This window comes from Mytilus californianus, unplaced genomic scaffold (assembly GCF_021869535.1).
Source record: "Mytilus californianus isolate M0D057914Y unplaced genomic scaffold, xbMytCali1.0.p SCAF_10, whole genome shotgun sequence".
Taxonomy (NCBI): domain Eukaryota; kingdom Metazoa; phylum Mollusca; class Bivalvia; order Mytilida; family Mytilidae; genus Mytilus; species Mytilus californianus.
In genome coordinates, this window is record NW_026262582.1 from 75,179,995 (window position 1) to 75,238,319 (window position 58,325).

At 31.9% G+C, this 58,325-nt stretch overlaps 1 protein-coding gene across 1 annotated transcript; it reads left to right on the forward strand.

Moving 5' to 3' along the window:
- The first annotated feature begins 23,218 nt into the window (after window positions 1–23,218).
- On the forward strand, window positions 23,219–47,014 carry LOC127718545 (uncharacterized). The gene is made up of 9 exons (XM_052224614.1): window positions 23,219–23,286; window positions 25,440–25,546; window positions 26,061–26,232; window positions 26,630–26,842; window positions 28,201–28,319; window positions 32,344–34,220; window positions 34,870–34,998; window positions 43,426–43,459; window positions 45,735–47,014. Exons 8-9 carry the CDS (start codon window positions 43,438–43,440, stop codon window positions 46,841–46,843), a joined length of 1,131 nt encoding a protein of 376 aa, XP_052080574.1. The 5' UTR covers window positions 23,219–23,286; window positions 25,440–25,546; window positions 26,061–26,232; window positions 26,630–26,842; window positions 28,201–28,319; window positions 32,344–34,220; window positions 34,870–34,998; window positions 43,426–43,437; the 3' UTR covers window positions 46,844–47,014.
- The last annotated feature ends 11,311 nt before the right edge of the window (window positions 47,015–58,325 follow it).

The following is a 58,325-nucleotide window of genomic DNA, read 5'->3' on the forward strand; positions in this document are numbered from 1 at the left end:
CTCCGAGATTTTACGGTTAGCAATTAATTGACAAGCAGCTGATATAGTATTTCCGATAGTTATGTTGCTACTGAACATAATGTTAGATTTACATTAACCTTGTTGTGGTCGTATGGCTGAGTCTCTATGTAGTTTCCATGTAGAATATCTTAACTTATAATCAGTAGGAAGGAAATATCTATATTTATCCAGTAAGGTTGTCATGAGAAATGCTTTTGATACAATTAAATCGCTGTCGGTAGCCAATAAATAAAATAGGCACTAGCCGTATCGTGGTTTGTGATTACTGTTTCCAGGGATTCTTCTTTTTCTTATTTATTTTTTTTCGTTTTTAACAAATATTTTGTATTGTAACAAGAAAGTTATACTGTGGATTCAATTATTTTCGTGGGTATCAACTTTCGTTGATTAAGGAAAACTTTCATTTTCGTGGATATCTAATGTCGTTGTTTTGACGAAGTCTGCATAGATCCTATAGGAAATTTGTCATTCGTTGAACATTTAATTTCGTGATTCACCTTTTTCAACGAAATCCACGAACATGGTATTCCAAGAATAATAATGAATCCATAGTAGTGCTTGAAGTTTAAAAGGTGGATGATAAACTATTTCAACTTTCAAATTATCGTAACTACTTTCCGCCACGGCTAAAATATTTTTAATACGCCTATCTGATTCAAATTTGGGGAGATTCCGATCTTCCTTAAATGTTTTGTTGCAACAAATTATACAAGAACTCCAGTCGAATCTCTTACTTCAGAACGCGTACAAACAACCGAATCTGGGGACTACTAGTTCAATGATTGACTATCATTAGGTTAGAAGCTTCCTCAATCTGAAAGGGATAACCATTCTGATTACTGTTGTAACTTTTGTAGTATGAACGATGGTATACTGCCTGCATTTCGTCAAATTCGAAACTATCAAGATTAAACCAATTCATCTATAACCTTGATGTACACCACATCCAATCGTGTTTGCATTGCAGATACAAAAGTCTACTTCCCTTTTCTACTAAATTAACTCAAACTTTCAGTTGATTTTTTTTTGCATATTATGCAATGCATGAAATTAACAACTCTAGTCTTTTCTTTGGACTTGGAGGGGCAAATTTCAACGGACTTGACGAAACGTACATTATGTACATGCCGCGTAATTTTAACTAAAACTAGCCGCCAATTATTTTGATCTTATATACTAGTAATAAGACTGTCCTGACGTATTTGACGGATTATAGCAAAAAACAATATACAATGTACATATACTAGTGCACTTAAAAGGAAATATTTATATATAATAGCGAAAAAGGTAGTCATTTCATTTATCCGTTGAGTGACAGAATGGAGAAATAACTAACGGATAATTTTGAAATGGGTTAGACTATACTGAAATACTTTTAGCAAAAAATCATCACTTCATTGTTTTTCATCGACACATGAAAACAATACGGAAGAAACTACGTTTATTTTGTCTGAAAATTGGTTTACAAAAAGATGCCTTTTAAAGCTGCCACTTTGTATCGGTGTTTATTGGAACGGTTTGAAACTGCATAGACACACTAAAGAAAACAAGAGTGGACACACTGAAACGTTTCGGATGTGCTTGTGTTAATTATTGAATTATTGTCTATAGTAAAAAAAGGAAGTTTATACTCCATGCATTACATTGAATTTACATTATGTAACATGAAGTTTTAATGTTTAATGTACATGATGTAAAGGTGAGATAAACCCTTTTAGGCAACTATGTAGGCCATTCAATCATTGCAAACAACAAATTAAGTAAACCTATACCTAAAAGTATCTCAGAAACAAACCTTATACGACAAACGCACCTAACAATTATTTATACATAAAATACAGTTCTACTCAAACCAAAATCTGAGATATTTAACATTGACCAATTAACCATGAAAATAAGGTCAAGGTCAGATGATTAATGCCAGAGGGACAAGTACACCATACAAACATTCCATACGCCAAATGAATTTAAATAGATGCTTATATTATCAGCGAAATAGACCAAAACACAAACAAATATTTTTTCATGACCACTGAACCATGCAAATGAGGTCAAGGTCAGACGACACCTACCAGTTGACATGAACACCTAAAAATCGTTCCATAAAACCAAATAAAGAAGAACTATTGCATATATTATCTGAGGTGTCGACTAAACCACGAAAACTTAACCTTGTTCAATGATCCAAGAAGTAAGGTCAAGGTCAAGGCCAAGTGAAAACTGTTTTACTTATTTTGTGCGCACAGTATATTTTTTTGGTGTGCGCAGTATATTATGTTGTATGTAATATATACAATGTTGTGTGCACAATATATATTTTACACTGTGCGCACAATATATCATTATTGTGCGCACAACATATTATTTCGTGCGCACAATATGTTTTTTGTGCGTACACTATGTATTTTTTCTTTGCATATTCCTAGTGTGGCTCCGTATCAAACAGAATATATATAAACATAGAAACATGTACTGGGATTGGCTTTTATCTTTAACAAAATATTGATCTAATATGCAAGCACGGTTAGTTCCAGTTTAATTAAAGTTTAAAAATTTATGTAAAAAATGTATCAATTGCATTTTTTTAGATAACGATGAAAATCTTCTGTATTTTGTGGATTTTACCACTGGTGATATAAAGTCTCTAAATACAAATGGATTTAATATCACAAATATACTCAGCACTGGCTCAAGAGAAAAAAATTATGACTTGGTGGTAAATGGTGATCACATGTATTGTACCAATGATACAAAAATAATAAAACTACAAAATCATCCTGGAACAACGTCAGAAATTATACACACGGAATCCAGGCAGATCACTGGTGTACTTGTTTATATGGAGAATGGTAATTATAGTATTTAATAATCTGATTGATATAAGTCCCTAAAAATACGTACACTCAGGTTTAATGCATATTGAGTCTGATTACAAAAGATTGAAAGTAACAATGTATTTTTTTAAAGTGTCAATATTTCTGCAAAATTTAAATATTAAGACATTATCATTCAGACTACTATTATTCTGTACATAATTACTTTAAAAAACCATTCATATCTTTAACCATAATCGCATTAACTGTATTTGTTTTATTTATGATATTTATTCTTTCTTGTTATAATAAATACAACTGATATGATTGATTATAACATGTTTTGAATCTGAATATTTATGTCATTGTCATTATTTCTATCATCATTGTAATTTCATCGCTTGGTTAGTGTTACTTTATTTCATCTGTGACAATTCTGCTCGAAAACAATGTTCATAAACCAGCAATAATGCAACACAATGGTATGCAATAATTGCTTATACTAAGCTTTTGCTGTTTGCACTAGTGGTATTTGCATAGCATGTATGTTTGAATATATAAATAGTACGAAATGTGTAGAATATATCAATAAGACAGCAACTAATCAATAAATATATAAAAATAAGAGTTATGTTAATACATATTATCTCGTAAATTAAGGTCTTACTGGCAGACATTAAATGGCTGTGGCAATATTAATAAATAGTTTGTACAGATGCAAAACGTTTAAAGTCTTATTATCTCCTTATTTATTTATTGACATATTGCATACACATCATTATGTGTATGGTTGATGATTGTAAAGTACATTTGGATTATTTAGTCGTTTGTTCCTTTTATTCACATTCCTTTCATATGTGGTGTGTGCTGTAGATTAGTTGTACTGTTTAAAAGCATAAACGTATTAATATCTCGAAAATGTGCAAATTCAAATATTACTACAAAATTAATTGTAATTGATAATAGTTAAACTTATTTGAGAAAGAGAATAACTTGGATTTGGCGCCAAACATTTATTTAAATTATGCAACAATAAATTGAAAAACCAACATACTCAATTTTTCATGAAGTAATGGTATTTGATTTAGTTGAAACCTTTCTTTCAAAATACTCAACATTCAAGTGACCAATCACAGTTTTGTTTTTAAATCAAAGTTTATGAGTAATAAATATTAAATCTTAGAAATACGATTTATTCCAATCTTAAAAAGAAATGTTTGAACTTATAAATTGAACAGTTATATAATATTTATAATTTATCATTTGTAAAATTTGCATTATGTGTAGAATTGTATTTGTTTTGTAGTGAAAGGTATATGTATGTATAAGCTACTTTAAAATTAACTTTCCCCCGTCCATGACGTACTATTTTAATTCGAACACAACTTTGATGTTATATCAAAATTAAAACTGCATCAATACAACAGGTACCGGTACTGCTTTTTTTTGGAAATCAAGATAAGAAACAAAAAACAAAGCATATTCTGTGGGACAGCTACCAAATGACAGTAATAACCAATCAAATATAAAATTGAGAATGGAAAAGGGGAATGTGTCAAAGAGACAACAACCCAACCAAAGAGTAGATAACAGCCGAAGGTCACCAATGGGTATTCAGTGCAGCGAGAAAATCCAGCACCCGGAGGCGTGATTAAGCTGACCCCTAATCAAAAATGTATACTGGTTCAGTGAAAATTGACGTCATACTAAACTCCGAAATATACTAGTATAAAAGAAACTAAAATTAAAATTCATACAAGACTAACAAAGGCCGGAGGCTCCTGACTTGGGACAGGCGAACAAATGCGGCGGGGTAGACATGTTGTTTGAGATCTCAACCCTCCCTCTTTACCTCTAGCTAATGTAGAAAAATCAAACACACAACAATATGCACAGTTAAACTCAGTTTGAAAGAAGTCCGAGTCCGATGTCAGAATAGGTAACAAAAGAAACTTAACAAAAACTGACAATGATACACCTGTAAACAAAGGACTACAAGCAGTTACTGACATGCCAGCTCCAGACCTCAATTATTAATTGAAAGATTGTGTCTCCATCATATGAATATCAAACACAATCCCTCCCTGTATGGGTTTAGAATTATACCATCATAAAATATGTAGTGCACATACCAAAAAATTTAATTGTTGATTTCAATAAATCTGTATTTCTTCTTGTAATTTTAAAAAACAAAAGATTTTTAACATATTTGTTTTACTTACTTATTTTAATATGTTTAGTAACAAGCTTAACATATTAAAAGATATTTTTTTTAGCTTTTGATTTTGCAATTTGATTAGGGGGTCATTTTAAAAAAATGTCGAATTTTGAAATTGCAAAATTGATTTAAAGTGACTTATTCAAACAACCCTCGTCATAAGCAAATCAAAACAAACAGTACTTATAGAACAACACATAAAAAGTTCCGATCTTTATAATGTCATACAAGAATATATAGAAACATTTTTTGATAGGTGGTGCAATATTTTGTCTCACCTGTTACCATGTTCAAAGGAAATTTCGGGTTATTTAGAAAAGGTTTCGATAAAATTTTAAGCTTGTTTTTTCGTAGCCAATAAGATGGTTTTCAAGAGTAAAAACTTCTATATACATGTATATTCATTCTGTGAAATGATAAATTATTTGCCAATTTTCCATGTTGTACCGAAAAATGCCTCTAAAAATTGGTTTTCAAATGTTATAAGAATAACCACCAGTAATGCAAGTCTAAGATAGCAATTCATAATGTTCAGCATTTTTACTCTCTTTCAAATAAACCCAACATAAAGTAAATCCCTCGCATTTTGGTTTACTTTTGTCTTTATTTTATTGGTAACAGGAACGTACGTTAATGATATATCACTATATTAAGTTCTATCCTGTTACCTTTTTGTCTATCCTGTTACCGATAGCAGTATTGCACCTACAAATGCTAAATTGCGAAGATTAAGAGGTTATAACCTTGAGATGAGTTCAAACAACGAAACATTTCATTATGTGTGCAACTATATGTTATTATAAACTTTTTAAAAAACGTTTCTGTCTACTATTGTTTATCCTGTTACTGTAACCATTGCAACCATAGTAACAGGATAGACATAACAGGATAGACAAATTTCTTGGTTTTTGAATGCTGTTGTGAAATAGTTACTCCCGTTGATGAAGTGATAATGTTATTTTGTTGTGATTTTGGTTTCCAACACGTTATTGCACTTTTTACAAGTATAATATTGGTGTAATCAATCAATATGTAGGTTACAGCATAGACATGACAAAAAAGTACCCACTATTTTGTTTTCAATAAATGTCTTGAAATTTCTTTTCTCTACACTGTTATACAAGAAACGTGCTGTGTTAAATGTTAAGGTTACTTTGCGCTTTTAAAAACAACACTGACTAGTTCAATATTCATAGGGAGAACAATTTAACGGCTGATTTAAGTAGCGGTGACAGGATGGACATGAATTTCATGTACGCTGATTGAATTTAGTTTGTAGGAAAAATGTTACATATAATAATAAAGAAGCTACGATTTTTCTTTAGTGTTATTATTAACGTTCTAAATAAGTCCCTTTTGCATATATCAAGGCGATCAGAAAATAGGAAAAAAAATCAGTTGAAATGTGTTACTCTGACACTGTACGCACAGAAATTACGCAAAAATCGGACTTAAATATATTTCAATCTTATCAAACAGATCAAAATCGTGTTTATCATTAATGTTCTGACTCATAAATCCTACAAACTTTCATTTAAACATTTACAACTGCATTTCCCATTAGAAATATAAATTTTAGCATGGGTGTACTGAAAGTTCGACATTTTATGAAAATGACCCAGGGACTTTCCGTTTTGAATTTTCCTCAGAGTTCAGTATTTTTGTGATTTTACTTTTTTGAAATGATCAATAAATTATTTTTCATATATTTATTTGATGTTCTTGAATTAAAAAGTGTTTTATCATCTTTATGATCATCGTCTAAATGTTTATATATAATCCAAGTCCATAGTTAATCAACATTTTAAAATCAACATTTTAAAATCATCATAATTCACGATCATTTTAATGTTGTAGGAACAAAAATGAAATATGGGTATAAGTAGCATGGCAATTATAATGAAATGGGAAAAACCACCGATACATGGTATGTATGATACATCATCAAATTTGAACTCCTTTTTTGTATCCGTTAAGTTACAATGAAGTCCAACGAATGGCTTATATTATACATTTTGACGTTAATAGTTCCATAGTAATTTCAATTAGAACGCTCTTTATGTTTGTCCTCCCTATTTTATGTTACGATGGTTTATGTTTAAACAATTCGATTCATGTGTCGAAAAACATCAAGTCCAACCCCAAAGGGAAATAGCTCCATAACAATTTTTGTATATGGGGGTTGACTGTACGCGTGGTATTATACATCATCAGAGCTCACTAGCATATCAACTGTAAGGACGTGCTTTCTAGCCCTGTTCGTGGTTTTGTATGTTCAACTACGACCTCTATTGACAAGAAACCTTAAGTTTTCACTAAAGGTCGTTTTGGCTCTCCAGGTACTCCAGTTTAAACAAATAAATTAAGACCTTCCGCAATGATATAGTTGAAAATGACGTTAACCACCAACAGATCAATACTTGATATATTTCAATGGCAAATCCAGGGTGGGGGAGTTCGGAGGTTGGAACCCAGCTTTTTAACGATCAATGATTTCAAATGGGGACATATTGATGACCCTCCTCCTTCTATCCTGGGTTGAAATCCCCTTTAAAAACGGCTGGATCCGCTCCAAATATTTAGCGTTAACAACATAATCAATAATTTTACTCTATTTTTGAATGTTTCAGGAAGTACAGATGATGAAGATTGTGAAGACAGTGAAAGTATTAATGATCGAACTGGCTATTTTTTTAATTTCAAATGTCTCTATTTGGATATTCCAGTAAGTCGGGGTATGTCTATTGTCACTATTATTAAATGGATCAGATATTGATTTTATGCAATGTCCGCTATCTTTTAAAAGTTAAGATACTGTGAACCTGTAAAATCTATAAAGAACTGTTGCATCACAGACCATGAGAGAATCATAATTAACTATTTGTTCATTTGCTATTTCGCTGCATCCGCACAACAAGGCTTTACCGCGGCGATAGAATTCTAACTATGGATACCAAAGAAAAGAAATTCTTAGAGCCTCAAAAAGCTTATTATACTAGGGATTTGTTCATTGATGAAGGCTTTCTGGTGACCTTTGGCTGTTTTCATCCTGATCATTTGGTACTGGGTTGATAGTTCACTTGTCTATAAGGTAATCATTTGACAACTTCATTTATTCATATTGATAAGTGCTCAATAGAACTGAATTGATAGTTTGTCGTTAAAACCGACAGATGTCAGTTTGCGAAAGAATTATCAGATAGTGCTTCACATAAAATATCTGACATATGATCCTTATTGTAATCGGGATGTTTAATCTGATAGTTTGTCGTTCAGTATTTACGTCAAAGAACTTCTGCCGACACTTGATGGAGTATACATTTACTCGGTTGCTATTTTCAGCCCTAGCATGCATTTATTGTAGTAACAGTCCAATTTTCTCGCCATTAAATACACACCAAACACATATATCTTCCCCTCAATAGAGTTCGTCAGGTATTTGCCGTTTTTCGACAGTTATATTAAAGGTACAAATTGAATATTTTAATTTATCTGTAAATAGATTAACACAATGTGTTAGCGCAGATAAATTAAGGTTTCAAATTTGGAAACCTTACAACAGTAGCACACGGTGTTGTTTTATTTACCTTGTATACTGATCTTGCATGACTTGTCACGTTTTGCACTTTGCGAATGTGTACATGGTGTCGATGAGCATCCTTTTTCTCTATATCAATGAATTGTAGATATACAAAACTAAAAACCATGGCTCATTGTCATTTATCTCGAATTTTTACAAATCGTAGTATATGATATATATTTTTTTTTCATAATTTGTGATTAAAATCAAAATTAAGTCTTGGTATGTCAAAGTTAATTAATATTATAATATGTGTATTCTTATTTGTTTAACAAAGGGATAAATGGAGCCACACAAATATATACATGTAAGTTGGATATTTTTATTGATCTTGTCATCGGCTTCGAAGGGTTACATGGGTACGTTAATCTTTTTTACAATTATCATCATTCTTTCACTCTAAATAAGGTTTCTATCGAACTGTTCATCTCTACAAAGAAATCTAGCTTAAATACTGACTTTTCTTCACTTTTGGTAAATCTAGGAAAAGTTATGAACACACGAACAAATTCTATGAAGCGTACACTTCAATTAATAGCAGCGGGGTGAATGCTGCAGCTAAAGGACATCGATGGTATCATAATCTCGGTAGTTAGTGCTTCGATACTGACTTAACAGAGATGATTTAAGTTTTTCAATTGACTGTAAAATTTCCATGTGTGTGTAGCAAGATAAACAAACTCGTAAATCAACCAATAGACAAACAAAATAAAAAACATAAAATATGAGTACAGGATACCAATCTAAAATCCAAGGTAAAATAAACTTTTCACAAGCCCCGGAAGGGAAATCAGACCATACTCTACATGTGTTTCCGTCGTGTTGTTAGTGTTGGTACATAGACGATATGCTGGATAATTTTATTGATTCTTAAAAAATAGTCTTAAATCTATTATAAACTAACCTAATAGTCTATACTTTATAATTGTAAACTTCCCATTTCTTAAAAGCAAACCCTCTGTTCCTCTGTATTGTACTTACACTTACGGTCGTGCATTATCATATAATAAGTTATTTATTAAAAGGGTTTGTTCATGAAAAAAAATATTGAAGGTATTCTTGGAAGAAACGTGAACATTGACAAAGCTTGCATACAATTTTAATGGTCATCCTAAAGAAGTGGTTGACGGACATGAAATGCACTCGTTGCGACATTTTCTGTGTTCTTACTCCTGCGGTTATACCATAATAGACGTTTGCCCTGAACATTTACCGATAAGAACCTATTCACTTTTTTGAAGCTTTAACTATTGGTTGATGAGAATGGCGGTTGCAGCATGCATAACAATAAACCCTTTTTCGTGTCAATATCCCTGATCTCGCTCATTACAAAAATTTATCAATGATACACAATAAATACTTTTGTGATGTAAAACAGTTAAATAAGACTTTTAGATTTAAAATTTATAAAAAAAGGCGTGTTCTTGACACACGCGAAACCTCGTGAACAAATAATAAAGACAAACATGTCCGTCAACCACTTCTTTATGATGACCATTTAAAACCCTAGGTAAATCTAACTCGGAAGAAGTGGAAGGATTTTTGGTTACAACAATTGAAAATAAATTGATGGTGGAAACAGTGAATGTGTCAAAGAGACAAAAACCCGACCAAGGAACATAAAATAGGCCGAGGCCACCAATTGGTATTCAACCCAGCGACAAAATATCGCACCATGAGGCGGGCTACAGACCTTAAAAACGAAAAAGAAAAAAAGAAGCGAAATATAGCAAAGATAAGAGGGGTAAAAGATACCAGAAGGACATTTAAAGGGATATTCAGACAAAAAAACGACGAAAAGAAAAGCAACAGCACTAAAAAAACAGTATAAAAAACTTAAGATTTGGAACACACCAATGTGAAGCAGATATTACATTGCTGACAACCAACTCCTAATGTGTGTTCATAGACCCGTTCAGTTCATGCAATTTTTTTAATTCTTATTTATATCAACGACTTCTCAGCTTTAAACAATTCGGAAACAATATTTATGTCTTCTTTTCGCGAATAGCCCATTGCCTGGCATACTCTTCGACCCAATCAGTATTTTAAAGTTTGGTTTACAATTGACGTCTTTGCGCTCATGATATTTTCGGCCTTTTAATAGCACATATCGCGTAGCAGTATTATTGACAATGTTTTGATCGCCAGTAATAACGTGACAAGCCGGGTTATATATGAATGGGAGCTAGCACGGGTGCAATCAGACGGTTTAAGATTGGAATCGACAATGTTGAGATCCTGCAGCACGTGTTAAAATTTCAAATTATTAGTAGCAATTGGTTACGTATAGGCATTAGACTGATCTTTATAGTAAGGAGGTTTTTTCAAGTGAACTTAATCAAGATAAAGGATATTGACCAAACTGATGGCATCGAGACCTGTGTTTGCAAAAGATAGTTACGGGTTAAAAAATATTGTAGAATTTATCAAATATTTATAAAAAAAATCCTGGGCTCATTTGTTTTCCTTTCGTTCTGTTAGTTGATATAGTCGATGGTTTGGTTTCGTCGGTTTGTATTGTCTTCTCCGATTTCGATTAACTTGGAGCTCGGTAATTTTGCTGACACTTTTTTTAAAACATCTTTTTCAGGTCATACCATGAAACTATTGTTTTCAGTGAACTCTGGTATTAAAGAGCTTGATCTTAACAATGGTAACGTAACAGCCTAAATTCACGTTTTGAGTGTAGTTTATTCTGTGACATATGGCTATCTCTACTTTCCTAAATACCAAAGGAATGACATAATAAGGATACATGTATAAGAACCGACACATTCAGCAGTCGTTTTACTCAGCACTAACCAATTAATGAAGACGTACCATACAAAACATATTTTTTTTCAGTTTGCATATATTGAATTGTAATCAAAGGTACCAGGCTTATAATTTGATATACCAGACGCGCGTTTCGTCTACATAAGACTCAGCTCTCCAGTTAAACATATAGATTAAATTTTACATTACCGACAATTTACTTACAACCAGCATGAACTTTTTTTTTTCTTTTATTGAATATGTACTGAATAGGAATATAACAAAATACACTTACCTACTTTCATGGATAACACGTAAAAGAATAAGTTTGTTTTGACAGTTTAGAAAGTCTCTTAGAACGCATAAATTGATATGTAAACTCATGACAGATAACAGGATTAAAACTTTGTACTCCAGACACACGTTTTAAGGTTTTTTTTTTCATTTGAATACTATAATAACTCGTCAATGATATACAGAAAGTATAGAAAAGAAATAACACGTACCAAACATACAATGTATTTGATAATCCAGCAGCCCAAGCAAATGTTGTATTATTTTCCCAGGAATTGTAGTGTTCCAGAATTTGCTTTTCGTCTCAGAATTTGAGGTGCTGTTCTCTCACTAAATAATTCAAAATTTGGTGACTATGTTGAACGCATCTATCCCATAAATGTAGATAAAGGATACTACAGATACAGTTAAGTCTGCCTCAAATCTTGACTTACATCTAGAAATTGACAATTAGGGTCGGTTGACCGTTTTGGAATATCTGTTTCACAGATGATAACATATATGTGCCTTACGTCGTAAATGAAATATCGTTCCCTTTCCACGAATGTTACCTACCGAATTATACGTATTATCGGATTTGTACTCTCAAATGAGCAACACAACAGGTGTCACATGTGGACCCGGTTCTGCTTACCTTTCCGGAGCACCTGAGATCACCCCCGTTTTTTTTTTTTTTTGGTAAGGTTGGTTTTGCTTAGTCTTTATTTTTCTATGTTGTGTTTTATGAACTAATATTTATCTGTTTGTCTTTTTCTTTTTTTCGCCAAGGCGTTGTCAGTTCTTTTATCGATTTATGAGTTTGAATGTCCGTCTGATTTCTTTTACCCCTCTATTGTGTAATTGTAGCTGCTTACAAGACAATTGAAATCTGTAAAAAAAAATGGTATGATCTGATGATCACTACCACTATCTGTCGCTGATATCACAAAACCAATAGTTAATCTTTTCCAATATTGTAGACTCAGTTGATGAATAAATGGATTAATACAATCAGATAAATTTAGTACTAAATAGTTACAATGTCTCTGTTATGACTTGAACAGATCAGAGTTAAAATATTTTATGAATTTTTATACATCTTCTCTTACAAAATATGTTTTCTTAAATTTTTTTAAGCCGTATTCAATATATAATGATCAATGCCGAATAATGTGATATTTGACAAACGATTACACCATCGAATACTCAAATGTGTTAATTTTAATAGGTTCTCATTCATTTGAAAAGCAGAATTAGTTAACTGTCATCTCTCGTATATATGGATATAATGTCTAATGGACAGAAGTTTCAACTCATGTAATTTTTATCCGAAATGATTCTACATATCTTAATACTTTTTTCACTGTAATTGCCAGGCAACATATACTATAAATTCAAAGTCTGACAGTTTATAATCGCTTATCAGTGTCGTATCATATTCCATCGTCTGTATCTCGTTTTACAGATTGCGTTATCCATCAGAAGATAATTCAACTTTTGAGCAAATTGTCAAGGCCAACTGTCCTGTAAATGTAGCTATTGACCAAAAAAATTAGCACCTGTATAGGACTGAATAAAGGAATTGGACGATGTTATATTGACGGAAAAAATCCAGTTGTGATAATCATTGAGGATCATCCTTGGGCTTTAACAACTGACTTAAAAAGCAGGTCTGTTTGCATTGCAACGTTGATATTAAAAGTTATTAACCAAGAAATACATAAAATATCTATTTCGTTACGAAATGATTGTTCGTTTATTTTGAATGGAACATCACAATATTTCCTCAAAATTCACTCATATGCTTAAACAAAATCTAGCTCTATTTGTTAATACGTATAAACCAATATCATATAGCTAAAATATATTCTACTCCAAATTGTCGATAAGGTACCCTCAGTATAACACAAAAAAGTCCATTACATTTGGATTGCTTAATCTTCAGATGATAATCTATCAACATGTATTCTATTGTGTTGATGTTATGTTCATTTACTACATGCATCAATGGGTCCAGATCATTATTGGAGGCTAGTAACCAAGTTTATTATGTATACAATACGTTTCTTAGAAATCTGTAGATATAGACTTTAACGAATCTAGTGTTTAAACACCCTCATGCAAATTTGACACTAGATTCATTTTCTATATTTTTTTATCGGCTTCCAAATGTAGATATAGGAACATGTGGTAAGAGTGCCAATGAGACAACTCTCCATCCAAGTCACAATTTAGAGAAGTAAACCATTATAAGTCAATGTACGGTCTTCAACACGGAGACTTGGCTCACACCGAACAGCAAGCTATAAAGGGCCCCAAAAAATTACTAGTGTAAAACCATTCAAACGGGAAAACCAACGGTCTAATCTATATAAAAAACGAGAAACGAGAAACATTTTGAACCACATCAACAAACGACAACTACTGAACATCAGATTCCTGACTTAGGACAGGTGCAAACAATTGCAGCGGGATTAAACGTTTTAATGGTACCAAACCTACACCTTTATATGAAACAATAGTGTAACATCACAACATAGAAAGACACACTATAAAATATCAATTGGAATGGCTTAACTCAATCAAAAAACGTAGTCACACAAATGAACATATTCTGAACGAATAAATTTGATCTATAATACAATGTAAATACAAAGTTAATCAAAATATGGGATGAATAATTAAAATAAAAGTATTATACTGCTGTGAAATGCTAAACAATTTCAGAAAAACATCAACTTTCAAAAAAAATTACGTCATATTATACACAGGTAAATGAAATTAATTTTGTTGTTAAGTTTACTTCTTCTACTGTCTGTATAATCAGTATAATCGGTCTGTATAATCTTCCGTGTAGGTTTGTACGTTCCTGCTGAAGTTTAATCTATTAAAACGCTATGCACGCACTACTTCAAAAAGTTTTTACGCTTAATGTTTTATGATTGATTCATTAGTTTATAAATACTTACAACTAACGAAATCTGCGTACTCTATTAGTATCTTGAGGGTAAATATTTCTATTGCATACAAGTTTTTAAAAATGTTTGAAATGATTCAGCATTGTGACTCCTTTGGTAGTCTTTAGTCATAAACAACATAGTATATGCTATGAGTCCTTGATAGACGGAATGCGTGTCTGGCGCAAATACAAAATTCCAATCCTGGTATCTATGATGAGTTTATTTACTGACTATGGATATTATACAAATGTCGAGCAATGTTAATAACTATAACGCATGTGCATACCGTAATATACTTAATATACACGACCAGCATATGATGTCGCACAACGAATTCAACCCTCTGTAATTTATAAAAAATACAGTACATACATTTTCTCTTGTTGCTGGTCCTTAGCTGATCTTTTTCAGATATTAACTGAATTTCTAGGAAGAAAGGTTTTAGTTTAATTGAAATATGAAAAATTTGTGACAATTTTTAGATCACGATGAAAATCAACTATATTTTATGGAATTTAGCACTGGTGAAATTAAGTCAGTATATACAGATGGTTCTAATCCAACAAATATATTCAGCACTGGATCAAATAACACAAATAAGAATCTGGTGGTAGATGGTGATAACATTTATTGTACCAACAATGCCAATATTTTAAAGCTACAAAAACTCCCGGAACAACGGCAGAAAATTTACACACGGAATCTGGGCAGATCAATAGTGTACTTGTTTATTTGGAGAATGGTAATTATTGTTAATAAATCATAGATTGATAGAAGATCTAAAAAAGTGCACACAAACAATATGTTTATTGGGTCCAATTACAAAAACACTGAAAGATTGTAATATTATTTTCTTCAAATTTCAATATTTTTGAAAATTCTTAAATATCAAGACATGATCATTCAAATTACAATTTGTCTGAATATTATGACCAAAAACATGCATATCTTTAACCGTTGTCGTGTCAACTTTATTTTCTGATATTTATTTTCTTTATGTGATAATGAATATAGCTATTATGATTAATAATAACATGTTTTAACATTGAATAATCATGTCATTGTAATAACTGTTTTCATTATTGTAATGTCATGAACTACTAGAACTACTATCATGCTTTATCATAGCTTGAATAGTGTTAGTTCATTCCATCTGTGACAATTCTGCTGGAAAAGAATATTCATAAACCAGCAGTAATGTCACACAATGGTATGACATAGTTACTTATATTAAGCATAGCATTGTGTGTATTTGCATAGCATGTATGTTTGAAAATATGAATAATACGAAATGTATGGACTATATAAATAAGGTTGCAACTAATCAATGAATATATGCAGAAATAACTATGAAGTAAAGCTCATATACTTAACTCTGAAAATAAGGTTTGAAAGGAAGAATTTAAATAGCTCAATACATATATGTGATATTTATTAACTGGGACGATTTAAGTCTTGACATATTGCATACACATCAGTGTATAGTTAGTGACTGTATATCTGGAAAATTTCGTCGTTGGGTTGCTGTCCCATTGATGTCTATCTATCTATCATTTTATTTTGTTTCTTTTATTCATGTTTATTCTATATATGTGTCTGTGTGCTGTAGATTAGTTATAATTTTTTAATGAGTAAGAAAAAATGAAACACGAAAAACAAATTAAATTATACAGTTCAACTCAGTACTACTAAATGATATAATAATTGGTTGAACTAATTAAGAAAGAGAAAAGCATATATTTGACATAGCACATATGTTTATAGTATTCCAAATTATAAATTTTACTAAATTTAAACATTTTCAATGTTTCATTTAGTACACGATTTATATTGACATGTATTTTAATAATGCAGTCAACGTATAATATATCTTGATATTGATTATAACCAGTTGCCACATAGCATTACAAGAACATGATATACATTTGTTTTCAACATGATTCTGTACATTTATCAAAAGTCTTTATTAAATACTCAACGAACATTAAAATTGTGGTTTTTTTACTAAACATTTATATATATAGGAAAAGTTATTTATAAACTAAGATTCATTCTGATCTATAATAAAAATTCAAGAACATCATCGATCGAACTAAATATAACATTACATTGTATTAAATGCATAAAGTATTGTTTATAACATATTTCGTTTTTGTAGTGACAGGTAGATACGATCAATAGCTTTAAAATCATATAACCTTTCCCTCGTCCATGACTTACTCTTCTGGTTCGAACACAAACAATAATTCTTTTTGAAACGAAATGTGCATTTGATGTACTTAAAACTCTTTAAGTCATCATTAATGATGTTTCACCGCATGTTTGTGACGGTGTTTAAACAGTAAATACTCAATTTCTAGTTAACATTAATAGGACAGATACTGTTTATTTGCTGAAATTCCATATGATTTTTTTTTAATTAAAAATATAAGGCATACACGTCAGTAAGACAGCAACCGGACGACAGTAAATACCAATTACTTCATTTTTGACATCACTAAATTTTATTTCCTTTTGTCAGATGAAATGAAAGGTTTGAACTTATTAATTTGACGTCTTAAATTTGATATGTTGATATGACCCGCTTAAAATTTCAATATACTTTTTGATAGATATAACGATTTTTTATCAACATGTTTGTTCGATGTACTTAAATATTATTTAATAGTCCGTCTTAAATGTACATGTATCATCAAAATCCGTAGTAAATCAACTTTTTCAAATCAACATAATTCACGATTTTTTGTTGTAGGACTAAAATTGAAAGTGATCATCAGTAGCAGGGACAGTTTTATCATAGCGTAATGATAACGAGTATGTCGACCCAAACTTATTGACTTGTGGTATGTTTATTACCCACATCAAATTGAAATTATTTCATTTCTGCATCAGAATAGTCAGATATGCAACAAACGGAAGTTTCTGTATGAAAACCAATACAAATTATGTCGAACATTAACGACTCAATAGCGATTTAAATAGACGTGTTAGGAAAGGGATTTAAATACTGCACTGATGTTAAATACCAATACCGATACAAGATTTAAGTGTGGACTTTCTCAAAATGCAATTGCATTGAAAAGTACCCCGGAGTAGTATAGTTTAGCTTTGTGGTGTGTTTGATATGAAGCGAACGGTTAACGTCGACTCCAATTATTTTAAGACGTGCATTGGCCTTACGTAGATCTTCATACATTCATTTGTATTTGTTTGATTTGGGAGTGCAAAACAAAACTTCAAAAAAAATATATGTAAGGGTCAAGAATGGGAATGTCGGATTTTACGGCCACAAGTCCAAATATATACATTAAATAATATGAGTAGAAGATGTAAGGTTGTTTTGCTGCGCATTGTTTTGATGTTCAAGAAAACCACTTTCCACGAGCCGTATGTGATTCCTTCTGACCCAAAGATAATAAAATTAACTTCTCCATATGAAAGTTTAACGCCACTTTCAACAATATCTCAATTTAATCGTGGTGTTCTGTTTTGTTGGTGGAGGAAGCCGTGATACCAAGAAAAAAAACTTCCCGGCGACCCTTCACCGAAACGTAAATTTAACATGCTCGATGTGGTAATCTTTTGAAACTTAATTCGATAACCTCTTCTGTCCGAAAAACTAACTGACAAAAGTTGATAGAAAGAAAATGACAGTTAAAATTTGAATAAGAATAATTAATTCACACATTTTAACGAGTTTTTTTTTTTTTTTTAGGTATTGTCCCTTTTCAGCATTACATTAAATTGCCAGAGTGACCTTTCTATTTCTAGATAAAATAAAAAGATAAAGATTATCAAATTGAAATAGCTTTTGTTTCATTTTTTTTTAATTGTCAAGTACACAAATTTCTAAGTTTTTTTTATTAGAATTTTAAGCTACACATTTCTCTAATCTAAAAAATGATATAAATTAAGGAGATGTGGTATGATTGTCAAAGTAGACAACTATCTACCAGAGACCAAATGACGCAAATGTTTGCAACTATAGGTTTTAGTAAAAAATCGGATTCGGATGTTATTTGGTTGCAGTGTTTTTTTTTATTATTCACTTATTTTGATCACTTTGCAGATTTTCTTTGTACATAGTTAGAAATGGGGGAACAACGATCTTAAACTTATTAGATCACTACTATGAACCAAGGCAATTTTATGATAATATCAATAATGATCGTGTTTCTTTTGCTGGATCCTCCTCGGTGTAAATTGCTATTATTTAATTGTATAAAAATCATCTCAGCATTATCAAACAAACCCATACAGGTAACTATAATGAATGATTATTACCTGAGCTTTTTGAGATGGTCCCCACTAAAGCCTGTAGTGGTATTGGTATTTAACATGTTTAACATCAGCGTCAAAATCGTATTGACTTTCCTAGCACGTCTAATAGGAACGCTTAATTGTGTTATTTACTAAATTTATGTCAACGATGAAGTAATGCTTTAATATTTCGAGCCATGATTCAAATCAAAAATCATTTCTGATCGCAAGGGGAAATAAAACAAAACATTTTGAAAATAAGAAGTTCTCTATAGCAGGTATTTTAGTTGTGAGCACTTCTGTGTTGACATGAATCATCATTGATATGTTCATAATTATAAATTAATTGTTTACAAAACTTTGAACTTAAGTATTGAAATATTAAGGCTTTTCTACCTGAGGAATAGATTCCCTTAGCTGTATTTGGCAAAACATTTAAGAATTTTTGGTCCTCAATGCTCTCCAACTTCGTACTTCATTTGGACTTGTTAACTTTCTTTGAATACGAGCGTCACTGATGAGTCTTTTGTAGACGAAACGCGCGTCTTGCGCAAATACAAAATTTCAATCCTTGTATTTATGAAGAGTTTATTAGTAACTACAAAAAAAATACAGCAGTTCTTTAGATCCACTGCTCAACAGTCAGCTCTAATCTTTGACCTTGGTTCAAAGATTCAATAAAACTTTCTAGTCAAAGTTTTCGATGAAAGAAATTATTTGTCCTAGTAATTTCATTATATCACGCAGGAAATTAAAATACACATATGAAATACGTCAAAAAACATAAGTGAGCGTTCTTATTTAAATCACTATGGAAACATTAGATAAAATTATATGGGTTCTCTCGTTCGAACAGAACCGATAGGAAACAATAGAATGAAAACAAGTTTAAGAGTTGTTTCCTAACTTGTGCATTTGTGAATTCCAAGGTTATTCATAAAAGGGACGTAAAAAAAACCCCAAATATTATCAACTCACGGAAAAGTTCTGACTTTGTTGGTACCAAGTTTCTTCATACGTTCACATCAAAACGGTAGTACATGTACATGTAATACAGTCAGCTTAAAGAAATTTTTACAGAATACGTTGCCAACACATACCCATTGTCAAATATAAGATCTTCGTTAAGTTAACATATATTAAATTAATAGATATTTTTCAACATTGCTATATCAGTGGAAGATTTGGCTAGCCATTAAACCAGGTTTAACCCACCATTTTTTTCTTAAAATGGCCTGTATCAGGCCAGGAATATTGCAGTTGTTATCAAATAGTTCGTTTCTGTGTATGTTGTATTTGTGTTTGTTTTGTTGCATTTCAGTGTGTTTGTTGCTCCGTTGTTTCCCTCATATAGTTGATTTGTTGACCTCAGTTTTACTCTGTGACCCGGATTGTTTTTTTTCCCCTAAATCGATTTATGACTTTTAAACAGCCGTACCCGGATTTCTTTTCTTAAATCGATTTATGACTTTTGAACGGCCGTACATAATGTTGCCTTTATTTAATGTTTCAGTTCTATTTTCCTTATTCTAATTGAAAGAAGGGTGAGGAATTTTTCTGCGAACGATTGGACCATAAGTGCATTTAGTTCCAACAGTTTTATGCCGACTCGACAGTGTTTTGATAGAGGTAAGGTTTGAACTACACTTTAAATACATGTTAGTATTTTACTCTATTTTTCTATCAGTCTCTCTGCTCTAGATATCGGTTAAATAATTTTAGTACCAGTATGTCAATTAAATAGATTCTGACCAATTACCATCAAGGTCAGTTTTATAAGCGTACACAGAAAACATTTGTTTCATCAATCATGATTATGTTATGTTTTAATGTTACATCAGTTAAACCATTCACAAAAAAAAAATGTTATTACGGTCATTTTGTATTTCAAATCTTTATCTAGTATATGATAGTTTATCAATAAAAAAATATAAAATCAAATTAAAATATTTGGGAAACTAGCCTACATCCTAGCCTCACAAAGTTACACCTCAGGAAATTATTAAAACCAAAAAGATATAAACGCAGAACTATTTTTTAAAATCATTTAATCATTTTTTTCAAATGACTATCACTGGCAAAATAGACTAAGTTCTTACCTGACAACCCGGCAACTGTGTCTGCTCTAAATCGTGTCAGACCGATGTAGTGTACAACTGTTAAAGAAAAGTTTTAACAGTTCCATACGATGTATTCTTGTCGTTCCTAAGAGTTGTTAGAGCTTATTTTTACTACAGCCATATTATTGCCATTAGCAATAAATATCTCTAAACCTACATGGTCTAAAATATTGTCACTAAATTGTGCATTTTAATCCACTCTTTTTGAAACTGATAAAACTTTGACATGTATAATGTTTACATGCCTCTTTTTAACGCGGTTACATTTGATGGCTAAAGCATTTGATACTTTGAATATAAAGAATTACTCTTTCGGGCCTGGCCAGAAAGAACATACAAGAAAGATGATCATATTACACACACATGTGTCCTACCAATAGCTGTAACTTAGAAAAAAAGTAAAATATTTGGGTATTTTGGTATTAAATTAAATAAAATTAGAGCTAAAGAACTTGGAATTAATGTCGAACCCTTGTTAAAGTTTCGTTTGAATATTCAAAAAAATATATAATAACTTGAAATAGGGGGCATATTCTGCCTGTTGCTTATGTTAAAAGCACCTTTTTCTGTACTACAACACTATCGGGAACCAGATCGCCTTTAACTGCAATAAAAAGGTTCGTTATCTGTTTATATATTGTCTATTATAAAGTACTTCTTTGAGTCCTGATTCTGAGCAGTTTTGAATTCGTATCTTACAAAACTACAAAGCCATTTTTTTAAATGGTTTGGAAATGATGAGCGTGGGAAATTTTCAGATGTTTTTAAAATATGGCGGAAATATGTTCCATTAAAAGCTGTTTGAAGTCATGCTTTTTCCTATCGTCATGGTTGATTCCGTTGATTTTAATAATACACAGCACAATTACGCAAAATAATAATCGACTTTTTTTCAACAACAGAAAACAATCATTCGTCTTAAAATAAATGAAAGTCTGATCTTAATTGCTATGTCATAAAAACGAAGCCGCGACATTTGAATAGTACCGTTGTTAACATATGCAGACAATAGATCATGTTTCGTTTCGAAGTATGCAAATAATATTTTCCTCCTTTCTCGCAGTTACATTTAATTTACTATTGCGAAGAAAACTTGAATACACCGTTGTTGTCATTCCTTTTCTTTAAAAGTATTTAAAGTTAACATGCAAATTTCAAATGAATTTAATTTATTTCATTTATTATCTACTACATTTTTTTTTTGTAAATAAACAAATCGACATATTTACCACTGTAACAGTTATTATTTCATATGTGTGTGATTGCAACACCAATGGTGTGCTGTGTAAATGTATAGACGGAGAAAAAAACCTTGCAAACTGATTGTATAAGCCTGTTTTCTTACAGGAATGGGGACCCGTATAAATGATACCGTTTTAAACGTAGAAAATGCCATGTTGTTGTTGCTAAAACTAACTATTAATATAATAATGTGCATTACTTAGCCTTACGTAATATATTGTTATTCATTTTCAACACTCGATAAAAATTTGATTTATTTTCTATAGAATTATTGTTAATACCAAGTTTGAAATTAAATCATGTTTAGATGCTGAGGAAGGTTAATAACGAAATTTATAAAGGACTGTTTTCATTGTTTTATTCACGTTTACATCATAGACTGTCTGCATATTCAGGAATTTGAAATGACGTCTGGTTAACGCATTTAATGGTTTAACAACTTTGTTATGTATGAAAGAATATGACAACGCTGAAACACAAATCTTTCATGAAATAACATTAAAAATAAACATAACATGAGAAAATTTACATGGTATATGAAATTGCTGATGTCTGACGGTTATATACAAGAAATTAACAATAGTAACGTAAACTCTTTTTGTACCTTATTAACGGATCTGACTTATCAAAATATTCATAAAAAAAACAGTTGTTACATAAAGTTAACTAAATCAGGATATAAAGTTTTGCTTAAGAAGTATATAAGAAAAAAATAACCTATCCGTATTACATTGTAAAAGACAAGTTATTATTTTTATGATATCGAATGAACTATCCCTATAAATGTATTAACTTTCATCGTTTTCCTAATGATTTAAAAGACTAAAATGTATGTTGTTAAACATTCAAATTTGTTTAACAATAGTGTGTATATGTTTACAAAAGAATTAATAATTGACATACTAATCTTTTAACCTAGAGTGTCTTTTAAAGTTTTTATTGAATACCTTTAATGTATAAATCAATCTCTTATAGATCTATTGATTTTGCCTCCATTTTGAATTTGAGAGCACACGGTAAAAACAAGAGTAGTGAACGAATTGTAAGTTTCTTACTTACTTATTATGATACTTGTCTGGGCTTTGATAGGTGTGACATAAGCAATTGCTCCACACGTTATTATTCTATAGAAACAATGTTTTATGAAAGTACAGAACGTTCAACGTGACAAATGTGGCTTTTGATTAGGGAAAACTTCCTTGTTATTTTAATCCTCTGTATATTAATAATTAAACGGGAACTTTCAAACTGCGTGAAGTATTATACTAATACGCTTACTAGGCATTCGTCGTCCGCTATAAACCAGTATGCTTATTCTTGTATTTCAGTTTTACTTATGTGCTTTGTCTATGTACCTTCATGTGTTTCTTTGTTACATACTAGTATTTGTTTGATTTTATAGTGATTAAGATTATAACACAATGCTGAGTATTGTGCCCCAATGTTTTGAAATTTTTACCTATTATGGCTAAAGTTATACGAACCATGAAACCAAAATCAGTAGGTGAACGTCGGTACTACTGGAGAGTAAAAAAGTAAAACAAAAATGCCGAACTCAAAGGCAAAATCGGAAGGGGGAAGTCCGTAAAAACCGACAAATCAAATCCAGAATAGATTCAACTACATATGTGGCAATTGTCGTGTAGCGCATGTAAATCGTTGAAAAAAGGACTCAATTGTGGGAACGACAATTGGAACATATATATTTCAGACTTAGTAAACATTGATTGCCTATTTAGTTACGATAATCGTGAAATCAGGAGGTGGGGTCAGTTTGAAATAAGATTTCCAGGGATATTAAAACATTTCATAGGCAAATCTGTGTATCTTTGAAGGAATTTACTGCAGGTTTTAGGTAGTTTCCCGACTTCATAATTTACAGGTAAACATGAACTACGTTCATTGAAATCTTTAACGTCAATATAGACACTGACATAAACAAACCTTTTCGGAAATAAAGACACCGTAAAAAGAAACAAATATATAATCATCATTTGCAAAAGAACGATTTACGACATGGAACGAAACTGTTCCTTTTAATCGTATGATTTAGTAGTGTTAAGTTTTCCGTTTTGTCCTGAAAGACTTAATTTAAGAATAGAAAAAAAAAACAATAATTACTGATTATATCATATCTATGTGAAGTCACTTGACTGATTCGATAATGAAAGAATCAGCGGACCCTCAGTATAGGTAATAAACTTGATAATTTAAAACTTTAAGAATTTTATTTAATACAAATGCACTATGCAATTTATCGAATTTCATTCATCATAAATGCAATTACGCAATTTTTTAACGTCCTTGGAGCTCCAAATAAAAAGCGATATTAAGCTTTTTACATTGATGGGTTAACACTTTTTTAAAGACGAAATTTCCAAATATGAAATTATATTGAGCCATGTAGTCAAATTACAACAAATTTCATAGACTGTTTGAATATTGTATATTTGAAAGGAAATAAAGTAGTTGGTAATTTGCATAAATACACGTGTGTAGTAGAGACATCGGCTTCAAGCTATGTTTCAAATCTAATTTATCGATGCGTTTTTTGTTCATTAAGGTGATTCGAGTATCAATTTGAAGAACACGACAATTTGATTAGTTCAAATCATGTGTAATCGAATGCTTACACATTGCTTTTAAACTTGTTTCTGTGATGCCTTTGAATTGCAATGCAGAGTGACACGTATGGAAACTACAATCCCGTCGTTCTCTTTTCCCGAATATGACCTAGCGCATTAGATTTATTACCGGGTTTGTAATAGCATTAGCATTAAATAAAGCCAACAGTAGTATACCGCTGTAGACTGGTGCAACATGTAGAGCAGGATGTGTTTACCTTTCTGGTTTACCTGAGATCACCCCCGGATTTTGAAGGAGTTCGTATTGCTCAGTCTTTAGTTTTCAATATTATGTGTTGAGTACTATTTGTTGTCTTTTTGTATTCTTTTTATATTTAGCCATAGCGTTTTCAGTTTTCAATTTAAATGAATTTCTGGTATCTTTACTTTTCGCTTATGATGTGTTTGAGCTTCTGATTTTCCTTGGAGTTTGGAATTATTGTTATTTTACTTTTTATAACAGGACATTGTTTTTAATTGACTGTTAGCATATGGTTTGTAACATATTGAATTTAGAAATGGATACACATACAAAGATTGATAAGATTATTTTATTTTATCATGTTTATAGCATTAATTGTCTGAGATAGAACCTGAAGTACGGATTAAAGAAAATAATGAAGCTTAAATTATGGCAATGGAGGCTAATACTACTCTCTTTGCTGTCGTCAGTTTTGTGTCAGTACTTGTATTGTGTACAATCCGTAGAGTCACCGTCGCTGCGGTAGTTAATATGATAATACATAGAAATTCAGAACTATATAAAAAGAATGATTTGGCAGTAAGCATTTGATTCCTTTATTTTAATTCATTTTGTAATTTTTTAGACGATCGTATTCGTGATTTTTTCTTCTAAATGTTGAATACTAAATAGAAACAAAAAATTTCGTTCCGAATATCTCGTATGTTTTTATCATTTTACATCAGGCCCAGTCCAAATGCCATGAAACCCTCCATAAATAACAGTTTGGAGAGAACAAAAGGAAAAAGGGCATCAACACAAAAACAACAAACAAAATATAATATCACCTTTGTCTTCAGCTCTCTGATTCTCTTTGTTGACATCAAATTTTTAGTAATTCAAAAGAAAACCACATATAATACAGTGTAGTTATATTTGTTTAAACTTAATTCCTTAACTTGATCTTCTTTGTTTTAACAAGCAATTAGATGAAAAAATTGTTTTTAACAGGTCAAAAATTTAAGATTTTATTTTCAACAAATGGACTAGTTAAAGAACTGGATCTTTCCACCGGTAACGTGACAATATTAGCCAATGTTTCCTCTAGAGTGTTTTCTATGGCATATGACTACAAATACGGATATCTTTTCCTTCCAAGATTTGATTTAGGAGGCATACTGAGGTATGATTATCAAATATCATTTTTTAAACTCGCGAAACAAACATGATTCCTCTAAAGAGTAACAACAAGAAGCAATTATTCAAAAATAATGGAAGGTATCAATCTTTCTGCGGCATTTTTTATATTGTACCAAGGAAACAAGGGACAGTCTATTTTTACATTTAGTTCATTGTATGATGTATTGAAATAAACAATTCTTTTGAATATCTTATATAAAAAAACATGAAGATATAAACACAACTTTCTTCATATATATTGTCATAGGAAATTTATACCAACTTTGTCGTCTCATAACAAAACTGTACATACCACCGAAACCTGTTTATTACTTTCACGTTACAAGTTATTGAAAAATGAATTTACACAATTACAAAAGGTACATATTTTTGCACCACAGGTTACATTATACGTCAGATCTATCATTAGTGACAGTTGTCCCGACAGCAGCCACAACAGCCAACGTCGTTATTGATCCTTTGTATGGTCATCTCTACTGGACAGAGAGAATAACAGGGGGAAGGATAGGTCGATGCAACTTTGATGGATCTAATGTGACTTTAATAACGAATGAGATTAATCCTTGGGCCATCATGCTCGACTTTGAAAATTGGTTTGTTTATATAATTACTCTCTCTCTCTCTCTCTAAATATATATATACCGGTACATTTAATTCGTCTAAATATCAGCCCAACAATGTTAACTGTAAATGTCTATTACAATATTAATATCGTTTACTTAGGTATGACTCTACGTCATCTCAAATTTCATAAGCGTTTAATTTTAACATATAAAGAGACAAAAGTATGCACTAGTAAACTATGCAAAGATTATTTAGAATTTAGTGTCTTGTTTATATGGTTTTTGATAGAAAAAAAAACAAATATTTCTCTAATTAATGTCTGTATAACTTGCAAATTTAGTTTATTTTTTATCTGAATGTGTTTACATTGTCTAAATGTAAATGATGGTGTTATATGCAGCACTGACAATTCTACATACAATAACAAAATGAAATATGTAACACGTTTATTGGTGAATGCAAATCATCCTACTACCAAGTTGACACTCGTATCGAAACTCGTCATAACCATCTATTTTGGAAACAAATCACTAAGGTTTTACTTTACAAAAGCTATTTCGAAAGATTTCAAGGCTTACATGTTTTAAATTCAAAACATTACAAAATACAAGGTATTCGGTTTTGATCCTTTTTGCGTTCATGGGATTCTCTGAGTTTTTGTTTGTTGCCTTGTTTTGTCGTCTTATTCGGAATGTATGATAAGAACATCGGTAAAAGATAGATACCAGAGGGACAATCAAAACAAAGAAGATCAAGTTAAGGAATTAAGTTTAAAAATACCAGAGGGACAATCAAACTCATACATTGAAAATAAACTGACAACGCCATGGCTAAAACATAAAAAGACAAACAGACAAATAATACACAAGACACAACCTAGAAAACTAAAGACTAAGTAACACGAATACCACCATAAACTGGGGGTGATCCCAGGTGCTCCGGAAGGGTAGGCAGATCCTGCTCCACATGTGGCACCCAGTAAACTACTGTTGTTTTAATTTGTTTTTTTGTGATGCTTTTGCCATATTTTGTGACATTTGCATGAGACGATTATTATATGTTTATACGATAGTTTATATTAGATATACAGCTTATTGCATTTGATATCAAAACGGAGAGCATATAAAAGAGAGGTGAATGATGCCAAAGGGACTTTCAAACTCATACGTCGAAAATAAACTGACAACCCCATGGCTAAAAAAGAAAACAATAACTAGACAATTAACAGTATCGAAACACAAAACACAACATATAAAACCAAAGACAGGGTAACACGAACCCCGCCACAACTGGGGGTGATCTTAGATGCTGCACATGTGGCATCCGCCGTGTTGACCATGTTAGTCTAATTTATCTAAACCAATTATAATTTGATTTCTTACTATAGGTGGCTCTATTACAGTATTATTCAGTCCTATGTTGGAAGTATAAAACGAGTCAGGTTAAACGGAACTGAAAAACAGACTGTTTTTGTTCTTCCTAATCAAATTGTAGGATTGGATATGGGTAAGTGCGTTATCAACAAATTCTTCAGCAAATGAAAATATAAAAACTGTTCTGTTTATGTTAATGAGTATTATGGTGAAAAGTAAAATCACAAAAACTACTCCAGGGAAAATTCAAAATGGAAAGTCCCTAATCGAATGGCAAAATCAAAAGTTCAAACACATCAAACGAATTGATAACAACTGTCATATTACTGACTTGGTACAGGCATGTTCTTATGTAGAACAAAAGTTAACGATACTAAGCGACAATGAAAATTATGTTCATATGCCGACGGGATGATTATAAAAATCGAATATTAAAATAACTTTCTCCGAGACACAATATTCAAATTGAGGATTTGGCAACACGAAGTCCACAAAAATTCTGAGCGATAGGGGTCTTATGTATCCATGAAATATAAGAATATCCTGCATCATAGTAACCGTTATTATGATTCGTAATACATGTTATATTTAGCCAACAGAAAGTAAAATAACAAAAATACCGAACCCCGAGGAAAGTTCGAAACATAAAGTCCCTAATCAAACGGCAAAATCAAAAGCTTTAACCCATCAGGTAGGAAAGTAATATTTAGTTTATATCTGGATGTATGACTAAATGTTTGAACAAATGATTGTGTTATCAATTCAGGATGGACAGGATGATGTTTGGATTAAATATTTGAGGAATGTATTTAATTCATTTTATTTTTGTTCATAGTATATTGCAATCATTTTTGTTCTTCTCCTAGACTTTGCAATAACAAATGTCGTTCGTGTTGCTCGGTCGGGTTTTCTGTATGTACCTTACATTGTTTTGTAGACTCGTTTGTCTTTCCGTCGTCTTTCTTTTTTTCTTTTTTTATTCTTTTTTTTTTTTTTTTTTTTTTGCCTTCGCAATGTCTTAGTCTTTTGTTCGTCTCTTTGCTTTCTTCTACCTTTGCTAATCCCTTTATCATTAAATATATTTTGATCAATATCTCAAATACACTAAGTCAGGCATCTGATGTTCAGTAGTTGTCGTTTGTTGATGTGGTTCATAAGTGTTCCTCGTGTTTCGTTTTTTTTTATATAGATTAGACCGTTGGTTTGCCTGTTTGAATGGTTTTACACTAGTCATTTTTGGGGCCCTTCATACATGTCATAGCTTGCTGTTCTGTGTGAGCCAACGCTCCGTGTTGAAGACCGTACTTCGACCTGTAATGGTTTACTTTTTACAAATTGTGACTTTGATAGAGAGTTATCTCATTGGTTTTCATACCACATCTTCTTATATCTACTTATACTTCGAAACCCTCGCAATAGCTAAAACTTTCTAATATAGATCTATAGTTATATTTTAATGAATTTCATAATAAATTCTTGAGGTTCTTATTTACGCCGTTACATGTTTTCAATAGAATGTATTTTAAAAAACACATTACGTTGTCTTTATTTTTCCACTTTTCTTAGATTTACTATATTGTTCTTTGCAAATTCATCATGTTGAAAACATTTCTTTGGTTCAAAAATCCCACCAACGGACATATTCCTTAAAAGTATTCTTCGAATAAATTCTGTTTTTGAAGTGTCAGATACCAATAAAATAAACGGCACAAAATTTACTTCACCACTTTGGCATTTCAAAACTTTGATGCCTCTTCAGTGCTGATCGATGCCATACTATTTGAAAATTCAAAATCTAATACAAGCATTGAAGAGCTGATCATACCACAAAAGACATAAAATAATGCCAAATCCGGACAAATTAGCGTGTTTTGCTCATACATTTTTCATGCTTGCCATCGAGTATTTTTTTTCTCTTAACATCTGTCAAAATAAAATTTGTGACACCCGTATAGGTCCTCTGTCTGAATAACGTGCTATAGTATTCGTTTTGTTTGTCTTTGCATATTTAATCTTTACTGTATATTCCAATTTGTAATATACTTTTGACGTAGCTCTGTATTGATACATCCCGCAATTCCGTTATTATACTGTGGTCATTTATAGTATTATTGTCTTTCATTTAAGCTTAATAGCTTATTATATAAAGTGTCTTTATGCCATTTTGTTTTTTCCTTGTTGACATTATTGTTTGGTTCTTATTGTTATTAGGATTTTAACACACTTTTGATTGCTGTTGTAATGTTTAATGGTAGTTATGGTTACAAATACGAAGAGTCTTATTATAACAATACATTTTTGCACGCTAAAGAAAGCGTTGTGTCAATTCAGACGTTTCGCGGAAAAGTTAGTGGCCGGGTTGAAGGTTATAGGGATGATCGTAAGGGAGTCTATATGTTCCGTAAGGGGAACATTTAGAAAACACCCCTATCAAGGAAATAATGTATTCGACCACGGGTATATAAGAAAATGAGAAACGGCACTCGGGGCTGTCAGTTGTCTGTCAATGTTCATAAATCAACAGAGCGTACGATTTATTATATGCTAGTAGAGCTATAACACTGAGTAAAATTTGTACTGGGTACAAAGTGGACGTACAAATTGATCAGATTGACAGAGCAGACTGTCCAACACGGAGGACAGACTATACCAGCCACACTGTCTTGCAGTGACGGACTGTCTCACTCAGAGGATAGGCTAAACCAGCACATACTGTCTGGAAGAGACAGACTGTCCCACTCGGAGGACAAGCTGTACCAGCCACATTGTTTTATAGTGACACACGGTTCCATTAGGAGGACAGGCTGTTATATTGTATAATACTTGTATATATCATTGTTCATGGTAACTTTATATCGACAAGGAGTCAGTGTGTATATTTTCGTTCATTGTGTATAACATAGATAGTTAATAGTATTGCCATATTATTTATGGACAACTTGGATCCAAGTATTTACTGGAACGTTCGTTTGAGATATAAACGCCTGGTTACACGTTACACTGTTCACCAATTTTTGACATTTTTACCTAGTATATACAAAAGAAGATGTGGTATGATTGCCAATGACACAACTCTCCACAAGAGACCAAATGACACAGAAATTAACAGCTATAGGTCACCGTATGGCCTTCAACAATGTGTCTTTTTTGGGTACAGCAGTCAACAGAGTGTAAAAATCTTAATAACAATAAAAAAACAAACAATAATGTCAACAAGGAAAAAACAAAAGGGCATATTGACACTAGAATACATGTCAGTTTTTAATGCTCACACATTGTTGTCAATTATTGGAACTTTATTCGACTGTCATACAAGTGAGAGATTTAGTTAGCTATAAAACCAGATTTAATCCACAATTTTCCACATAGAAAAATGCATGTAACAAGTCAAGAATAAGATAGATCATTCGGTCTATTTCAGCTTTTGATTTTGCCATATGGTTAGGGATCTTCCATTTTAAATTTTCCTTGGAGTTTTTTTTTTTTTTTATATTTTACTGTTTTCCATCAATATAGTGATTAAAAATTAAATTCTCATAGTGAAAGACCATTTCGAATTGAGGCACATGGATGTAAAGCTATCCTAGGATGTATGGCAGTCTAATATTAACAAAGGATGCAGCCAGTGGCAAAAGGAGGATGCCGAGAAAACAAATACATTAAGATATGGATTAGGGATCTTTTCGTAAAATTCATATATTTACAGTATGATATTTACCTTGCTGAAATGATCTACTATAAATCCTTATTACGACACTGTTAAGTCCTCTCTAGTCGATTTTTTTCTTTTTTTTCATATAGGAAATGATACAAGTTGAAAAGTTTTATTTATAGTCGAGAAGGTCTCGATAATATATCGCTCGCAAACAGTTTTTTGTATTTATTCTGGCTATTCTTTTATCATAAAACAAAGAATAACTGGTATCTATAATCTTTTTCACTACTGTACAGTATACAGAACTCAGATGTTATACTTTTTTTTATGAGTAAATTGAAGGATATTTGAATGTATGCACTGCCACAGATTGATAAAAGTTATACAGAAACAGATTCGTTACTAAGAAGATGTAATAATTGGTCATTACACATTAAAAGTGATTATTAAGCTGTTAACTTTTTGTTAAGAAATTGCAATATAAATTTCCGATTGTTTTCAGATATTGATCAGAATAGAATATATTGGCTTGATTTTGACACTGGCAAAGTACAATCAGCAAGAACAAATGGGTCTGATGTAACAGAAATATTTGATCCTGGCTCAACCTCTTCAAATTATGACTTTGTAATAAATGGTGACAACATTTACTATACCAATTACAATAAAATAATAAAGTTTCCTAAATATCCTGGCACGACGTCACAAGTAATATTTACTGACATTTTAGAGATTACCAGTATACTCGTCCTTTCGACGAAAGGTAAATATCGTTACTAGTGTAATAAAAGAATGCATACCAGTTATACATTGTAAACTCTTATTTTTTTCTGATAGTATCATTGATTGTTGGATTATAATTTCTAGCAAATTAAATAAAACAACTCTTTTACTCTTACAAATGTTTCTTCAAGCGCGGATGTTAAAAGGTGTTTCACATTAATGATAGTTTTTACTATAATTATCGTGTTGACATATGCATCATTTAAACAATAATTGTATACATTTGTTGTTTAGATAATACCTTCGTAATTATTTGAATAATAAAGTACAGACTGACGCCATCTTGAAAATGCTGGCGAGGTCTGGGTATCAATTTTCGAACGTATATGATATGCAGTATTTAAATCGCTCTAAATGTTCTCATTTGTTGTTATCGCTGTTTTATAAATGTTTCTAATTGTTTAGTATTTTACTGCTTACTATAATTTTATTTTGCACATTTCCGTTTGACAAAATATATAAATTTGAAAATCAAACGGAAATGGAACATAATCATATCTATTAATCGTTGTGCATTTATGTTGCTTTATATGGTTTACACACGTTTCAGCTGGTTTCCGCTTATAACACCTAAAATTAAAGATGAAAATAAATAAAACGGAACAAATCTTGTGGCATTAATTATAAACAAACCTACAAGTGTAGGGGCTTTTTTTCATTTCTGATGATTTAAAATGTATTTGAATCATTTTATTTTTTTTAAGGGCATTAGATAATTATTAATTATTGATAATAACTTATATATTTTGCCCCTCGGATATGCAGACGAGTCAAAACATGCAATGATATGGTTTGACAAGATAATCTAGTTATATAAAGTTAAACTTTATTTATTTCTCTAAGCTGACCATTCCTTTGAATACTATATTTTTTTGCAATCGATAAAGTAACAATTTGTGAACAAAATATTAGTACTTGTATTTGTATAACAAATCATCAAATGTTTTTGAGTTGTAGCGACTGGTAAGTATTAGTCAATATAGAGGTTAAAAGGGAGGGTTTGAATAATAAAATAACTAGTATAACCCCACCACATATGTATGTGTCACAAGTCAGGAACTTCTTTTGTGATTATTTCATATCTTTGTATGAAAATTAACAGATGTTGAATGATTACCAATTAGACAACAATATACCAAAGTTCAAATGAAGTACATGTAGATGTAACCATGCTTTTTTATTTGTTTGTTTTAACTATATACAAGTTTTAAAGATATCTGTCTAGCATGTCTAAATTTGGAAATACTTAAGATACGTCATCAACATGATATTCGTTAATTTTTATTGGAAATGTTATTTTAGTTCAGAGGGAATTTAATAATGTTATTCATGTAGATGTAAGTTTGTTTCATGCAATCTAAAGATCTTTGAATAGTGTTTTAGGAGTGGCTTTGAGACATTAAAGTGCATGTATTAAATACCGTAGTTAAGCCTTAAAAAATGATTACTATTGACTTTTTACAACATCATTCATTAGCTGAATTTATCATCTGATTCAGATTAGAACAAACATATATATCCACATATTGTAGGTAAAATCTCGAAAAGACAGAAGTTAAATCGCAACAAGTTACTAGATTCATTCCGAATCTAAATGTAAGAATTTCTTATAAGTTATAGTTAAATTTGTATTCAGATAATTTGAGTTTCATAACGGTGCTGACATGCTATAGATAAATACACAAGAAAAATAGGGAAGGCATAAAAAAAAAGAAAACAAAAAGAATAATTTGGATTGCTTTTGTATTTTTATCTCTGAATTGTGAATAATCATTGAACACAAATAAAATGTATATGGTTTGCCCCATATGTTAAAAAAATGACATTCTAAAAGAAAAGGACCAATATTTCCTCCTATAATAAGGGCAAATTATTGTTGGCTGTTATTCTGAAAAACAAAATGTATTGCATAAAGTTTAAAAAAAAAGTCTGTTTAACTTAGAACATCACACCTATATCATATGTGATAATGACGTCTTGTCGCACAGTACAAGTATTTTAAAGGTGATTGCAAAACCAACGGTTAAAAACAAAAATTGGCTTATGTAATTAGTTATAACATAAAGATGAGCAACAACGGCTTGTCGTATGTTTCCTTTCAATATTATAGTTAATGTGTGATTGTCCTGCTCATTCACAGTATGCATTATAATCATTAGTATACGTGTGGATGCTGATGTTTCCGTGGTGTAATGAAATATAATATGTGGCTTGCTTTAGATTTTTTTATTTGTCTATTATTGAGGTATCATTGTACGGAGTTTACATCGTGGTACAGGGACAGATTGTAAAACTACCGTATGTGTAGACAAGCATAACACAAGTTTCCTGTTCCGGGCTTTTGCTTCTGTTGGATATTTTGGTCATAGTACATGTAAGTTATGCTCATGTTTACCTCACATCGCCTAAAAGATCATATGAGCTTCTGTTATCACTTGACGTCTGTTGTCATCCCTAGTAAAGTTTCATAGATCTTCTCTCAAACAACTAAACCAATTTGAACAAAACTTTTCACAATAATCCTAAAAGCAATTTGCATTAGATTGGGTTTTATATTGCTGCCAGTCAGCATACATGGCCGCTATGGCTAAAAATAGAACACAGGGGTAAAATGCATTTATTGTGTGATATCTTGTAAATCATAATAGGTTCTTTTAAGCGTATATGGTTCTTGTACACAACGAATCGTTATCTTTCCACATACACCAAAAGCTTTAAAACTAATCAACTTAAATAAAAATAAAAACATAAAAATACATAAAATTTGAATCTGCATTAGAACTGAAATGGATTTTGTTAATGATAACCATCCGCGAGTGATATAGTTGCACGTTCTCAAACGGTCCCGCAAGAATCGACCGCTGTTCGTCCATGACCCCAGGTCATTGCATGTGTTTCACCGGAAAAGTCTACGTTATAGACGTTTGATCTTCAGAATAATCGCATGACATTTCTACTTTTGTTTTATAGCGGCCAAATATTAAAAGATCGTAAGCCATAGTATGGCATGAACCATTTAAAAAAAAAAGTGCTGATGATTTTGACAGTTGATACCCATATATCAGGAATATAAGATATAATGACCCATACCATTCGAATCAGTGTTAGTAGAAGTAGGTTTATGACAAGCTATGTTTAACTTCGTATATTGCAATGCCCACCATCATTTAATGCATGTAAAACGGGCAATATAACTATATGAGTAAACCCCTTTATAGCCGATATTTATAGTTTTATGTTGTACTGTTACACCACTGTCCAAGGTTAGTGGAGAGTTTGGCGTCCGCAAACATGTTTAACCTGCCACATTATGTATGTACTGGTCCCAATGAGAAGCTTGTAATTCAGTGGTTGTCGTTTGTTGCTGTATATTACATTTGTTTTTCGTTCATTTTTTTGTATATAAATCAGGCCGTTAGTTTTCTCGTTTGGATTGTCATTTCGGGGCCATTTATAGCTGACTATGCTGTATGGGTCTTTGATCATTAATGAAGGCCGTACAATGACCTATAATTGTTAATGTCTACGTCATTTGGTCTCTGTTGGAGAGTTGTCTCATTGGCATTCATAGGACATCCTCTTATGTTTATATATATCTTTCAGTTTGAGCAAAGCGTTTTCCTAAAATTCGGCACATTCCTTCTTTTTAGTATTGTTAGATAATTAGTATCTTGTAGATATGCCCCTTCAATTGATCGAAGATTTGATGCATATTAATTTCAAACAAATGAACATATCAAAGATCGAGCATAAGTTTGCAGGACGTTTACTTTTTGCAGTGAAGTTAAATGAATTTTTTTTTCAAAACAGGTCCTTTCAGTTTATCCTGCAATCAGCCAACTGTTGTACAAATAACAGATACACAAATAATTTTTTGCTTTATTTGTACTTGTACAAAGCGGTAATGTGGATATTTTGCGTAACAGTTCATTTTGGGTCCTCTTCGAGGTCCGCGTTAAACTATGTCGATTTCTTTGAAAAATTAGAGACAATGATTTAGATTTCAACAACTAAAGTTTCAAGTGTTGGGTGTAAATTTCAGGATAAAAACAATATATGTACATTGTCGGAAAATATAAAATTTATTTGTACTCGCTACGAAACAGGAGAAAAGCTCGGCGAGCCTCGCTTTTCGTCCTGTTTCTAAAGCTCATACAAATAAATTTTATATTTTCCGACAATGTACATATATTGTATATGACCGTCTTTATCGCGAGTAATATTACAATCAAAACAAAATTAGCTCGTAGTTTGTATTTTTGGTTGTTGAGGTCGTGTTTTTCCCACACCACATCGATGTCATAACTAGATTACACCCCTTATTGTTATTATTAAGCATATCAATATTGGACTTGTTAATTTTTTTTTGATATTTAACTATCTAGAATATTGATACATGTTACACTGTTTCATTGGCAATAATAACAAGTTCAGCTATCTCCTTCCCGTTTTAAGTTGAATTCAAATATGCAAATTTACATATTGTCTTAGCCAAATCATATATTCTTTTATTGTAAATAAATTTAAAATTTTTAATTAATAGTAATAATAGTATTAACAAATTGTCAAATTTTTACTAACATTTGCAATTTTTAAAAACGTAAAGATATACCGATAGATAAACAACGAAAATGTCAACTCAATTCGCCTTTTTAGAATCTAAAGAACTATGGGTAATCGCATTGTTCGTACACCAAAATGAAAATAACGGTTACGTCATTAGTTGAATTTCAACTGTTTATGATATTTTAACCAATCACAACGTTTTGATGTACGCTTTTAAAAGCATTACCTGGAATGCATTAGATTCTGAAACGGCGAATTTGGTATTGCCATTAAACACTATAATTAGATTTGTTACGTTAAAATCAGATAATAAAATCATATAAAGATAATAAAATCATACAAAAAAAATAAAACTATTCAAGATAGCATTCTCCACATATGTTAAAATGAATCTCAGTTCATTCTCTTTTTTATAAATCTGTGAAAAATGTTGCCTCTGGTTGGTAACGTACAAAAATCAAACGTTTAAAAGAGTTCCAACATGACAGGAACATATTTAGGCTCAATTCAGGTGAACAGTAAATAGTAAAGATAAAGTTAAGTAGATGATCCGAGAAAGGGAAAGGTGTCCCCTTTGTCCTCAAAAATGTGTTTTTCGCTATATTTTTTTATTGACTGCCGGACACCTCTCCCCTTCTTTTTTGTACACACAATTTTTCGACTGGCCCCTTCGTGTCCCATTTTTTCAATCATAGATTCGCCACTGACATTCCTAACATTCTGACAGCCAAACGAAAAAAAAATATTTTGTGTAACAATTTTCCCATCTAGAATTTATACATTTCTATTTAACTAAAGAAAGAAGAAAGTATCTCGGTTTAGTCATATTGAAAATATTTCAGCTATGTTACACAATCAATATGATCCTTCTACATATATGTTTACAATAAATCGTATCGAATTGGCGACACATGTTATATTATGTTTTTATAGATACATGTACGTGTCAAGTTTATTTGTTGTCATGTCCACTATACTAGTTTTACCATGTCTATCGGATTATGAATACTTGATATTTTAATTGTACCAGACGATATGTGAATTTGTGTAAAACTTTAATCGTAATATTTGACCACTTACATCTCAGGTAAGCCGTATTAAATGTTTGAGTAGAAATGGAAAAATATGGTATTTGGTAACATTCACTTTGCTAATTTTAATGCATCGGTGTGCATTTCGACAATTAATGTCTCTTCAGTGATGCTCAAACAAATTATTTGAAAATTCATAACATATTACAAACTTGTTAACGGAGCAGGATCTGCTTACTCTTCCAGAGCACCTGCAGAGATTGTGTACTGTTGTTTGTTTGTCTTTTCCATTTTTAGCCATGGCGTTGTCAGTTTATTTTCGAGTTTGAATGTCCCTTTGGTATCTTTCGCTTCTCTTTTAACGAAAATGACCAGATGTATTGATAATAAGTTCGTCTGTTGTCATATTATTATAATTTATGCATAATTGTATAGACTAGTTTAGTTTTATTTTTACTGTTACAGTTGGAATTAGCCTAATACACAAAACGTCATAGTTTGAAAACACAACGAATTATCTCCCTTTTACTGTATTTAAAAATCTAATTCAAGCACTTTAAAAAGAAAAGTCCTGGAACAGCATTGTGAGAAAACTAGTCTGATCACTTACAGCGACTCGACGTGTCTATTTTTTTTCTTTAACATTTTAATTTTTTCTTTAACATAAACGCGAAAAACTGATGTTTGGTATTCGTGTAGTTATCCAAATGTTCGTACTGTTACAATAATGTAGTGTTATATTCTCGGGCATTTTAGGGCAATATTTGTAAGGTGCCCTTGACATGTATAATATGTAAATCATTGATAGTGCCCAGCAGCTGTGTTCTACAAGCACGAGACAGATTGCCACGCTGGACCCTAAAAATTCAGTTTCAAAGTAAAAATAGAAAATGCTCCTCTTGATTTCTTCAAGATTTCCCGCTTCATTTTTATTCAGTATTACTGTTTAATTCCTTTACATGATGATGTCTTAGGAATCTGTCCTACATGATACCTTTAAACAGTGATGTCTTAGATCAAATATACCATATCCCTGTAAGGCCAAATCAAAGTATATTGTTTGTTTTCCGTTACATAGACAAACATTTCCCAGGTAGGTAGGTCGGAAAATTATTATTTTTTATTTCATTTTTTATTTACTTATTTTTTAAGTTCCCTCCAATTACTAACATAAATTTTAGGTAGATATTGGTAACAGGAATCTGTCATTATAACATCCTAGCATCTTTGTGTCAACAGGGGTGATCTGAGCCAGATCTGATAACACTTTTTAAATTTTTTACTTGAAACTAAATAGAAATTGATAGAAACAAGTAAAATTTACTAAAAAGTTTCATACAGTAATACTGAAAAAAAAAATGAAGCGGGAAATCTTGAAGAAATCAAGAGGAGCAATTTCTATTTTTACTTTGAAACTGAATTTTTAGGGGCGAGCGATTACAAAGAACAAGTAATTTATTTGGTGTGGCCTCAGAGAAATCTGTAATACATGATACCTTTACACAATGCTGCCATAGAGGAACAGGTCACACATGATATCTTTACATAATGATGCCTTTGGTGAATCATTCATTAATATTGTATAATAACTTTATAAAGTATGCCTTTATACAACAATGCCTTAGGGGAATCTGTCAGACATGATTCTTGAGTACAATGATCCCTTATAGGTATCTGTTATTTAATATAGTATGATATCTTTATACAGCGACGCCTTGGAGGAATCTGTCATGCACGTTTCCTTAATACAATGATGCCTTATATGAATCTGTCATATAGTATATATTGTATAATAAATTAATACAAAGATGCCTTAGAGGGATCTATAAGACACGATGCCTTGATATAATGATGCCTTTGGGGAATCTGTCAGACATGATACCTTTATACAATGATGCCTTAGGGGCATCTGTCAGACATGATTCCTGAGTTCAATGATCCCTTATAGGAATCTGATATGTAATATAGTATGATACCTTTATACAGCGATGCCTTTGGGGGAGGGGGAAGGGGTCTGTCATACACGATTCCTTAATACAAGGATGCCTTATTGGAATCTTTCATATACATATATAGTCTTGTATGATAACTTTATACAGTGATGTACTAGAGGATTCTGACATGTAGTATTGTATGATAACTGCATTAGTGTAATATGTCATACCTTAGACATGATACCTTTATATATTACTTTTATTTAATGATGCCTTAAAGGAATCTATCACACACGATGTATACGAACTATTTTTGGATTAATCCGCGATGATCCTTGAGGAAATCGCTTCGAACTGATTCCACTGAGAAACTTGCCAGCGTGAAAATCTGTCTCGTGCGTTCTATAATGCACAGATGTGGCGAGGTCGCCATCTAAAACAAATTAATTCTGGTAAAACCGGTGCTAGGGGACATCCTCAACTTGCAATGCAAAAAGATGAGAGTTTCTGCTCCATGTTGAAAACTTCACTATCACGTTGAGATGACGAACAGCAATACATCCGCTGTTCCTTTGTTTTATGTGCGAATTATATGAATCATTAAACAATATCATTTATTTTCTATTAAGGGTATACTACCCAAGAAACTCTCAATGTGTAAACGAGTAATATACGGCTCTGTTCCTTTGCTATATCTATTATTTCGCGGTATCTCCTTAGAGCATTTTCTCTTGTACATCAAATACTAAAGTAGTCTACTGCTAGCTTGCTAGCCTCGAATAAGTTAAGTTAAGAGTTCGTTCCGCGTATCATTACGAAAACCTGTCAACTTTTCTTTTATAAAAATAAGAAGATGTGGTATGATTGTCAATGAGACAACTCTCCACCTTAGACCGCTAAAAGTTAACAACTATGGGTGTAGTTTTTGATAAATATTTAAATTGCGATGAATCATGAGTTTGAATAAAAAAAAAACATACTCATTTACCCTTCAAAGAAACTAGTACTGATGGCTTGCAAAACGATGAAAAATAAAAAAATAAAAAGATTATGGATTACCTCAAGGACGTTAGTTATACGTCCTTGATTACCTCAACAAATATTCAATGTTAAATAATATAACTATCCTTTTCAAGTTCTATTATGGTTTTGGTAAACACAAAGAAAACTACATTTTTGCAAATCAAATATGATATGCAACTTGTTACGGCTAGAAATCATTTAAATTGTAGCCAAACAAAGACACAAATCAATAAGAAAATTTAACAAGATTTATTATACACAAGTTTACAAGATATATTATACAAATTGAAATGTTAACTTTACCGTTAAAATATATGTCCGATCCTTTGTCTTTTCTTTATCCGAAATTCTTCTCTTAACTGTACGGAATATGTCCAATCTAGTATGATGTAGTTAACGTAAATAAAATGTAAAAGTGTCAATCCAACAACTCCAGAGAATTTCTGTGAATCCATGTATATTAACGTCTGATCTGTCCAATTTCGGTTTCGGTATATATAGCTGTCACGGAAACACTGTAGAAGGGAAACTCCTAGAAAACTTTAGAACGGAAACTTCTAGAATACGGTAGAAGTTAAAATTACACATCGTAGGTTATGATCATTCTGGAATCATAATGTAAGTCAAATAGAAAGTTCTAATCATTCCATCAGTATCTATGATTAGGCCAAGCTAAATAAACATAATAATTACAGCATCATAACAAACTTGGAATAATATTTTTTTTAACTAAAGCATACCAATATTACTCCTAGGGTATGGTATATAAACTTTCAATCAGCTGTAAATTAGCTAAAAGTAAGTTGACAAATATGGTGAATAAAAAAAAATAATGGATCTAAATACCTCACGGCTGATGATGGTCTTATTTTGAAGATAAGTATAATGCCCTTTATCTAAAGCCTGTCGTAGAGTGCTAAAGTGGTGCATATTTTTAAAAAACTGTGGTCAAAGGTAAGAAGGAGGAAATTAAAATTAACAACAACAAAAAAACTGCACCGATGGAAAACTCTTCGAGAGGGCTTAATTGATAGTATAATGTTTACTCTATCCTGGATTTTCAACCATAACGTATGTCGGTTTATTCAACTTTTAGATTAAACAACTTTTTCTTGATTTATCACTCCACTATAGACAGGTTTTTCCGATTATCTGCCTTAATTAGTTTGTGATGCGACTCCTAGGCGTCGTCGTAGTAGCGGTCATCATTACAACCGTGAAAAAAAAATATAAAACAAGATATACATCTATTTCCCAGACCGCATATATAATTAACATACTAGTAAACACAAGAATGTGAAGGCGTACTTGACATCGGCAAAATTATAAATGCTATAAATAATAAAGTAATAAAATAAGGAATGGACATTAAAATTATAAGTGTGTAGTAATTCCACTAAAGTAAAGAAAACTTAGTTACATAGGTATACAATAAGGCGTCACTGTCATTCATAATATTTCTATAATCTGGCGTGGTTCCCCCTTTTATTTAATTTTGAACTCCTTACTCCTCTTGGACCCCCTTTTGGAGATTCATTTATGTTTAATCCAGACTTTTTACTGCTTCCACTTTCCAAAATCCTGGATCCGCATCTGATGTGTGGATCTTCTATACAAAAAGAGGTATATGCACTGCATAGTCATCGGATTAATTTTCATAGATTTATTAAAGTTTTTTCACAGTCGTTTCACGACGTGTCAACATTCGTCTGCCAGTGTAATTTTACTTTCAAAAACCTGTTTATGCAAAGTTTTTCTGTTGACAACTTTGATCCACTCAAGTTTTGTTGGCTAGTCAGAAGGCATCAAATGAGACTTATATATATATATATGGAATCAAGCATACGCAACTCGTTGTGTAATTCAAATATTGAGTTTTTTTACGATTATGTGTACAACAGTTACTATTAACTTCACAAGAAATGCCTCCACCTTTTTTTATAACTTTTGGCAGTATCCATAGCAAAATAGATAAGAAAATGAAAGAAATACAAAATAATGTAAACAGAAAATCGATAATGTTTTGATCAATACACGTGCGTTATTTTTCACAGTTGTAAAGGTTGATCAGTAAGAGGTTAATGGATGCGCCCATGTTTTCTAGGTCAATTATAGATAAACCCGTCTATAATAAATCGGGGATCTGAAAATATTATGCAATGAATAATACTATATCAGAATTTAGCATACACATTCTGCACAATGTTTATTATACATAATGGATAATTTTGTTATAATTTTTTCCAGTAGCACTGAAATATGAACTACAAAAGTTACGTAGGTAAGTTCAGTTATCGCTAATTGCAATGATTAAAATATTTTAGTTTTCATTAATCGCCGAAAGGCCGACATAGAATAAATGACACTTCAAAATGTAATGATTGCAACTTAAAGTCGCCTTTTAGATTATATTTAATGGTTTTCTTCTTCAAAGGGAAATAACTGGAAACAAATTGTACGAAAAAAAAACTAATATGCTGAGGTATATATATATATATATATATATATATATACCGTTGATTTAAATTGGCGATACCACACGATTGATAAAGCCGCCCATTTGCTTATGGGAACAAACATTTTTCTGCTATTTTGTTCAACAACATACTTCAACATTTTCTTTTTTTTTTTTTTATTGATTCATTCACAGATGAACCGAGAGAACATCTGTCATCAATTACGGTCGATAATGGAAGCTTGTGTTATGTCTCGTGCTTAGTCATCTTTGAAATAAATAGTGAAAAGGTCAACTTCGTTTTATATTAAATGTGAAAGTTTTACTGTTACATCTACAGGATACCTTAGAAAAATCGAGATGAAATTGGAAGTCGAAGGGTTGAAATCTAATAAACCCGTTATATGTGTATACGCATTCCAACTCATGAACCTCGTCAGTGGTAGTCTTTCATTATACCTTAGGCACTGGTCATTCACCCTTCGTGGGGAACATATAATTCTGTTTACTTTTGTAAAAAAATCAATAACATAAGGGGACCATATTTTTAAACCTCGAGTTTTTGTTTATTTTTTCTTTAATTTTTTCTGGAAACAAACTCTGATCTTTTTACTTCCCTTCTGAAACATATTTAAAGAAAATTACGAGAAATTCAGAATCTAACACTGTTTTTGAAGGATAACCTATGATTCAATCCCTCCAAAAGATGTATAGTAAGTACCTTGAACAAATTGAGATTAAAGCAGCGCGGGTGTCTGCCTCCGTTTTGGATTGTAAAATAGCAGAAAACAGTCGTTCTAGATCTTTAATGAAATGTGCAAATTCTCGAGAGTAGATTGTAATTCATTTGTAAGATTTTTCATGTTAATTCAGAAAATGATGTGTTTTATCATGTTTTTATGACTGTAAAAGATTGCTTTCAGAAAAGAAAAAAAAATAGTTTCAAGGGGCTCGTTTTCTTGCTACATGATAAAATAGGTAAATTCATAACACATCCTTTATAAAAGTTACTTTTCTAAGTTATCTCCCCTTATATGGCAAAGTTGAAAAAAAATGAATCAAACAAAAAATATTTACTTTTAGTAAAATAACAGTAACTTTGCCATATAAGGGGAGATAACTTAGAAAAGTAACTTTTATAAAGGATGTGTTATGAATTTACCTATTTTATCATGTAGCAAGAAAACGAGCCCCTTGAAACTATTTTTTTTTTTTCTTTTCTGAAAGCAATCTTTTAAATAACTTTCAATTTATTAGAACTATCTTCTCATATTTTATCTTCAAGCTATATAGTTTAGATTATTTTTAATGCACAAAATTGTAATTTACATGCATAGTCTATACAGAAACTTACAATTTTTTTTTTGCACAACTTGTAGCGTGAAAAAAAGACCAGTGAATCCGTGACTCATACCTTTTATTATATTTTTGAAAAAAGCATGATATAAACTACATTTTAGCAAATATTTATTTACAAATTCTTTGGATTTTATTTAGAGCTTGACATATTGTAATCGCACTGAATGTTGTCCTTGTAATATCTTTTTAATAATGTGTATGTCATTGGATTGCTGTCTTTTCTACGTATATTCACACATTTTATTCATACCACTAAAGGACGAGATAACGAGCTGACCGGCTCTGCTGCCCATGTGCATTTAAATTATGATGAGTTGAAAGTTATATACCAATTTTAAATGACAGATAACTATTGATATTAAAAGTTTTTAGCTTAATCAAAAGTTATGTGTTATTAAAAGATTTTAAACACTTAAAGTTTAAACTCATTACGCATTTTACAAATTTGCTTTTTCTGCTAACTCTCAATTGTCGATGCAATTTTATGTCCGTCCAGAGGGAAAGAACTCGTACAAATGATTTTTAATTGATGGGTCATTTGCGGATTTGTCAAAACAGACTATTGCTTGTGTTTACAAAGACAAAAGGTTGAAAAAGAGTAAAAAAAAAATCTTTTTTTATTAACACCCCCTCCCCCCCCCCCCCCCCCCCCCCCCAAAAAAAAAAACACACACACACACACACACACACAAAACGTCGAGTTTATAATCATGATTACTGACAGTTTAGTTTTCCTTTACAGTGTGGAATAACAAAGGTGGAACTGGGAAAACGTCCCTGGTATTCCAGCTGTCTGCAGAATACGCAAGACAGAATCCTACACACAAAGTCATTGTCATCGATATGTGTCCGCAGGCAAATGTTTCAAGTTCACTGCTCGTCAATACATTTTCTAATTTTCCAGGCGAGAAAGTTGTTTCCGATGCATCTAAGATTGATACGAAAGGGAAGAAGATGAAAAGTTTTGAACCAAATGTATGTGGTTATCTTTTATCAAGACTCGATCGGGACGAAAGCGTGAAAGGAACGATTAATTGGAACCAATTCTTGATACAAGCGAGCGTATTCAATAAATTCGTCCCGGATAATTTACGTCTCCTTTGCGGTGACATTTATTTAGAGGTTCTCTCGAAAAGACTTGAACAAGAACGACAACTCGTGCCAACTCGATATGATCATCCCTGGAGAAGAGTTACCTTATTCATGAAGGATTTTATCGAATTCATCAGTTCTAGTAACAAACAAGTTTTTCATATGTTCTTCATTGACACAAATCCAAGTTTTTCCATTTACACAGAAATGGCAATAACTGGCGCGCGTCGCATGGTCGTTCCATTTACGCAAGATGATTTTTCAGTGTCTGCAATTAAAGCTATGCTTTATTCAGTTTACGGCTTTACAAGCGAGGACAGCGAAAGACTAGAAGGCTTGAAAGAATCGCAGTATTTTTGGCTAGCAGACAAGTATGGAATATCGCCTCCAAAATTGCATTTATTCATAAACAACAGAGCGACATTTTACGGAACGAAAGCAGCCGCTGCGTTTGCTGCGATAGGTAACGAAGTAAGCGCTGACCTGCTTAAGGTTTATATAAAATGCCAGGACATCTTTGAAACTGTGACAGAGTTATCTTCTCTTGATTTAATCATGGACATTAACAAGTTTAAGATGAGATATTTGATTGATTGCTGTGATTTCCAATCTACCATAGTACTATCCTTACATAATGGATGCCCGTTCTCACAAATTGACCCAGGTTCACATACGATTTACGGGTCACAGATCACAATATCTAAAACTAATTTGGAAGATTGCAAATATGCTATTTTAAAAATTGTTAAGTCGCTGTAGAAGAAAATTGCCAGAGATTTTATATGTGTTATTTACTTTTACAGTTAGTAATACTAGACAGAAACCACCGCTTGTTTACTCTTAGTCCCATTGTATAATGCGCTAACATTTATTTTCTGTATGCTATAATTTATTTGATTGGAATAGATATCGCTTATTTCCCTTGTATAATGTTTCATTTCATTCCGAAATTTGATCGATAAAACATTATTGACTTTAAATTTTCATGTATCTTTACAATATATACGAGCGGTCAATAGTTGGTTCACCTATTTTCAGTATATAATCTCAAAAGTCCAGATATGAAAAAAAAACTAGACAACGTGATGCCCCCGCACTCCACTGTGAAGTAACTGTATTATAACAAAGTCAATGTAGGACTTTCTTTGAGATATTATTGTGTCTGGGAGACACAAATGATGCCACCGAAGATGCAAAGATTTATTCTACAATACACAAAGTTGAGCATGGGAGCACATAGGTCTATGGTTCACTGTAGGAGTTATCTGGAATAGCTATGCGCCTTTTATGCAAGTAGATACTCCAAAAATGACAAAGTTCAACTATCTTCTTAAAGAGCAAATATCAATAAAAATCAAAACCCTGACCACGTGCACACCTTGAATATATGTACAAACAGCCAGCAAAGTGAAAACTTCCTAGCATTCAAACTATAGGAGGAGTTATCTGGAATAGCTACATACCCTTAATGGGACGGACGGACGGACACGGGTAAAACAATATGCCCCCCCCCCTCCCCCCAACTTTCAGTTGAGGGGGCATAAAAAGATGGTTAATAAACATATTCGTGTGTGCAACCAGATACGTCTTTAGTTTACCTGAAAAATGGTACTTCCATATGGGATTCAAATGGCTTAAACAAAATTAATAATTAATGGTCTCTGTTACCCTTTGAGCAACTTTGTCTTCATTTTTTTATCTTTGGCTTCACAAACTACATGTACTGGCAATGAGTTTGCCTGGTAAAACATTAAGCCGAGATAAGTCTATGCTTTAAGCAAAGTCAATGTTTAAGATATAAGTGTATACGTTTCACATACTCAACTTAATTACAATCATAAAGAAACAAAAACAACAAAAAACAAAAAAACAAAAAAAGTGACCTGTAATTCAGTGTTGTCGTTGGTTCATGTCTGTTATATCTGTTTTTCATTTTTTGATTTGTCAATAATAAAGCAATTTTTTTCACATTTTGTCATGTTGGGGGCTTTTATTTCTGACTATACGATATTGGTTTTGCACATTGTTGAAGGCCGTACGATGACCTATGTTTGCTTAAATCAAAGGCATGTGGACTCTGTTGGATAGTTGTCTCAATGGCAATTATATCACATCTCATTATTTGATATGAAATCGTTGCCATTCACAATGTGTGTAAAATGAAGCTGTATATTTTAAGCCAGCTATATGCATCATTATCTAGGAAGAGAAATGAAATAGGATATCTTAAAGATAACTGGCATCTAAAAATTAACTAATTAACAACGATTCATAGAAGAGTGGATGAAGAAACATATCTCGCAATAATAACCCATTACGGAAGAATGAATGAAAACAGCATGGCAAAATAAAAAAACACAAACACACAGACAGACAGACAAGCAATGATAGAAACTGCAATAAGTTATGCCACATTAAAAACAAAAAAAATGTAGAATAAACCAGTTTGTCTAATCCTTTCAATCTTATTCATCTTTAATCGTCAATCCATCAACAAGTCATATAACCCCATGACCCCAAAGTCAATCATTCAATCTATTCAGCATTTACCATTGAAAATCCGAGGAATACAGATAGTTAATTTTTACCTGCCAGAAATAATGAAAACCGAGCATTCATACCACGGGACAGAATTGTGGAACAGACCACAAGGATAGGATAATATACACGTACGTATCCTTATTGTTACGTTTGTGCTACGAAAAAACTTTAACTTCTGTCAACGATTGATTGATTGATTGTTGATTGCTTAGCGTCCAGTGGCAAATATTTCATGCATGTTCAGGACGAGAACAAATTACCAATAGATACAATAGGTAGGTCCGGTAATATAGGTCAACTGGGTTGCAGGTCGGGAAAATTTGGACTGCCACGGGAAAATGAAGGTATATTGGATAGGGACAGAAATTTAGCCTTGCAACAGGCCACCTACGGACCCCTTAAAGAGTTGTTGCAAGGGTTCTTAACGTGCAGATAGCGTGACACTCTCTCTACACGAGGCATCGGATTTAACGTCCCCATTCTGACCAGACGTGGCTGCGTACTTGATACATCCCGCACAGCCAAACGGATGCCCCACTTTTTGCAAGGGTTTTATTGCCTGTCGGAAGAAGACCTGTAGTGACCATATTTCTATTCCCCAGTCACCCTTGTGAAGTTCTGTCAAAGATGAATTGAGTTTATTACAAAGAGGCTCTGTGTAAAGTTTGCCAGACGCGTCAGTGTACCGGCGATTGTGGATTGACAATAAAAATCTAATATGATGATCTTTGTATTTACAGTTGTGAATAAAAGAAGACATTATAAAATCCAAATGAAATTTATCTTATGTCTTATGTAGAACACATCTAAGAAAATTATTAATTAAAGGGATACCATTGTTCTCACCAATGGCATGTAATGATTTCAAAATACAAGGTTTATTTTGATTAAATTCTCAATAGGTATACATCATAGTTTAGGTTTTCAGAAGTTACTGTATTAGCTTTGCCGTTTATATAGATAACTAACCAATGAAATGACTGACTAGGTAAGTGATATTTTAAGACATGTTAGATCTTCACATTTAATTTATGTGCAGATCTAAATATAATCAAAAGATACTTTGTTACCATCGATCAACCATTTGCATGCAGCAGCTTCTATAAAGAATGTTGAAAATTAATAAAAAAATGTTTACAGAAAAAAATACTTTCACGGCCGGGAAAACTTGTAGGGGTAAGTTAATTTCAAGCACGCAAGAAAACAATTGACTAAAGGAGAAACAATATACTTTTGTTTTTGCAGTGTCCGATATTAGGCTCAAAGTACTTGCGCAACCAATACAGAAATAAGGTGCTGTACTTCCAAAAAGATTCAATGAAGCAACGCCAGAGACAAAAAAAAATCAATGAAGCAACGTCGGAGACAAAAAATAATCAATGAAGCAACGTCAGAGACAAAAAAATCAATGAAGCAACGTCAGAGACAAAAAAAACACGTTGGGATGCAATCTCCTAATTAAGTTTGTTTATAGATATCAATATAGAAAGGAAATCAAACAAAATATTGTAAGTGTGTAACTGAAAGCAATGAGTTCATAGCAACTGTATGATAACGGCAAGACAGTAAACCAGTTTTTCTACACTAATGAATATAAGCTGTTGTACTTCCAGTTATCAGTTAACCATACAACAACTTATAACAGTACTTGGTAACTTGGCGACTACTTTAAATGATATTAACGTCCACTATACCTTTGATTATAATAGTGTTGTTTTGAACGAAATCATTGATAACGCATTGGCCATTCCTCTTATGTATGTGTATGGTAGGAGGTCTGGAGCTCCATATGTTGTTTTTTTTTTTTTCGGAATAAACTTTTGTTTTCAAATTTAATCAAAAAACTTTTTTTTAATAACATTTTGGAACTACATGTATTCTTTTTTCTCAAATAAATGTTTTGTGTTTTTATTTTAGTTATTCCTTTGTATGAAATGTTCGACGAAAGCAGACTATGTATTTACTTAAATTTTCTGTTAAAAAGAATTATTTTTCAACAAAAAAAATCCAAAAAGCACATAAATATAAGAATACAGGCACACAAAAGACGAATGGTAGGAACTTTATCCAGATTTATGTTGGGAAGAACACGAAGTATTTTAAAAGGAAATGTATAATTATTTCGATATCTATATCTTGTCAGTTTATTAACCTCAAGCGCAAATAACGCAATCATAGGTCACCGCACGGTCCCCAACAAACAATGCCTAAAACCCGTACCGCACGGAAAGCTACAAAAGGCCCCAACATGACAATATGTAAAGTACACGTTTTCACACTATACACGTATACCTTCCTTTTTAAAAATATTGACACGATAAAACCCCAATTACATCTTGTATCTTTCAAACTTCATTTTGTCTAGTCTAATAATGATCCCAGATGATATATTATACATTACCGTTTCAATTACAATATCATAAATTACAGCCAAAGTAAACAATTTAGAAAGAATTCACAATAATTCGTATCATAGTAGCTATTAACTGTTACTACAGTATTAATGATATCACAGTTTTCTATTAAGTCATTATAAGATTTAGAATTGAGGGTCTTTATTTTGATGTAGATTGACAAAATTGTGTCATATGCAATCTGATCAATGTGGTGTTCCGCACGTATCATCCAAATCACTGCTTCGGCACCGACACTGCTATTTTAGAATATGATTGAAAAGATTGATGATTGATTGGTGTTTGCTAAACTTCTAGTGACATGTCTATAGCCAACACGATGGTTAAAAAGAAGTGTAGGGTTCATGTACTAAACTATGTAAAAAAAAAACAGATAAAAAACAGAACAATTTGCCCTGTGTTTTATTTAGTTAAATTTTAAAAATCTAGGATTCAGGATCAAGCAGATTTTTTTTTTAAATCTGTCTCCTAAGAAGTATATTATTTTGTTCATATGGAACCCGTGTATTTTTTACATTCGATGTATATTGCAGCTTTCCGCCAGACCGTTTTTGGAAATGTGGTCTTAATTGTATTTTTTTTTTTTTTTTTTTTTTGTCGTCCTGAATATGCATGAAATATTTGCCACTGGACGTTAAGCAACCAACAATCAATCAATCATTGTATTTTTTATTCTGGCATCTCAAAAACTGATTGCATATGGTAATGTCACATACTTATAAATTGTAAATAACTGGAGCATGTTTGCTGATGAAATAAACAGAAAATTATTAAATGCATGACACTATAGAGTCGAACTTTCTTATATGTTAATTAAATAGTGAATTAGATAACAAAACAAAAAATTAAATATAAACAGAACAGTGCAAAAGAAAAACAAACACCCGCTCGAAAACAAAACCCCAAAAAAACAAACATCTTACACCCCAAAAATAAAAGAAAAACCAAAATAAAAACAAAACAAAACAAAATAAAACAAAACAAAATAAAAATAAAAATAAGAACAAAAATAAAAACAATTAAAAAACAAATCTAAATAGAAATATCCAAAACAGAAAAACAAATCTTCAAAGTTGGTATATGAATGTAGTTTATCCTTTTCACAAGACAGACAAATTAGAAGAGTACTTCGAGAGACCCCGCCTTCAAATATTTCACAATTTTAAAGGTTGCCTTATCTGCAAAAGCTGCAATAAATTATAAAAAATTATTAAGACGGTTCAAAAGAAATTCCCCTTTGTGATACATGTAATCCAGTGACAATATTTAACATGTAAATAATATTGGATATGGCATTTCCTGATATTTACATCGGGGTAAGTTGACAAAATTATTATAAATCAATTGTTTACAAAATTCTGAATTTTTCGAAATACTAATGAGTTTCTACCTAAGAAATAGATAATCTTAGCTGTATTTGGCAAAACTTTTCGGAATTTTGGGTCCTCATTGCTCTTCAACTCCATACTTTATTTCAGTTTTTTTTTTTTTAACTTTTTTGATTTGAGTGTCACTGGTTATCTTTTTTTTTAGACGAAACGCGCATCTGGCGTACAAAATGTTAATCCTATGAGTTATTTAAGATTTTCCAAATATGGAATAATATGTTTGTGTAAATTTATTTCAGTTTACAACGATACATGAATAGTTTATTAAAGTAAACAAAATGTTAGGGTATTCTGATGAAATTTTGTAAAAATTGTTTGTTAAATCAAAAACAAAATATTATGTTTGGCAGGGAATTGACGTATTTAACTAATCTACTTTTCAAGTTTTGCTTTTATTCTTAATGAAATGTTCAGGATCTCTTAGAAAAACAAATGCATTATCTTCTTAAGCAAATGACAAAATAGAAAGACAACTTATGTCTGATAAATCTAACATGAGTGAAAAGTTATCACAGAACTGCTCCTGAAATTACCTTTAAGATTATGCTTCCTGCTGAAAAGAAATTATGGTTTGTTCATGTCCGTCATATTTGTTTTTCGTAAATTATATAATTTCGTTTGAATTGTTTCACATTTTTCGTTTCGAGACCTTTTATTGCTGCTTAACTTCTTTATGAATGGGTTTCTCCTCATTATTGAAGGCTATACCTTGACCTATAATTGCTTGTATCTTCGTCATTTGAATTCTGGTAGATCGTTTTATCAATGGCAACCATACAACATCTCCTTTTGTTTTTATATTAAACATATTTTTAATGTGAGAGAAGACTTTATAAGTTTGATTAACTTGTGTCTCATCCCTTTTGAATATTTAAGCAAAAAAAATATGTTTAAACTAAACTAAACATATTTTTATTGATTTTATAGAATTCCAGCCTTTTAACAATAATATATTTGTAAGCTTTACTAAGTATGTGCTTGGTTTTTTTTATGAAGATGAGAGTAGCAGAATCCCAACAACTCATAGATTGATTGGTTGTTGTTTGTTTAACGTCCTGTGGCAAATATGTCATGCATGTTCAGGGTTTATCACCGGGTTTGTAATTACATGAGAAACACGACGGATGCCACATGTGGAGCAAAATCTGTTTACCCTTCCAGAGCACATGAGATCATCCCCGGTTTTTGGTGGGGTTCTTGTTGTTTGGTCTTTAGTTGTTTGTGTTATTTTTATATACTGCTAATTGTCTTTTAGGCTTTTTCTTTTTCTTTTTACCACGGCGTCGTCAGTTTATTTTCGCTAATGAGTTTGAATGTCCCTTTGGTATTTTCCGCCTCGCTTCAGGCTGAGAAAAAAATAAATTGATAATGAAAACAATAGATATATTCTGCAGGTAGGGTAAAAACAAAATAATATCCCAAACACATCAATAAAAAGCACGTAAAAATATCATTTTCAAAGAATTACCAATGTTCGAAAAAATGCAATATTTCAATTACGTCTCAAGGTTATATTTCAGTGGATTCAAAGAATAAATACTTATTTGCGCCATTTTTCCGGAAAATAAATCACGATAAATGCAATGTTTATTTGCGCCATTTTTCCGGAAAATAAATCACGATAAATGCAATGTTAGTTGTATTCAAAACACAAAGAGTGCATAAGAAATTTAAAAGAGTATCATCTCATTCCGGGTGCTATGCGCGTTCATATTCAACTAACATACAATGATGAAAGTCACTTTGCTGTAGAATTGTAAAGTGTTCTCATGTTCGAGATGACAAGATAGACAAAAGTATGGACATTATAGATAACACAAGTCCGTAATTTGTTATGCCCATTCATTTATCAAATGGATATGTAATGAAGAATGGAGACGTCTAATAGATTTTAAAAAATAAATACAAGGCAAGAATCACAACAGATGATGACTGGTAATGCTGGCGTACCAAAGAGGTTCATATAAGTTAATACTATAAACTGAATAGTTTACTATTATAAAAGTTTATATTATTTACCTGTATCATTGGCGCTTATGACATTATTGGCGCAAATGCAAAGCGCCGCTTTCGAAGTTATGAACGATGCTGTTCGTTATAACTTGATACAGTGGATTCATTAAGTTTTTTTCACTGAAATGTAAGTTCTTGGATTTATGTATTATGTACATGTATATAGCTTTGTTACTTTGCAAGTTTCGTGCATGTACCCTCCCCCCCCCCCCTTTTTTTTTGAACGCGCTATAGACTCCGAAAGCATTTCATCGAAAGGTTTCTCCTTTTAATACGAAAAAAGTCAAAATAAATACGAGAAATTTTACTTGAGCCAGACACTTATCTTGCTTCGGTTTATACGTCTAGTTTTTTTAGATATCGACTCTCCCCTTTTTTAATCTCCATCGCTGTAATATCAAAAGAAAAACAGTATGCTATACAAATAAAGCAAATAATTATATGCGTACCTTTTATTTGTACAATAGTTGTCTGAGTTGTAGGATCATCCTGCAATGTCCAGGAAAAACGATAATATATAAAAGTGTTATACTTGTGACAAATACAAATCATAATCAACAACAAAAATAAACTGATTTGAATACATATATATACAAGCAAAAATAAGTAAGAGCCCTCTTTCCTCAATTTCAAAGTTTTGCTTAAAAAGGATCCTGTTTTTTTTTTACTTGGTTTAGATTTGAAGGATTAAGCAGGACCACTAGTTTTTTTTCCGATTGCAATCCCATTTAATAGATTTATAGTAACTTTATGTTATTTTGACTGTAATAGCAAAAGGAGATATTTTAATATACTTCTAAGTAAGGACATGTTTTTGAGTTAAAGGTAAATTGGGATATCTGCCCTTGTCTATAAGTAAATCATGTTTGTGAATAAGCGTTTAGCTTCAAAATTTTGATATCTTAGATAAAGTTCGTGGACTTGTTTGACTTGAATGCTTTTATAAAGAAAGAAAACATGTACGTTTTATATATACGATAGTACAAAGATCGTAGAAAGTCACTAAATATGCGATCATATATACTCAAATATTCTACCAAATTTGATAACACTACATGAAGTTGATCGGTTAAACTGTTGCAAGATTTTAAGGTTAGATTCTCTGTGTACATGTATGCGTCAGGTGGAGGACTACAGTGAGAGTTCAACGTCATGGTAATCCGTGTTAATCATTCTGTCAATATTTCAACGAATCAGTCCATTGATCCACCTACATAATGTACAACATGTACCGATATCATGGATTGATCTCTACGAATATAAAAAGCCGTTATCTTTATTTATGACTTAATCTATATGAAATAATGCATCATAAATACATACTTATTTACATTTTTATTTGATTATTGAAGCTTCGTATGTCCACCCCAAAACAATGTTCTGTGATATTATATATATTGAGAAAAAAATATTTAATAAAATTGAGAATGGAAATTGGGAATGAGTCAAAGAGACAACAACCCGACCAAAGAGCAGAACGTTTCATTTTAAATTGAAAAATAGGAAAAAGGTGAACCCCTGAAAACAAACAGACCTGCAGTATTCCGAAAGATTGACAAATATGTACATATATGACTTAATACTTTTATGTAATTTGGAGGATTGGGCGTTTATGTCAGATCTTTTATTCTTTCTCTTTAATTTATTCACAAAATAACATCGACTCAGGACGATTTAATCTTGACAGATTATGGCGAAACCTGTCTATTGTTTAGACTATATTTTTCTTTCTGTGTGTCTGTGGGGATTTCTCTCAGATATATTTTCCCACATTTTTCTTAAATTTTATCGTATATTGTACATGCCATACAGTGACCTATTGTTGCTAGCTTCTATGTCTTTTGGTCTCCTATGGCCAGTTGTCTAACTGACAATCATACCACATCTTCTTATTGTTATACAAAAAAAAGAAAGTGGTTGTTTTTTGTTGCTGTATATCATATTGATTTAATTTTTCGTTTAATGTTTTGTACATAAATCGGGCCATTTTTTTTCTCGTTTGAATTGTTTAATATCTGATATATATGTCTTTAATGCATGGGTTTGCGGTATGAGTTTTGCTCATTGTTGAAGGCTGTACAATGACATATGCTTGTTAACTTCCACGTCATTTGGTCTTTTATGGATATTTGTCTCATTGGCAATCATACCACATAATTCTTATGATATTCCAAAGTGATTTATCAACACCAAGATATCGACTTGGATACGATAAAACGGTCTCACAATAAATGAAAATGCTTGCTTCTAAAAGTTTTGGAATTAAAATAGAACATGTTGACTAGCAATGAAAAATTAGTTTAACTTGAATAAAGTCAATACGCACTGCCTCAATGCTGGGTTAGTTTTCTATCTACAGACAAAACAAAGTTGAAACTGTATTTATCAACTGCCAATTTACAGTTTCAGAATCTAAAGTACTATGGTTAATTGCATTGTTCTGTAATACAGTTGTATTGTCCGTCTATATATGTAGAAATTATCAATAAACTATTTTCCAACTTCCTTCCTTGGGAGCCTTCTGGTCACATATCTCTTTATGTGTTTCCGTCCTTGAGTGCCTTCTGGTCACATAGCTCTTTATGTGTTTCCATCCTTGGGTGCCTGCTGGTCACATAGCTCTTTATGTGTTTCCATCCTTGAGTGCCTTCTGGTCACATAGCTCTTTATGTGTTTCCATCATTGGGAGCCTTCTGGTCACATAGCTCTTTATGTGTTTCCATCCTTGAGAGCCTTCTGGTCACATAGCTCTTTATGTGTTTTCATCCCTGGGAGCCTTCTGGTCACATGGCTCTTTATGTGTTTCCATCCTTGAGTGCCTTCTGGTCACATAGCTCTTTATGTGTTTCCATCCTTGAGTGCCTTCTGGTCACATAGCTCTTTATGTGTTTCCATCCTTGGGAGCCTTCTGGTCACATAGCTCTTTATGTGTTTCCATCCTTGGGAGCCTTCTGGTCACATAGCTCTGTATGTGTTTCCATCCTTGGGAGCCTTCTGGTCACATAGCTCTTTATGTGTTTCCATCCTTGGGAGCCTTCTGGTCACATAGCTCTTTATGTGTTTCCATCCTTGAGTGCCTTCTGGTCACATGGCTCTTTATGTGTTTCCATCCTTGGGTTGCACGTATTTTGCCTTTAGCGTTCCTGATGAAGGAAAATCAAGAAATGAAAGAAATTCGGACGAATGTAATTTATGAAGTGTTATTTTCATTGTTTTGTAATTTAGCTACGTTTTTTATTTGAAATTATTCAGTCTTATCATTTGTTGAAATTGTAACTTAATATACCCTATAGTATAAGGCATTACATTTGAGCTGCGCCGGATAGAAATCGACCTTATGCAAGCGCACGTATACATGTACATGTATAAGATTTTGATTGATTTTGGAACATTCAAATACGAAATAAAAAATAAATTTTGGGGTCTGTTTTGAAGATTTTCTGATAAAGTGTGTTACGGCTCAATGGTTTTGTTTTAGGGGTATCAAAAGTCATTGCTTATGTGTATCTATTGGCTCATAATTTATCTCAAAGGTAACCATTTTTTGTTTCTGTGGGGTCTTTTCTTGTCTAAATATGTAAAAATGAGGGGTTGTTGGCACAATTTGGCATCTGAGGTGTTTTAGGCCAAGCATCTGAGGGATTGAAGTTTGCCTGAAAATTTTCTTAAGGGGGTCTTTTACAAGGTAACCACCCACTCCCCCTGTCCAGAAACTAAATGGAATGGCCCATCATGCGTGGTTGTAATGATGCAAACATTTAAAAAAATCAAAATTAGGGTTTGGACTAAGATTTTGCGGCTCGCTAAACAAAGAGCGGAGCATCGTGTACTATGGGTAATTATTTGTGTTCTTGTGTATATTCGCCAAAGAAACAATTGTTGCTT

What these genes read in the sequence shown, in the direction of transcription:
- LOC127718545 (XM_052224614.1), top strand. Translation starts at nt 43,438, where the DNA reads ATGAACTACAAAAGTTACGTAG. An exon ending in GAACTACAAAAGTTACGTAG is followed by an intron (nt 43,460 to 45,734) that starts GTAAGTTCAGTT and finishes TTTCCTTTACAG; the next exon opens with TGTGGAATAACAAAGGTGGA.